Below are 72,089 nucleotides of genomic sequence, written 5' to 3'. Positions count from 1 at the left end.
CTTTCCAAATTCCATCTTGCCATCATCAAATATTTAATCCATTTCTATCTATCCAAGAAATTCTCCAATCCCCAATCCACTTTCATCCATTAAAGAAATCATCCTTCCTCAACTAATATTCATTCTTCCTCTAGTCCAATCAAATCTCCAAAATTCCAATCAATCAAATTCATCCATCTTCCTAATCTAGTTATCCAATCCAATCCAATCCAATCCAATCCAATTGAATCCAATCCAATCCAATCCAATTCAATCCAATTTAACCCAATTCAATCCAATCCAATTCAATCCAATCCATTCAAACAATCAACTAATCTAATCTAATCCAAATCCAATCAAGTCCTAATCCAACGACTAATCCAAATCCAATCCAATCAAATCAAATCAAATCCAGCCTAATCCAATCCAATTCGATCCAATCTAATCCAATTCAATCAAATTCAATCCAATCCATTCAACCAATCCAATTCAATCCAATCTAATCCAATTCAATCCAATCCATTCAATCAATCAACCAATCCAATCAAATCAAGTCATAATCCAAGGACCAATCCAATCAAGTCCTAATCCAAGGATCAATCCAATCAAATCCATTCCAATCCAAATAAAAATCCAATCAAAATCTAATCAAATCTAATCCACCATCATTCCAAGCCAAGTCCTAATACATCATCATTCCAATCCAAGTCCTAATCCTCATCTTCATTTAACATCATCTTCATAATCTTTCCCAATTCCAATCTAATACTTCACTCTCAACATGACTACCCAAAATTTCAAAGCTTGGTATGAGAAGATGCTCACGGAAATTCATGAACCTACCTACCAAGTTAATCCCATAATCTCCCACTCACCTATCATACCTTCACCCAACCCATCTCAACACATTACACCCAATCCCAATCTATACCATATCTCCTATCCTTCCTCTACCTTTGATAAGGGAAATCCACCTTATTCCCCATTCATATCTCTATCTTATTTCCTATCCATATCTCCATATTATCTCTCATTCACATACTCCTCTAATCCAATATGTATACCTCCATCTCCCCCCCCCATCTACATCCCAATGCCCACCCTTCGACAATGCATTCATTACCTCTACTCCCCATCCAAATCCTTTACTCCATAGTCCTCCAATCATTAATCCTAATCCTCCATCGAATCCCAATCCTCCAAAATCCATAATGTCCACATCCTCCAAATTCATCATCCATAATCTTATCCAAGACATGCTAGCAAAGGAGACAAAATCCTCACCTCAAAGAAAAGTGGCCAAGTCTCCTCAAGTCCTCCATCCACCCCAATCACCTCCACCTCAAAAAAAATCCCAATCCCCCACACTTCATGATACTCCCATTTCCCAATCTAATCACATCAAAGCTTCCATACCTTCCTCCATCACACAATCCCCACAACTCCAAACATGCCAAAAGCTTGTTCCAAAGCATGCTAGCATAGAAACCTCTCCATCTCATGATGCATCTCCCTCCACTCCATCTAATGATCCCATCCCCTCCACTTCCTCTCATGATCATATGATTCCTCTATCATCACATGATCCTCTTCCATCTCATGACCCAATCACCCCTCCCACTCTATCTCTTGATACCCTCCCTAGTCAAGATCAAAGTATCCCTTCATCTCCATGTCATGATCCCAATCCATATAAAGATCCTAATCTTCCTTCCACATCTCATCCCCCTCAAAATGGACTTGCATCTTGTTTCTGAAATAATAAGGGTCCTTAAGATAATGCTCAAGATGTTGGTACATCCTCTATTACTCCTAAATCCAAATTTCCCTCATACAGGTCAAAATCCTGTTATCCCTCATCTTCCATGTCCATTTTGGGACCCTATGTTCCAAAGTTAAACCCTTCATTCCTTCCATCCATTTTGGGCCCCTATGTTCCGATTCTCAATCCTCCATCTCTTCCATCCATATTGGGTCTTTACATCCCTCCATCCACCACTCCATCACCTCAAATAATCCCTAAGCAAGATCAAAAAAGGTAGACATCCTTGGATGCCTCCCAGCATTCTCTTTCCACCATCCCATCCATAAAATCCATCAATCCTTCATCCTCATGCACCCATCCCATTACTATTGGAAGCAATTTGGATGCCCAATATAAAAAGCATAAAGCTCAAAATCCACAAAAATCAAAGGATCAACATGTCCCCTCAAAAGGACATGCTCAAAAGAAAAATACGATCCGAAAGAAAGAAAAATCAAAAGGGCCACAAAGGCCCCAAAAGAAAAAATCAAAAACTATGTGGATTCCCAAAGAAGCAATGCATCTCAAAGCAAAATCAAAATTGGCATCCAAACTTCCTAATCTAAAAGCTCCATCCATTCATAAGTCCTCCAATCCTCCATCTAATGCCTTGCCATCTTCAAAATCCATTTTGGGTCCTTATGTCCCAAAATCCACCATCCCAACTACATCAACCCCTTCTTCTATTTTGGGTCCTCATTTCCCAAAATCCACACTTTATCCTCTATCTAATTCAAAACAATCTCCCCCACTACTCCACCACCCTTCAAGGTGTGTGCCAATGCTGATCTTCCACAAATTCTTCAAAACCCCATCCATTATCCACCATCCATTTTTCACAATCCCATTCCATTAGTCTAATCCTTTCCAAAGCAATACTAAGGGATACCATCTATGGAACTAGATGCTTTAGTCTTCCCTTCCTCTTTCATACATCCACTATCTTCCACATCTACTCATCCTCATCCTTATCCATCCAAACTATTCTAAAAAATTCAAAAATCAGAAAATCAAGAAAAATTAAAAAAAAAAAATCAGGAAAAAGTAAAGAAAAATCATTTCATCCAATGGTTAAAACCACTTCTTGTGGCGCCTTGGGTAAGTACCATGATGAAAAATTGGCAAACAAGGGTCATGTGTAATCCCCTAATCCTCTTGCACTCTACACTTGGGGGAAAGCTTCATTCACACAATCCTCCCATCCATCTGCATCATATCCAAGTCCATTCTCCTTTCCTATCTTTGATCTTGACTATCCTATCCATATCCTCCATCTCATATCCCTCATCCTATCAAAATAAATCCTCTATTCCTATCTTTCATCTTGATTATATAAGAGGAAAAAAAATGTATATGCATGCATTCTTTGGAGCACACAAGCCTTAAATCCTCTACCATCCATATCCATTACACATTATCCTTCCACCTCATACATCTTTACCCACCATCCTTGCATCCTTAATTCCACTACCTCTAGTGTGGGGCATTGCACTCCTTTGCAGAATAGTCCTTGGGGCTACATCACCCTACCCTCCATCCTTTATTCCTCCGTTTCCTATCCATATCAATCCACCTCCTATCCAAACAAATCCCTCATCCATCTATCCTCTTACCAATCCTTGGTTCTCCCTTGTCATTGGTTCCATTCAATCAAATCCTATCCACCAATCCACCCCATCCAATCCAATTTCTAATCCAATCCTATCTTATCCAATCATATTCGCCATCTCTTCCAATTCAATCATTAATCCCATCCTCAATCCAATCCTATTCAATCATCGATCCCCCTTTTCATCCTATCTAATCATTTATCCTTCTTCTAATCCTATCCAATCCATCAAACTAAGCTTTCCCCATCTACCTGAGCTTGCATTGACTTGTGCCTAATCCAAGCACCCATCCATACTCGGCTAATCAAATCCAAGTGAAAATTCTCTCATTTGCAGACCTTGCACATCCAACTTGTCTTTTGTCATCAATCAATCAATCCATCACCCTGCCCATCGGGATGCATCCTTCCCTAGTCTGGTAGTTTATCCAAATCCATGTCCTACTCTTGGCAAGAGATTTTAGTTTCTCATGTGCATATTGTTTTCATGCTTGAGCTTTTCACTTTGTTTTCATCTTGTGTCCCAGGACTATACTTGTTCAGGACTGCCTTGATCATCCTATATCTTAGTATGTCTTGGATGGTGTATAATGGGGCATAGTTTTCATGGCATGGTGTGTTTGAAGGTCTTCCTTGTACGAACTGACAACCCTGCATTAGTGTTTATCAACACTTGCTTGATTGTGTGCAAGGAATTCTTGTTCAACTGAGTGTCAGTCCATGCCTCAGATCTTCATATCTTCTCAGTTCTTATAATCAGTGGTGTAGACTATCCATGGAAATATCAAATCTAGGTTTTCTCTCTATACTTGCTCAACAAGAAATCCAATCCATTTATCATTTCTTTGTCTCATTTCATTCACAACACTCTAACCCATCCTAGTTCCCTCTTTCATTATCTTCATCATTTCATCGCTAATTCTTCTAATTTCTTTTCGAGAACACACCCGTGTTCTTCAAACTCGCATGTCCTCTCGAGGGGGCATACCACTGCTTCCTCGTCATCCTTCCTCCTTATCATTCTTCCTCATCTCATGACTGGGGCATCATGCTACTAGTCCTTATTCTTTTCTTCCACTATGTTTTATTCTTTTTTGATATAACATCATTTCACGACGCTATATCAAAAAGGGGCAAAATGTAGACACCTAAAATTAATATTTAATTAATTTAAGCCTATCAACATAATTAATTAACTTAATTGTGTTATCCTTATTCCTCTCAGAATGAATTAAATCTAATTTAATTAATCCTATCACTATTGTCCAATAATTCATTTATCAATCAAATTAATTATTCCCCTATTCCTCTAAAGTCCCCTCCAATAATCATTTCCTCTAAACCCACTTAGTAATTTAATTCTAATTGATTAACCTAGTCATGTGATTCCTAAAAATCACTATTCCTAATCCCACTCAACCTAATTAATCCTTCTTGAATCTCTCATAATCATGCTTATCATTATTCTCCTATTTTTAATTCCCACTCATGTCACATCAACATTGAGCCTCTCAAAGAAATTCAAATTTCTTTGAATCCCTCAATGCATCCTTATTTTGGAATTTTTAATTCCTCAAGTTTGAAATTCAAATTTCTCCCCCCTTTTTTCCAAAGGAATTTTATATTCCTATTTATTTTCATAGGGCACCCTTGATCCATGCCTTCTATCTAAAATCAATCTCAACCCTTTATGACCAAATCAATCTTGGCCCTCCATTGGCCTCCTCCAATCTATAAATTGGAGCATATTATCTTCACAAAGAATCCACTTCTCATGCATTGTCATCCTGCTCTATTCTCCTCTCTTCTTTCTTCAATATTTCAATTCAAATCCATCCAAAATCCATCCAATAATCCTATCAAATTCATCCAAACTATCTTGTTGAGCACTTGGAGAGCATTCCACATCCAAATCAATCAAAGGAGCACATCAAGTGGAGCATCATCAAGGGGTGCCTTCACTTCATCAATCTCAATCCGAAGGAGAAGGTAAAATAGCAAGGTATAAATGGTTATTATTTGTGTTTTATGTGTTTGAATGCTTCATTTGAATACTAACCATCTAATCTTACCTTGCTACATTTTCCCTTCTTCACTAACATTTAGAAACGTATTGAAACATAGATACCAATAGTTGAGCACACAGAGAAACCCATAGAGAAACTGATAGAGGCATAAGTACATATTGAGGTAGTGAAACTGGTAATCATTGAGTAACCCAAACCTTTACTGGTTGAAATGAAAACTCAAACTAATCCACCGGAGGATAATACAAGCAAAATGGTTACAAATGTTGGAAGCACAAAGGTAATCAAGGTAGTTGGTCAAACATTCGGTACTTCATTAATTGAATTTAGGCCTACTAATGTGACAGAGGTACTCTTGGACTCTATCAAGAAGATAACTGACTATAATGTATTGGCTTACAAAGAAATTGATGACACAATACCAATACTTAAGTTGATTGCATCGAAATGTAATATAGATCATGTAAAGGATTCTTTAGGTAAGTTGGACACATTGTCCAAATTCATTACCGACAATGTAATAATAGTTGATAAGGTAAACGAGGACACATTCAAAGAGAAAGTTGAAAAGGAAAAGGAAAAATTCTTTGACGACAGAATAAAGAAGTGCACAGAACATATAAACACACTTTTACTGGCACTGAATACTACAATTTTGGAATATAAGGAATTGTACAAAGAAACATGCAAGCCACATATTTTGACAAAGGACATAGAAAAGGAAATAAGCAGAGTACAGAAGGAGATAGATGACATAGCTGATAACATAATTGGGTCATCCAAACCTATATTAGTTATTGAGTAGGAAATAGTAGGTTTTGAGGAGAAACTGGAGAAATTTGAGAAAGAGAAGGCAAGGATTAAGGCTAATGCCAAAGAGATTAAGTATAAACTTGGTCCTAAGTTGGACAACCTTATCTCTCTGAGAAATGAGATCTCTAAGGCATTACTTCAAGGAGAAAGATCACCGGAAGAGAATATGCACCATCTCACCAGCACCATCCAATAGACTAAGGCAACCTTAAATGATAGCAATAGATTCATGCAAAGTTTAAATTTGGTTTTGGCAGACATATTTCAGATTGTAACCAATCGGTTACAAACTTTGAGGTGAAATTTTTGCACTCGTTTGACAATTTTTTACAACATTTATCATTGATGTCAAAGGGGGAGTAGTGGATAGAGAAAAATGTTTAATCAGAGGAGATCATCTTCTTAGGGGGAGCACATATTTTTGGTAACTTTTTGGACTTCGGTTTTTGGAATAGTTTTTGGATTTTTCTCATGCGTGTTGCCATCAATGCCAAAGGGGGAGATTGTTGGCATTCTACACTCTTATGAGAATAATGGTGTTGTCATTGATGACAACCTTCTGGAAACCATCTAGCAACCTTCAAGCACTCATTTGGTAAAGCCACCGGCAGGCATCGACACCGACATAGACATCTACATACACCGGCAAACTCTTCACCAACAACAACAACAATGCATACCGACACCCCATCCAATAGGGAATAAACTTTTCTTTATTGTATTTAATTGTAATTATCTTTTGTAAAGCCAACATGGCATATTGTAAAAGACTCATATATATGTATGAGATCTTATAGGTCATTTTGTGAGTTGTGAGTTATGTATAAGGTGATATAAGTGACAGCGAAGGTTTTGGTTATAAAATGAGCTTAAACCAGTACTGAACCTGACATATTTGATGTTGATTTGAAGTAGTACATTGTATTGGATTTAATAATCCACTTTTGTAGTCAGTGTGACTCTCATTGAGTAGTGAGCTCTAAGTAGTTGACCTTCCTGCATGTTCCATTGTAAGTAATATTTATTCATTGGCCAGTGAGTGAATATTGTGGGTCACAAATCCTACCAAGGTTTTTCACACACTGGGTTTCCTCGTTAAACATCTTGTGTTATGGTGTGTTTTCTATGCTGTCTTTATTGTTCATTTTTACTACATTAATTCTTATTTACCAGTACATTGTTTTGGAATGCAAAGTTCTTAAGAAGGTTAAATATTTTGTTAACCAGTTAGATATAGATTCACCCCCACTTCTTAGTACCTTTGGGACTATAATTAATCCTAACATGTCCGGCCATATGAACTCATCATGAGCCTTGCTTAGAATGTACCAAACCCATTCCGCTTCATCAAATATCGAGAAATAGATAAAATGTATGAAACCCTTCTAATGAAGAATCTTATATTTTGGCTTCAGATTTCCTAAACTGTCTGCCATATGCTTGTTATAGAGTGTAAGAATGTCTGCATTGCTGATATCTTCAATATCACAGTGAATGTATGCCCCGATATCTTCATTGTGAAGAACACCATATGGGACTGAAGAAAATGCTCCTTCTGGATCATCTTCAACATATTTAAAACACAAATTTTTGAAAACAATCCTTGCTCTATCAAAAATTTCAACTATTAGAGGAGTCGCAATGTAAGATGCAAATGCCATGATGAATTTAGGGTTTGAAAATATAGCTCATGAATGAATAAATACCTCTCGATTCACAACTGGTTGTAGGAAATTACTAAATAATCGCTTCAAGCTCAATTGTTGCTATCAAATCTCTTTCACTCTGCTGCTCTACTCTTTTCTCTCATTTGAATTGTGAAGAATAAACTTTTGAAATCCCCTTTTTAACCTTTGAAAACCTAATTTTTATTTGTAATAAATGGTCATCCTTAAAGTTTCTGGTAATCTTTACTTTTCATGAAATTGCCTACGGGAGTCTCAAATCTCCATGAAATCTTCCAAATATTATCTACATACTTGATCTAGATCTTTTGCAACATTTCAGAATAGGTTACAAATACCCAAAGAGGAGATTCTATTGATCCACTTGAAAAACTCTACCTAAGGCCAAAAAGCCTTAGTTATCGGATGAGGTTCCATAACCGAATTCAGGTGTGGAGCCATTTTGCACATTTGAATATTCCTTGATGATTATTCTAGAATAATGTGGGTTGCTTTTCTAAGGGAAAAATCTGAGGATTTTGAAAAGTTTAAAATCTTTAAAGCTAAAATGGAAAGTGAGATAGGACTGAAGATTAAATGTTTGAGATCAGATCATGTTGGAGAATTCACATCTGGTGAGTTTAATAACTTTTGTGAGAAGCATGGTATAAGGAGATAATTTTCTTCTCCCGGGACACATCAACAGAATGGAGTTGTGGAAAGGAAGAACAAAATTATTTTGGATGCTGCGAGAACAATGATAATGGAAGATTCTCTACCTCATATCCACTAGAGAGAAGCAGTGAGCACAATGATTTATATATTCAATAGAGTACATATCAAAGGAGAAATTGGTAAGACACCTTATGAATTTTGCTTTGGCAATACACCTACAGTTAAGTATTTCAAAATCTTTGGTAGTAAATGTTATATCAGGAGAGTTGATATCATTGGAAAATTTGATCCTAGATGTGAAGAAGGCATATTTCTTGGTTATTCTAATGAAAGAAAAGAATATAGATGTTATAACAAGATATTGCAGAGAATTGTGGAGAGTGCTAATATCAAGGCAAATGAGTTGAATAGAGGTCAAATCAAAGCTTATGAGAAGGAACCAGCCATGGAAATGATTATATCTGAACTAGTAGCACCTTTACCAAAATAGAGTGTTGAACTAGTTACTCCGATAGGACCAAAAAATTCAACATAACTGAAGAACCAGGAAAAGGAATAGAGAGTCAGAGGGCTCCTAGGTATGTGAGATTGAATCATTCAAAAGATCAGATCATTAGGAATAAGAACAATGCAGTGATGACAAGAAGAAGACTAGAAACTAATGAGGTATGTTTAATTTCACAAGTTGAACCGGTATCAGTAATTGAAGAATGTAAAGATCAATATTGATTGAAAACAATGGAAGAAGAATTAGATCAGATTGAGAAGAATAACACATGGATTTTAGTTCCCCAGCCTAAAAATAAGAATGTTATTGGAACTAAACGTGTTTTTAGAAAAAATTGAATGATGATGGTCAATTTATAAGAAATAAGGCTAGATTGGTCTGTAAAGGATATTGCCTGAAGGAAGGAATTTATTATGGAGAGACTTTTGCACCATAGCTAGGATTGAAGTTGTAAGATTATTTCTTACCTATGTTGCCCATAAGAACTACAAGGCTTATCAGATGGATGTTAACTGTGCATTTTTGAATGGGGATCTTGATGAGGAAGTTTATATTGAGAAAACTTATGGTTTTTCACTTTCAGATGATACAAACATGGTTTGCAGGGTAAGGAAAGCTTTATATGGATTGAAACAGGCACCTAGAGCTTGGTATGCAAGGTCTGATAGATATCTTTTGAAGCTTGGTTTTACTAAGGTTAATATTGACAATAATTTATATTATAAGATCACTGATGTTGATATACTGATTATTGGAGTATTTGTTGATGACATTATTTTTGGAGGTTAAGATAAGTTGTGCATGGAATTTTCTAAGAATATGGACAAATAATTTGAAATATCTATGATTGGGGAAATGAAATTTTCCTTAGGTTTGCAAATTACTTAGACTGACAAAGGTATTTTTATCTGTCAAACTAAGTATGCCAGGGAATTGTTGAAGAAATTTGGTATAGGAGATTCTAAACCGGAGTAAGTACTCTTACAGATACAAGTGAGAAATTGACAAGGAAATATGTTTCTGCACCAATAAATCCTACAAGATACAAATCTATGATGGGAGGTTTTCTCTATTTGACTCAGACTAGGTGTGACATAATGAATGTTGTTTGTATTTTATCTAGATTTTAGAGTGATCCTAGAGAAAATCATGAGAGTGCGGTGAAAAGGATGTTTAGATACTTGCAAGGTACATCAAAATATGGTTTGTGGTACCCTAAGGATGATGGCTTTACTTTATGTACATATACAAATGCAGATTGGGTTGCAGATGTTGATGACTAGAAAAGTACTTTTTGTGGAGCTTTCTTTCTTGGAAAGAAGTTGGTTTCATGGATTGGCAAAAACAATCATGTACTTCTTTATCTACTATTGAAGCTGAGTATGTTTCTACTGATACTAATTGTACACAGGTTCTATGGATGAATCAAATGTTGAAGGATATCAAAGTGCATTGCATTGGATTGGTAGTTACTCACTATGATAACTCTGCTGCTATTGACATATCAAAGAATCTGGTATTTCATTCTAAGACAAAGGGCATATCTATCAAGTATAACTTTTTGAAGGAGAAGGTGGAAGAAAATAAAGTCAGATTGGTTTATGTGAACACTAAAGAGAGGATTGCAGATATTTTCACTAAACCTTTACCTAAAGAACAATTTGAATACCTGAGAGATAGGCTAGGGGTTTCTACACCTCTAATAATGAACGGATTGATGCTTTTGGCATCAGTCCATTATGTATTATCAGAGATATCATTCATTCTGCCACTGATGTCGAGATTCTATTGCTCAAGGGGAGTAGTTAGATTTGTGTTTCAATGGATTTTATGTTTTCTTTGATATTTTTGTCAGATTTCTAGCATTGATGTCAAAGGGAGAGAGCTATTGATGTGAAAAAGGAAAAAGGGAGTTGTATACATTAGAGGGAGAGATATATGTGTAATTCAAAGCTTTACCGAGATATCATTCATAGGGGGAGTTTGTTCTTTTCTTCTAAACTTCATTGCTTTATCTTTGAGTGGGAGATTGTTGGTTGTTTTCCATTGGGGGAGACTTGTTTGGCATTTTTTTGGTACTTAGATGTTTTTCACATCTAGTGTTGCCATCAATATTAAAGGGGGAGATTGTTGGCCATTTGGAGGAATTGATTATGTGTTGCATTTATGTTTTGTCATTTATGTCAACACTAGCTATTTTGGATGCTTTACCGACACCCTTTTGGTCTTGGTAGGATGTATGGTTTCTGGTTGATTTGGATCTGGCATGATCCTGTATTCTTTGGTATGGTTTGGTTATGGAATTGGCTTATTCATGATACTCATGTTCATATTTAGTAAGTTGGTTTTGGTCTGGCAATCGAATTCTATCATGTTTGCATGGAAGTTTGGCTTGTGGTTCTGACGAGGGTTTCATCGATAGAGATTTGATGAATATCTTTGATGATATGCATGAGTGGTGTTGGTGCATCTTCTGGTGGAGATTCAGGATGCTATTGGCGATCCTGTTCGAGACTTGGTGGATGGATATCATTTCTTTAGTGTGTGAACTTATACTAGGTACCAGTTGATATAGGTTATGGACCGGCTTAATGTAACGTGTGGATTGGAACTGTTGATGTGTTTTCGGTATGTCTTATGTATTGAATATTGTTTGTTTGGTCTAAGGTTGACATGTTTTATAATTGTGTAATTGGTTTATTGTCTGGTGGCCAACCTGGTTGTTTATGGTCGAGGGTTTGTATATATATGATGTAAGATCTCATTGTAGATCATCATGGTTATGATAAAGGAGAATGGGATATGGATATGTAATGTGCGAATAATGTAATATCATTTAGGTAGAGGATTCGATCGATCATTGGAGATCGACTTGGGTTTATGTAAGAGTATTTAGTCCTCTGGTATTGAGCTTAACCGGGACTGTACTTAGGCATAGGAGATTCTATCTTTATAGTCTGAATTTTTATGTAGTTAGTGAGACTCCTTTTGTGATGAGTAGTATGCTCTAGGCTATTGGCCTTCCTAAAAATGGAGGGCCCTCAATTTTAATTCACATACTTACTACAGAAGTATTATCTAACTATGGGTAGGCTTCCCACATGGTTTTTCCCTTTACCGGGTTTTCCAAACATAAATCTTGGTGTCATGTGGATCATATTTATTCTTTGATTATTGTTTATGCTTAATTGCTTTAACTGCTATTCTAGTATTTGGTTTAAGCATTTCGATATTAATGTTTTGGGTTCTGGTATTAAAGTTTTAATTGCTAAATGTTCTGATAATCTGTGACAACTGATTCACCCCCCTCTCAGTTGTCTTCCATTTATTTAAACTATATAACAATTGGTATTAGATCTTTGGTCCTCTTTGTAGAAAGCTTAACCGCTTGAGGAAGATCCTATGGAGACTAACATTTCAAGTTCATCTAGTTCATCTGGAGCTATCTTTCAGAGAGATATTCCTAGGCTTGATGGAACAAATTACACAATATGAAATATTCAGATGGAGATTCATCTAAGATGTCTTGGCAAGGAGATTTGGGAGATCACATTGAATGGTGTCACACCTCATAATCTGGCATCGGGCAATCCTCCTTTGACAAACTTGGATAAGGAGTTTGAGAATGATTATAGAGCAAGAGAAGCCCTCTTGTGTGCACTTTTTGATTAGCAAATAATGGGATTAACTAACAAATCATCTAGAAAGGCTATATGGGATAAGTTGGAGACTCTTAATGAAGGCGACCCTACTGTGAAGATGGCTAAACTTGATGGTTAGTGAGTGAGATATGAAAACCTAAAGATGGAAGATGAAAGGATTACTGCATTCATGGAAAGGGTAAATGAGATTGTTATGGGAATTCAATGTTGTCGTGGAACTGTGAGTGAAGATGAATTTCTTTCTAAAGTCCTGAGAGCCCTACCACCAGCTTACAAAATGAGGCTACTACTATTAATGAGTTGAGAACAATGGCTAATACTTCTGTCAATAGAGATATCTTGGTTGGGAAATTATCTTCTTTTGATCTTAAAGAATTTGGACCTTCTGGAGTTGTGAAGTTTGAACCGGCTTTTCATGCATCTGCATCAATAACAGGTAAGCAAGATTGGAAAGCTTTATATGCAAAGGAATTGGATGATATGAAGAGAGAAGATGACGAGTTTGAGCAACTTGAAGCACTATTTTCTATTAGAGCACCTAAAGGACCGGTAGGAAGTAAGTATGAAGAAAAAGAACTTTTTAAATATTTTGCATGTAATAAGATTGGTTATTTTGCATCTAGATGTCTAGAAAGGAATTCAAGATTTGAAGAGAGTTAGAAGATATTTTAAGCCTAACCCTAGATATCAAAACAAGTATAAGTATAGGAAAAACAGAGACAAATCATGCTTCATAGTGGATGAGGAAGGAATTATTGACTTTGATGATGAACCGACATAAGACTCTGCTAGTGGTTCCTGCAATGGAAAGGAATGGGTGTTCTTGGCTATCAAGGAAGATGTTCCAACATTGGAAGAGAATGTACCTGAAGAGAAGGCACTTGCTGCTAAAATTGAAGACAAGGATGAATGGTTAATTGACAATGGATGTTTACATCATATGATTGGAGATAAAAGGACGTTTCTATATTTGCAAAACATTGATGATGGTCTGGTTAGATTTGGAGATGACAAATAATGTATGCTCAAAGGAAAAGGAACTATATCATTGGATGGTAACAAAAATACTGATAATATTTATTTTGTCGAAGGTTTGAAGCATAATATTTTGAGTGTAGGACAATTGGTGGATAAGGGATTTCAATTACAGTTCAAGGATGGAAAATGCAAAATCATTAACAGATCTGGTTTGGAAATTGCAACCGATAAACAAACAAAGGTAATATATTTCATTTAAATTCTGGTGAGAAGACATGTTTGATTGCACAAATTGATGAGATTTGGATATGGCATAAGAGGTTGTGTCATCTGAATTTTGATTGCATTGTAAAGATAATTTCAAGGCAGTTAGAGATATACCTAAGATTGTGAAGCCCTATAATCGGGTATGTAAAGAATGTCAAATGGGTAAACAGGTTAGAACCTCTTTAGGACTGTACAAGATAAATCTAATGGTGTTCTTGATCTTATTCATATTGATTTGTGTGGCCCTGCTAGAGTTAAAAGTTTTCAAGGTGATAGATATTTCATGCTAATCATTGATGATTATTCTAAAATGATGTGGGTTACTTTTTCAAAGGAGAAATCTGAGGCTTTTGAAAAGTTTAAATCTTTAAAGCTAAATTGGAAACTAAGATAGGATTGAAGATTACATTTTTGAGGTCAGATCATGGTGGAGAATTCACATTCGGTGAGTTTAATAACTTTCGTTAGAAGCAAGGTATAAGGAGACAATTTTCTGCACCCCAGACACCTCAACAGAATGGAGTTGTGAAAAGGAAGAATAGAGCTATTTTGGATGTTGCTAGAACAATGATGATGGAAGCTAGTCTACCTCATATCTACTGGAGAGAAGAAGTGAGCATGACAGTTTATACATTCAACAGAGAACATATCAAAGGAGAAACCAATAAGACACCTTATAAATTATGGTTTGGCAATACACCTTAAGTTAAGTATTTTAGAATCTTTGGTAGTAAATGTTATATCAAGAGAGATGATATCATTGTAAAATTTGATCCTAGATGCGATGAAGGCATATTTATTGGTTATTATAATGAAAGAAAAGCATATAGATGTTATAACAAGAGATTGCAAAGAACTATGGAGAGTTCTAATGTCAAGGTGCATGAGCTGAATAGAGGTCAAATCAGAGTTTATGAGAAGTAATCGATGGTGGAAATGATTATATATGAACTGGTAGCACCTTTACTAGAACAAAGTGTTGAAATAGTTACTCTGGCAGTATCAAAAAATTCAATAGTAACTAAAGAACTGAGAAGACGAATAGAGAGTCAGAGGACTCCTAGGTATGTGAGATTGAACCATTCAAAAAATCAAATCATTGGGGATAAGAACATTGGAGTGATGACAAGAAGAAGACTGGAAACTAATGAGGTATGTTTAATTTCTCAATTTGAATTGGTATCAGTAATTTAAGCATGTAAAGATGAATATGGTTGAAAGCTATGGAAGAAGAATTAGATCAAATTGAGAAGAATAACACATGGACTTTAGTTCCCCGACCTAAAAATAAGAATGTTATTTGAACTAAATGGGTTCTTAGGAATAAATTGAATGAGGATGGTCAAGTTATAAGAAATAAAGCTAGATTGGTTTGTAAAGGATATTCTTAGAAGGAAGGAATTGATTATAGAGAGAATTTTGTACCTATAGCTAGGATTGAAGCTGTAAACTTATTTCTTTCTTATGTTGTGCATAAGAACTAAAAGGTTTATCAAATGGATGCGAAGTGTGAATTTTTGAATGCAGATCTTGATGAGGAAGTTTATATTGAGCAACGTGATGGTTTTTCACTTTTAGATGATACAAACATGGTTTGAAGGTTAAGGAAAGCTTTATATGGATTGAAATAGACACCTAGAGCTTGGTATGCAAGGTCTGATAGATATCTTTTGAAGCTTGGTTTTACTAAGGTTAATGCTGACAATAATTTATATTATAAGATCACTAATGATGATATACTGATTATTGAAGTATTTGTTGATGACATTATTTTTGGAGATTAAGATAAGTTGTGCATGGAATTTTCTAAGAATATTAAGAAAGAATTTGAAATGTCTATGATTGGGGAAATGAAATTTTCCTTAGGTTTTCAGATTACTTAGATTCATGAAGGTATTTTCATCTGTCAAACTAAGTATGCTGGGGAATTGTTGAAGAAATTTGGTATGGGAGATTCTAATCTGACAAGTACTCCTATGGTTACAAGTGATAAATTAACAAGGAAAGATGTCTCTGGACCGGTAAATACTACAAGATACAAATCTATGATTGAAGGTTTGCTCTATTTGACTCAGACTAGGCCTGACATAATGAATGTTGTTAGTATTTCATCTAGATTTCAGAGTGATCCTAGAGAAAATCATGAGAGTCTGGTGAAAAGGATTTTTAGATACTTGCAAGGTACATCAAAATATGGTTTGTGGTACCCTAAGGATGATGACTTGACTTTATGTGCATATACAGATGTTGATTCGGCTAGAGATGTCGATGAAAAGAAAAGTACTTCTGGTGGAGCTTTCTTTCTTGGAAAGAGGTTGGTTTCATGGATCAACAAGATGAAATCATGTACTTATTTATCTACTGATGAAGTTGATTACGTTGTTGCTGCTACTAACTGTACATAGGTTCTATGGGTGAAGCAAATGTTGAAGAATATCAAAGTGCATTGCACTGGACAGGTAGTTATTCACTGTGATAACTCTACTGCTATTGACATATCAAAGAATCTGATATTTCATTCTAAGACAAAGCCCATATCTATCAAGTATAACTTTTTGAAGGAGAAGGTGGAAGAAAATGAAGTCAGATTGGTTTATGTGAACACTTAAGAGAAAATTGTAGATATTTTCAGTAAACCTTTGCCTAAAGAGCCATTTGAATACCTGAGAGATGGGTTAGGGGTTTCTGCCCCTCCAAAAATTAATTGATTGATGCATTTTGGCATTAGTCTGGCATGTATTATTAGAGATACCATTTTGTTTATGGTAAAAATGGAAACAACAATATTGAAATACTAAATGAATTCAACCACAAAAACCCTAACCTAACAACAACAAAGATCCACCATAACATATGAATATTACCTAAGACAATGAAAATCAATGAAATCGCAAAGATTATACCATCACATGTCCAATAGGGTTTGAATCTCCATTCTTCCTATCTCCATTGATCTTGCTTGATATATTTTCTCTTAGATTTTATGTGTGCACAAGAGCTCAACAATGAATGGAAATGTGGTTGATAGCTTGACCGCATATGAAAGTTTGAATGCTAGAATGCTTGGGAGAGAGATTGATAATGAAGGAAGTATCTCCTTAAATATAAGACACTTGAGTAAATGGAGGGATAAGATTAAGAGGTGAAAAAGATAAATGGTCGGCTAGGATTAAAGGGTAGGTAGAGGAAATAAGACAATAATGAGAGGGTAGGTAGTGTAGGAATTAAGAGATGATTGACATGTGTCATGGGTAGAAAAGGTTAATGAATTAATTAAATAAATACAAATTTATTTAATTAATAGAAGAAGTGGGATCAATTAAATAAATAAAAGTATTTATTTAATTTAGGAAAAGGGCTATTTAAATAAATAAATGTATTTATTTAAATGAGAAAAGAAGGCTAGAGGAGGATAAATGAATGAATTAAATAAATAAAGATTTATTTAATTAATAGAAGACTTAGGCTTAAATAATTAAATAAATAAAAATATTTATTTAATTAGACAAGACAATTTTAGGTGTCTACGTTTTGCCCCTCTTTGAGACAATGTAGCTTGTCGCGTTGTTTCAAAGAAGATAAGATGAACTGATACAAAATTTTCCCAAGACGGGAATGATATGCCCCCTCGAGGGATTGGATGAAAAATGTTTGAAAAGATCATAGACAATCTCTCGATAAGAAAGGCGAGAAAGGATTGACAAGGTAGGATAGAGTGACAGAGTCATGGGATAAAGAAGACTGATGTGAGAGACTAGGGCTAGGGTAATCTATAAGATAGGCTATGAGGGAAAACATCCTCATTGTCATCCATACACCTAAGAGATTAGAATGTAGAGAGAGCAAAGAGTAGTCAACAATGATGGCATTGGTGCATAGATTCAATCGCGTTCATCAATATTAGAGGCCAATAGATGCAGGAGAGATGGTAAGTACCGCAAAACCTCCTTGTACCTTGTTAAATTAATTGTTGTCATAAATGCATGTCAAGTAGAGTAATATATGTGTATTAGGTAGGTTGCAAAAAATGTCAAGTGGGTTAAAAGATGGGAAGGTGCATCTGCATTGGTGCCAGGGGCGTCTGAGTAGGGTAGGCACATCTGTGTAGGATGAAACCATGTCTATTCTTTTAAAGCATCTGTGTCAAATCCAAGCATGTATGTGCATTGCACGTGTGTTTATGCAGGGCAGGCACATTTGTGTAGAACAGAGGCATGTCTATGTGTTTCAAGTGTGTTTGTACAGGGCAGGCATGTTTGTGAAGTATGCAATCGCGTTTGTGTTATAAATGCTTGTTTATGTCTTCAAGATTGAATCAACAGGTCTTTGATAAACATATGTTGTCATTTGGATAAGCTGCTAAGAGGATACACTCGAACAGGTCCTCTAGAGAAGACTAGGATAGCAGATAAGGCTAAGATTAACAATTCTGTGATAGAACATACGTTGCCAATCAGGAAACTACTCAAGAAGATACAGTCAAGTAGAGGCCCTAGGATAGGATAGATTGAGGCACTTTATGATGAACAGGGAGTACCACAAAGAAATTGACAATTCTGCGATAGAACATACATTGCCAATTGGATTAGGCTGAAATTGACAATTATGTGATAGAATATACGTTGTCAACTGGATAAGCTACTCAAGAGGATACACTCAAGTAGGTGCCCTAAAAGATAAAATAAAAGGAGCACTTTGTGATGAACATGGAATGCTACTAGGATAGAGTGCCATATGATATATATAAGCACTAGGATAAAAGAGCAACACTTTGTAATGAATAGGGATTACTACTTGGATAGAGTGCCATATGATAGATATAAGCACTAGGGTAAGTAGAGAAGCACTTTGTGATGAACAGGGAGTACCACTAAGATTGACACAATTGATTTGCTTGATTGTAGGAGGACCTACCTATGCTAGAGTCACGAGAGAGATTCCCTTCAACTTAGAGTTTGCGAGTAGAGCCGACATTCGAGGATAGAGCAGTAGTTGAGGCCATGGGCTTGCAATACATTATGTATGTGCCTATGTTTCAGGAAAACATGGGATTGCTGACTGTATTAGCTAAGAGATGGTACTCAGAAACATGTACTTTTCGTCGATGGGTGAGATGACAGTCACCATAGAGGATGTATACAGGATACTTAGGATACCGATCGTTGGGGAGTTAGTTTCTTACGATCAAGAGGGAGATGGGGATGCACTCAGACAAGTGTTTCAAGATCCAGGACTCAAGATGAGGGTAGTACATGTGGCTTGGGATACTATGACAACTACAAGATTGGCACTACTGGCAGTGCTGGTAGGAGTTATCAGTGGTTTCCTATGTCCGGACAGGGTGACACAAGGGTTGGTTGTGGGATGGGGGAGGAATCTAGAGACATTGGTGACTGAGAACACCAGGTTTGCATGGGGGCCATGTCTGCTGGCACACTTTTATTATGAGCTGCATCAGTATGTGTATCATGGATCAACAAGATTGGGGTGTGGAGTGACATTGCTATAGGTATGGGAATATGAGCATCTTCTGGTGACAAGACCGATACACTTTAGAGGTAGGGGACATGGGCGCAATTATGTGCATCTGTATGATATGATTACTTCCCAGCCACAGATTGGGAGGCTAGAGTATTGTCATCGAGTGATTGATGAGGTAGACATTGTGATATGGAGGCCTTGTCTAGATTGTGAGGAGTGGGAGGATGATGTAGTGGATCTACCTTATGTGTTCAGGAGTAGGTATTTGATTGGGCAGACACCATATGTTATTGAGTGGCAGTTGATTGAAAGAGTATGCAGACATTTTGGCAGGATACAATGGATACCACAGGGGGTCAGGGATGTATGTGCAGACAGTGAGATGTCAGGCTCATTTAGGTCCATTATTGTCTTATGATCAGGCAGTAACATAGATGTAGGAGATGGTTCCCATGCCTTGGGACATTTGGGCAGAGGTAGAGTATGCAGAGATGTGTGCAAAGTACAATGCATATTAGGTAGAGCATCTATTTCCATGGTTGACAGATCCAGGGGAGCCAATAGAGGGAGATGATGGAGATGATAGTGGAGATGGTGGAGACAGAGGCCGGTGACGGAGGTGAGGGGCAGTAGCAGAGAGGAGAGTGTCTCAAAGAAGAGATGGAGGAGAGGAGAGGCAGGTGCATGTAGTTAGGGTTAGAGGTGGATTTCCTTTACAGGTGCCAGTAGCACAGGTTCCTAAATAGGTATAGGGATAGGGATAGGGACAGCCACAAGAGCAGCCACAGGGATAGGAGGAAGGGGGAGAGGAGGAGATTGAGATATTATCCTTGAGGGAGATCTGCCAGGGATAGGCAAATGAGATCCAAGATGTTTAGAGGGATGGGGATAGGCTCAAGATACAGCTAAGGGACACTAAGAAAGAGAGGGATCAGGATATTTAGCACTATATAGAGGCTAAGACAGCACTGAGGGCAGGCAGGCAGGCAGCAGAGGAAATAGGGGCCAGATATGCCTATGTTCTACAGCTAGGGGAGGAGATAGCCTACTAGAGAGACCTATACTATGGAGTGGTGCTACCCGATCAGCAGGCTAGGAGGTTCCAGAGACCATCATGGACTATGATGACTACTTGAGGGAGAGACAAGAGAGGGGCATCTAGTGGTAGGGTCATGGGTCCTCCACTACCACCAGATAGAGGAGGCAAGAGAGATGATCCTGGGGTAGGGACTTCCAGGGCTTAGACTCCGTCGAGGCTAGCTAACTCTAAGGGAGGGAGTTCATCATAACCTTAGATGGCTCCCTATGTATTAGTTTTATACCATTTTGTATGATGACACCTTTGGGTGACTGTAGCCATATGTATTTTGACATCATTGTATCATGACACTTATGATTTTAAGATATATATATATGAGATGATTCATCCTTGCAGCAGCTATATGCATGTGTACCTATGTGATGTTGCTTCTATGTGATGCGTGTTTCTATGTGATGCTTATGATATGGATGCAAATATATATACATGATGAAATGCAATGTTTTTTTTTTGTTCTTTTATGTTTGATATGTTATGAAAATGCAAATGGGAATGTATGAAATGCAGATGAATATGATAATGCAAATAACTATTTACATGATGAAAATGTAAAAAGAGCTAATATGTGTTGTGTGCAAGATATGGTGCAATTGTGATATCTATATGTATGAAATGCTAATATGTGGTAATGTAGGTGCAAACTATATAAAATGCAAATATTCTTGGCATGTCATTATACTCAGTCATGTGATAACAGGCTACACAGACTCAAGAAGGATGATGGATGTCAATCATGAAAGGGGGATGGAAGATATAAGATATGGAAGTGAAAGATCTTCTTGTACTATCATCACCATTGAGCTTTATTATGGAAAATAGGTTATGATAATCGAGGTATATGTTCAACCCAGAAAGTCATTGTACCTGTTTGCATAGAGATCAGATAGTCGCAAATAAAGAATGCCCTAGTTCATACTAGACTCTCAGTGTTTTCATATCCTTGGACAAGTCATAGAATTAGTAAGAGACAATCCATAGACATCAAAGAAAAATAGGTGATGATACCCCATCCTCGCCTTTCTAGTCAAAGACATCCCGGAGATAAAATATCTAGTCAGAGACATCCCAGAAAAGCTAAAAGACATGTCACCAAAAGATAAAATCGAAAGAAAACCAAGACTCAACACCACATTCACTGTAGTCCTCAAGTTTAGTGTCTCTTGTCACTTGTATAAGTCTATTTGATTTTGGTCACAATGTTTACTTTCACAAAAGGATAGATAGCACTAAACCATAATGTTGTTTGTGTGTTGAAATATTTGATTTGTTGAAGCCCATTGCTACTGTTGTGTCTCATCTGAAACTAACTGAATCCATGAAACTGATACTTTATTGTGGAGAAGATGAAAATTTATTGCAGATCTGTGATGCAAGTGTTGCTTTATTGTGGATTGTGCGTGGATAGACTGAAGAAAACTAGAAGAAACTGTACTCCTCGAAACGTGTGATGCTCTTAGTTCCACACCCATCACTAGACTTAGGATTTGTCTTAGCTATAGATAGGAGCTGATTTATTATGGATGGAAAGGGATGAAAATGGAGGTTTATTAGGAATGGCTAACTAATCTTGGGTAGATCAATAACAAGCCATGATGGGAATGGGTAAGTTTATTATGGATAGATATGTTGTGAGTGTGTTCAAAGTGAAAGGATGATATTGAATCTTGAAGGAGGGAGGAGAAATGTCTCTACACATGGCGCCGGTAACCCGGTTTTGACCATGGTACTTGCCCAGGGAACCACCGAAGTAGTTTTCACTATTGGACGAATTTATTTCTCTTTAATTTTTTGGATTTTTTTTTATTTTTTTGGGTCACAAGGCATCTGTTTGCCATGTTTTCACCAAGTAACAATTTTTTTATTTTTATGATTTTTTTGTATTTTTGAATTTTTGAATTTTTTTTGTATTTTTGAATTAGGATATTCTGAAGAGCTATGTGTAAAGCCTATGAAGATGCATGTTGTTGATTGGATTTTCCAAAGGTTCTCCATCTGGTGTTGAGAGCTAATATGCACCATATCCATAAACTGTTGTGATGATGTATGGACCAAACCAATTTAGTTCGAACTTACCCTTCTTCTTTCTGTCTTGCTAATTCTTAGGATTTTTTCTGAGAACTAAGTCACCCACCTCAAAGTTGTGAGGCTTTACCTTATTATTCTAGTTGCGTTATTCCTTGACTGAATGATGTGTAGCTTGAGTGACTGACTTCCTTGATAAATAAACTGAGATAGAATTACTAGTGTGTGGAACACATGCCCATATGTGAGTCACCTAAAGAAGTTTGGGCATCCCTGATAACAAAGTCCCTCAAGGAAGCTCCATTAAAGGTCCATTAATGTGATGTATCACCAAAAGAGGATGGATGTGTGGAACAAGTGGATGAGTTATGAAGGCTTATGATTGTGAAAAGAAGTGAAAGTAGGATAACATGATGAAGACTTAGGATCAACAAGTATGGTTTTTGACTTAAAATTGTAGAACTTTTTCCCCCAGTTATTTTCATATTAGGGGAGATCATCTCTTGTTTTTTTTCTTTTATAGGATCTTTATCCTTGACCTTGATTTTTGTAGAGTCCAATCACTTTTGATTTTGATTTGGACTGAAGGACTTTTCTTTATTTTTTACTTTTAGATTTTTCTTTTCAAATCTTGATTTTTTATCCCTAATGAGTAAGGCCTTTTCTAATTCTTGTTGATCCAAGCCTCAGAGAGGAGTGGAAATGGAATGAGTAAATGAAATGGTAAGGCTATAGGATTTCTCAAGAGGACTGGCAATATGCTCAATATATTCTTTGTTGGAACCACTCTTAGGACTATTGATATCAAGAGTTTCTTGCACCACTAGAGGAGATTCACATTTAGACTTAGTAGCCACAACACCAAGTGGTTCATACCCAATTCCTTGGCATTGCAAATTGTCTATAGGTTGTTCTTGTTGACTAAATATCTTAGGAGATAGTGGGAGTTTATCAACATGAAAGGTATATTGACCACATCCCACATATTTAACCTTGAACTTTTCTTTGATCTCTGCTTGTTTTGATGTAGAAGCTTTCAAGGATTCTGGATCAACATATGTTGATGAAGGAACAACCTCTAAATTGACTGGGATTGTTATTTATGGTCTAGGTCACAGATTGTTGCAATATATGAATGGGTTTGGATAAAATTTGATGGTCACTTCAACTCCATTGTGTGGGAACTTGAAACATCGATGATATGTAGATGGGACTGTGCTCATCTCATGAATCCATGGACATCCTAAGAGTATGTTTTATGTGAGATCTAGATCAAGGACTTGACAAACCACATCCTTCATAACTGGCCCAACTCTGAGAGGTAAAGTGATTGTGCCCTTGGATGAGCGCTCTTCATCATCATATGCCTTAATGGTGACTACATGTGTAGAATTCACATCCTTTTCGGGATATCCCAATTGCTTAAGAGTGTTCAATGTACATATATTGAGACTAGCTCCTCCATCTATTAGGACTCATTTTATTCAATGTTTGTGTAGGAAGGATTCAATGTGTAAAGGTGCATTATGTGGTTGGCTTACGGAGATGTCATCAACTTCAATGAATGTAAGAGAATGTGGAACGGAAAGGTATCCCACCATGGCTTGAAACTGGTCCATGTTCAGATCAGTGGGGACAAAATTTTCTCTCAAAGTTTTATCAAGGATGGCTTTATGTGCAGGGGATATGCATAAAAGTTCAAGGATGGAGATAAGTGTGGCTATCTTCCCTAATTGTTCTACTAGGTTGTACTCAGGTTTGGCCGATGAGGAAGCAGTGGTTTTAGCTGGAACACCTTGAAGGGTGAATTTACCTCGACAAGTTGTGACATTACATTCGGCTGTAGATTCAGAAGAAGGTCTAATGCCTTTTAGGACAACTTTGGGTCTTTGGGTAGAATTTTCAAGTGTTTTGTCCTTTATGATAATGGTAGAGACATAATTGTCCATCGTAATGTGATTAACAGTTGAATCATAGTTATAGGACACTTTTGTATAGTTGGCTTTCTCATCTATGGCTTTGGCTTTTCCCTTGTCATGTTTAGGGAATGGTTCGTTAAACATCTCATGTTCTTGATTGGATGTATGTACCTCGATCTCAATGTCACCTCTATCAATAAGATCTTGTATAATGTTCTTCAAGCAATGACAATTTCCTATTTTATGTCCCTTGCTCTTGTGATATTCACAGTACTCATCATCATTCCACCAATTTGGTTTGACCTTTGGCTCATATGGAGGATTGTCTAGAATTGTTATTATCTTGTTTGCCACTAGCTTCTTGAAAGCTGATTCAATTAGTTCTCCCAATGGGGTGTCTTTCCTTCATGGTTTTGAAGTTGTTTGAGTATTCACTTGGTTGTTTGTAGAACTTGATCCAGAAAGAATGATTTTGGGTCTCAATGTGTTAGCATCAAGAAGACCATCGTTTACTGTGTTCTTGTTCTTGCTTCAAAAGAATGGCTTGTCTTTTTCTTTAAAGTCCTCTTTATTTCTTTGAATATATTAATGACTCTTTGTTCAATTAAGACCTTCTCTATTGCTAAACCTTTTTCAATGACATCCTTGAAAGTGGACAAACAAGATTTTTTTTAGTCATAACCAATTTCTCTATGGACATTCTATGTGAACATCTCTACCATTTGTTTTTGTGGAATTTCACAAGAGCATCTACTGGCTAAATTCCTCCATCTTTGTAAGAATGATGAAAATGAATCCCCATCCTTTTGCTTGGTGTTGCACAAAGTGGTAACTGATATATCAGTCTCTATGTTATATGAGGAATGTTGTATAAAAGCTTCTGCTATATCACCCCATGACTTAATTCCAAGTGGAAGTTGGGAGAACCATTCCATGGCTTGATCACCTAAGCTTTGTGGGAACAATCTCAACAAATATGTTTCTTCTGCTGCTACCTCAATGCAAGGTGTGAAAAAATATCTTATATGTGCCTTAGGGTCTCCTTTGCCTTTGTAATTATCAAACTTAGGCATCACGAAATGTGTAGGAAAAGGAGGCATTGGAATGCTTTTGTCAAATTGATGCAAAGCCCTCATGTAGGTAGTGAATAGGTTCCCCCAATCCAAGGAAAAACCAAGGACTCTAGCAAACACAAAATACTCCTAGGGGTATAGAAAAATAAATTTGACAACTCCCACATCCCTACCTTCCCAAATGCTTCCTCACAAGGTCACTTGCCTTGAGTGTTTCACAAGGTCTTCTAGTGATTCTTAAGGACCCTATAGCCCAAAATGGTTTGGTCCTCTCTCCAATTCATCAGTGCCTATCTAGGGCTTGGGTTTAAGTCCCCTAGTTCAAGAAGACTATTTTCAACCACCAATTTAGGTTCCCTCTAATGGTTTGTGCCAACTACTGCAATAAGGACTACAAATCACAGTAGCCCTTCCAAACCGGTTTTCCATAATTAACTCCTTATTACTCCAAAATACCTAGACAAATAATTACATATTTAGATACCCTTTAATGAGTTACAAAACCTATCCAAAGGGTTCCATCAGTTCATAAATACAAAGGTCCAAACCCTATCTTGGTTCGGAGACCTAATAGCCCCAATTAGGCCTATTTTACAAAGTAGAGGATAGGCACAAGCCCTATCTTGTCAAACCAACACAAGGAAAAATATTAGGACATGGTAAATCCACCAATTCCTAAGTTTTAGGCAATGATCAGACCCCTAACACTTGATGTGAGACCTATTTTGCTTGCACTTGCACGGTGGTCACATGGAGTTGCCCACCTTAATGCATCAAACCCTTGCCTCCAACCAGTCCTAACCTACAAAAGGATTTCAAAACCTTAAAATAAATTGGCCATAGTTGTATCTCCTCCAAAACCATGGACCATCAATGAAGGATCATCAAGATGAGGCTATTTCTTTGTAAAACCCTAGGTAAAACTATCAAAATCTAGACCACTTTCAAAAAATTGCAGGTTTCTCCCTTGTCTTGGTGAAGGAATTCAGACTTGATGCATATGAAAGGTTATTGGACACTCTAACACATCCCACTGGTTTTCTAATTCCAAAATGTCCATTTAGTATGGTACACTGTGCAGAGTAACAGAATTGCAAGAAATTCTCATAATTTTATTGCTTCAATGATGCCAATTGTTTACAAAACTATTCCCTCCTCCCAATGATGATTGGGAATGAAATTTTATACCTTACTCAAGGGTTATCAACCACATTTTGAACATTGGTGACCATTGGAAATAAGTTTCTCTTTGTAACCAAAAGTTGTCATGGTTTAGTAACTTTGACACATGTTAAGTCCGCATACCTAGAGTTGTTCCAAGTTTCCTTTAAGCCTTCATTGCCCTCATTTCTCTTTAAGATCACATTCTCAAGTGTGATCTTTAAGCCTTCATTTCCTTGATTATCTTAGTCATGAGGTTCCCCTGCACTATACTGCTAGGGTGAATGGATCTCAAGTCCACTTGAGATGAGGTCATGTAATGTAGTGCCATGCTTCTTGATCTGATCTTCATCCAACCAAATGGCTTTAGAGTCTAGTTTTCCTTTCCATTTGACCAAGTATTTTTTTTACTCATTTCTCCTAGTCTTCTTAACAACCTTGGCATCCAACAATTTCTCAAGTTTAGGTGGCTCGTGTTTGGGAAGATCTATATCTGCTACATCTTCTAGGAACTACTATGAGTCACCTGCATTAGAATCACCTTTAAAAGGAGTTAGATCACAGGAATAAAAATAGGAGATACACCAAGGTCAGGTGGTAATTGAATTTTATAGGCATTGTTGCCAAACTTCTTCAATATTTGACATGTTCCTACTTTCCTTTGCATGAGCTTAGTGTGTCTGCCCTTGGGCAGTCTTTCCTTCTTCAAATTTACCCAAACCAAATCTCCAACCTAAAATTGTAATTCTCTCCTTTTCCGATCTGCATGTTCTTTGTACTTGTCTGATGAATTTTGAAGTTTCATCTTGACCTACTCATGGACTTTCTTTATGGCTTCAACAGACCTCTCCCCATCTATACTTATGGGGTTTGTATGGGGTAGTTTTCTCAACTCCAATACCCCTCTTGTATGTAACCCATACACAATCTGAAATGGTGACTTCCCTGTGCTTTTGTTTATAGTGTCATTGTATGCAAACTTAGCTTGATGTAAAATTGAATCCCACTTTTCACCATGTTATCTTGTAAGGCATCTCAACAAGTTTCCCAATTATCTATTTACCACTTTTGTCTGCCCATCCATTTGTGGATGATAGGTTGATTAAAATGACAAATTGGTGCCAAGTTTCCTCCATAGAGTTCTCAAAAAATGGCCAACAAATTTGACATCTCTGTCAAACACTATGTTCAATTGGAGTCCATGGCTCCTTGATACTTCTCTGAAAAACAAATCTGCTATGTAAGATGCATCACTAGTGGACTTACATGGCAAGAAATGTGCCATTTTACTAAACCTATCCACTACCACAAATACACAATCAAACCCCTTTTGTATTGTAGGTAAACCCATTACAAAGTCCATTGACACACTTTCCCAAGGTCTTGAGGGAATGGTTAAGGGTTGATAGAGACCAACATTGGTTCCTCCTCCTTTTTCCTTTTGGCAATTAGTGCATGCATCTAAAAAAATTCTTACATCAACCTACAATTTGGGCCAAAAGTAGCGCCTCCTTACCAATTCAAGTGTCTTGTCCAAGCCAAAATGACCTACCATAGCCCCACTATGCTTTTCCTTGATGATATTAGTCCTCATTGAGCACCTTGGTATGCACAATTACCCACCTTTGAAGAGAATTCCATCTTGGATCAAAAAATAAAAAAATTCTACATGATACCTGTAGACACTCAAAATTGTCATGTCTAATTAAATAAATATTTTATTTATTTAATTATCTAAGCCTAATTCTTCTATTAATTAAATAAATTTTTATTTATTTAATTAATTCATTTATCCTCTTCTAGCCTTATTTCTCATTTAAATAAATACATTTATTTATTTAAATTATCCGTTTCCTAAATTAAATAAATATTTTATTTATTTAATTGTCCTACTTCTTCTATTAATTAAATAAATCTTTATTTATTTAATTAATTCATTATCTTTTTCTACACATGACACATGTCATTCATCTCTTAATTCATACACTACCTACCTCTTTCATTATTTTGGTATTTCTTTTACCTACCCTCTAATCCTAGCCGACCTCTCTTTATACACCTCTCAATCTTAACCCTCCATTTCATATTGTGTCTTCTATTTAAGGAGATGCTTTCTTCATTGTCAAACCCTAATCACTCAGCCTAATCACTCAGACTAATCAACAATTTTGGAGGACTTGGCTACACTACGATCCTACTTGCAACCACATTCCGTTCTTTGTTGAGCTCTTGTGCATATAAAAATCTGAGAGCAAATATATCAAGCAAGATCAATGGAGATAGGAAGAATGGAGATCAAAACCCTAATGGACATGTGATGGTATAATCTTTGCGATTTTGAGTTATTTGCATTGTCTTAGGTAATCTTCATATGTTATGGTGGATCTTTGTTGTTGTTAGGCTAGGGTTTTGTGGTTGAATTCATTTAACCTTTCAATTTTGTTATTATTGTTATCCATTTTCACCATACACATTTTGGCACGCCCGGTGGGACATGGATTTTTCCTAGATCTATGTTTTTTTGCAGATTTTTCTAACCCTATATTGCTGTTTTGTAAAACAATTTGGAGAATAACCTTGTGCAGCTAGGGTTTTGGACACAAAATCAAGATCTTGGAGAGATTCGATCATATGTTATTATTGTCTTAGGTAATCTTCATATGTTATGGTGGATCTTTGTTGTTGTTAGGCTAGGGTTTGGTGGTTGAATTCATTTAGCCTTTCAATATTGTTATTATTGTATCCATTTTCACCATAAACATTTTCAATATTGTTATTATTGTATCTTTTTCAATTATGATCATACTACATTACCTGACATGGATGCCTATAGAAACAATCCAAATGTTGAGAACATGGACACTATAAACAACAATGATACATAAAATGACAATGTGGACAACTCTTCAATACTATCAGCAGACATAGAAGACTCCATAATGAATCCTCATTTCAATAGATTGGTTGAAGAGATAATGAGGAGAGATCGACAGTACTTTTTACACATGATGGCACAAAGTGGAGTTAAAATACCTCATGACTTTGACATGTCTCAACTTATGGAAAGTCGACCCTCACAACAAACTCAATCCAACATGGATCAAAGGAGACCAAATAGTGGAGGAAATAGAGGACCGAATATGATGCCTGAGTCACCATCAGTTTTGCTTCAAAAACTAGAGATCCCACATACACAAGCTCAAACATATGATACTTACCTTCGAAGACCATCATGGAAGCCTTATGCAGACAGATATGCTCAATCACATGCTCAAGGTATGGATCAATCAAAACAAGTAGATACTCAAAGGCATCCCCAAAATTTTGACACAAGGAGACCTCATGTAAAAATTGGGGACAACACAATGGAAAATGAAATGCCTATTGAATATGGTATATATGCACAAAATAGATATGGGGTCCCTCAACATGAAGTTATGCCAAGTGCTCCATATATGCCACATCAATATAGACCTCCATATGGACATGTCTACGATCAGTATCATCCATACATGCAACAAGCTCCTCCTCAAATGGGTGTTTCAAACATGGGGTATGCTACAAGAAATCAATCTCCTCCCAAAAATAATTTGGAGCAACAAATAAGAGATTTACAAAAGAAAATGGAGGACATGAGTACATCAAAACCAACATACACTATGAGAGATATATGTCCTTATCCCTTCGATAAGAGCATTCCAATGCCTCCATTTCCTGCACACTTTGTGACGCCAAAATTTGACAAGTATAGAGGGAAAGGAGACCCCAAGGCACACATAAGACAATTCTTCATAGCTTGCATTGAGGTAGCGGCAGAAGAAACATACTTGATGAGGTTGTTCCCACAGAGCTTAGGCGATCGAGCTATGGAATGGTTTTCTCAATTACCTCCTGGTATTAAGTCATGGGGCGACTTAGCAGAGGCATTCATCCAGCATTTCTCTTATAATATAGAAACAGATGTCTCAGTTACTACCTTGTGCAATTCGAAACAAACGGAAGGAGAATCATTCGCAACATTTTTACAAAGATGGAGAAATTTAGCTAGCAAATGCTCTTGCGAAATCCCACAGAAACAAATGGTAGAAATGTTCACTCAAAACGTTAATAAGGCTATTGGCTATGATCTTAGGAAAGCTTGTTTGTCTACATTCAAGGATGTTATTGAAAAGGGCCTAGCAACAGAAAGAGTCTTAATTGAACAAGGAGTCATTAAGATATTCAAAGAAAACAAAGAGGACTTTAAAAGAAAGGACAAACCAAAATTTTGGAACAAGAACAAGAACACAGTTAATGATGGTGTTGTTGATGCCAACACAGTGAGACCCAAGTTTGTCTTTTCTGGATCAAGTTCTACCAACAATCAGGTGAACACTCAAACAACTTCTAGACCACGAAGGAAGTACACTCCATTGGGAGAACCACTTGAATCAGTATTCAAAAAGCTTGTGGCAAACAAAGTGATCACAGTTCCAGATTTTCCTCCATATGAACCAAAGGTCAAACCAAATTGGTGGAATGATGATGAGTATTGCAAATTTCATAAGAGTAAGGGTCACAAGATAGGTAATTGCTATCGATTGAAAAACATTGTGCAAGATCTCATTGATAGAGGTGATATTGAGATTGAGGGACATTCATCTAATCAAGAACATGAGGTGTTTAAGGAACCATTCCCAAAACATGACAAAGGAAAAGGCAAAGTCATAGATGATCAAGCCAATTACACTAGAGCACCTTACAATTATGATTCTACTATCAATCACATCTCAATGGACAATCATATCTCTACTATTACTATCAAGAACAAAAATCCTGAGAATCCTTCTCAGAGACCCAAGATTGTCCTAAAAGGTGTGGGATCTTCTTCTGAGCATACCTCTAAATGTCATGTTACAACTCGTCGAGGTAAAATCACGTTGCCAGGTGCCTCCACTAAGAATACCAATCCTTCATCAACCAAGCCTGAGTACGACCTTGTAGAACAGTTAGGGAAGACACCCGCGCTCATCTCTATTCTTGAGCTCTTACGCATATCCCCCGCTCATAAAGCTATCCTTGACAAAATCTTAAGAGACACCACCGTTCCTACTGATCTGAACGTGGACCAGTTTCAAGCCATGGTGGGATACCTTTCCATTCCACATTCCCTTACATTCACAGAAGTCGATGAGGCCTCCATAAGTCAGCCACATAATGCACCATTACACATTGAAGCCTTCATACACGAACATAGAATCAAACAAGTCCTGATAGATGGAGGAGCAGGTCTAAACATTTGTACATTGAGCACAATTAAACAATTGGGATATTCTGATAAAGCTGTGAATTCTACAAACAAAATTACCATCAAAGCATATGATGATGAAGAGCGTTCATCCAAAGGTACAGTCACCTTGCCTCTCAGAGTTGGGCCAGTTACAAAGGATGTGGTTTGTCAAGTACTTGATCTTGATCTCACATACAAAATATTGCTAGGACGTCCTTGGATTCATGAAATGAGTGCAGTCCTATCTACATATCATCGATGTATCAAGTTTCCACACAATGGAGTTGAAGTGACCGTTAAAGCGGATCCAAATCCATTCATATATTGCAACAATCTGTGACCTAGATTAGAAATAACAATTCCAGCTAATCGAGAAGCTATTCCATCTTTAACATATGTGGATCCAGAATCCCTGAAAGCTTTTACATCAAAACAAGCAGAGATCAATGAAAATTTCAAGATTAAAGACATGGGATGTGGTGAGTATATCTTCCATGTTGATCAACTCCCACTATCTCCTAAGCCATTCAGTCAACAGGAGCAACCTACAAACAATTTGCAATGCCAAGGAATTGGGTGTGAACCACCTAGTGTTGTGGCTACTAAGTCCGAATGCAAATCTCCTCTAGTGGTGCAAGCAACTCTTGATATCAATAGTCCTAAGAGTGGTTCCAACAAAGAATCTATTGAGCATATCACCAGCCCTCTTGATAACTCACATAGCCTTACTATTTCATCCACTCATTCCATTTCCACTCCACTTCCAGACTTGGATCAACAAGAATTACAAAAGCCCTTACTAATTGGGGATCAAAAATCAAGCTTTGAAAAGAAAAATCTAAAAGTCAAAAATAAAGAAAAGTCCTTTAGTCCAAATCAAAATCAAAAGCTACTGGACTCAGCAAAAATCAAAGTCAAGGATAAAAATCCTATGAAGCAAAAAGAGAAAGAGTTGATCTCCCCTAATATCAAAATAACTGGGGGCAAAAGTTCTACAATTTCAAGTCAAAAAGCATACTTGTTGATCCTAAGTCTCCATTATGCTATCCTACTTTCACTTCTTTTCACAATTATAAGCCTTCATAACTTATCCACTTGTTCTGCACATCCTTTCCCTTCTGGCGATACATCATGAACCTTTAATGGAGCCTCCTTGAGGCACTTTGTTATTAGGGATGCCCAAACTTCTTCAGGTGACACGCATGTGGGCCTACGTAGTCCACACACTAGTAATCCTATCTCAGTTCCTTTATCAAGGAAGACAGTCACTCAAGCTACACATCATTCAGTCAAGGAACAATGCAGCTACAATCACAAAGTCAAGCCTCGCGCATTTGAGGTAGGTGACTTAGTACTCAAAGAGAACCCCAAGAATCAGCAAGATAGAGATAAGAAGGGCAAGTTCGAACCAAATTGGCTTGGTCCTTACATCATCACAGCGGTATATGGATCTGGGGCATATCAGCTCTGAACTATAGAAGGTGAACCCTTGGAGGATCCTATCAACAACATGCACCTTCACAAGTTCTACACATAAGCTCTTCGGAACATCCTAATTCAAAAATACAAAAAAAATTATAAAACAAAAAAAATCATCACTTGGTGAAAACCTGGCAAACAGGCGCCTTGTGACAACAAAAAAATTGAAAAATCGAAAAAAAAGTAAAGAGAAATAATTACGTCCAATGGTGAAAACCACTTCGGTGGCACCCTGGGCAAGTACCATGGTGAAAACTGGGTCACCAGCGCCATGCGTAGAGACTTTTCTCCTCCCTCTTTCAGGATTCTTTTTCATCTTTCACTTTGCACACACTCACAACCTATTCGTTCACAATAAACTTACCCATTCCCATCATGGCTTGTTATTGATCTACCTAAGATTGGTCAGCCATCCATAACCCTCCATTTTCACTGCCTTTCCATCCATAATAAATCAGATCCTATCTATGGCTAAGGCAAATCCTATGTCTAGTAATGGGTGTGGAACTGAGAACATCACATGTTTCGAGGAGTACAGTTTCTTCCAGCTTCCTTCAAGTCTATTCGCGCACAATCCGCAATAAAGCAACATCTGCATCGCCAGTCCACAATAAAGTTCCATCTTCTCCACAATAAAGTATCAGTTTCATGGATTCAGTCAGTTTCAAATGAGACACAGCAGCAACAATGAGCTTCAACAAAATCAAATCTTTCAACAGACTCAGACAACATATGGTTCAGTGCTATCTATCCTTTTTGTGAAAGTGAACATTGTGACCACAATCGAATAAGACTTAAACAAGTGACAAGAGACACTAAACTTGAGGACTACAGTGGATGTTGGTGTCGAGTCTTGGTTTTCTTTTGATTTTATCTTTTTGGTGACATGTCTTTTAGCTTTTCCAGGATGTCTTTGACTAGAGATTCTATCTCTAGGATGTCTTTGACTAGAAAGGCGAGGATGGGGTATCGTCACCTATTTGCATTTGTTGTCTGTCGATTGTCTTTTAGTAATGCTATGACTTGTCCAAGGATATGAGGACACTATGAGTCTAGTATGAACTGGGGCATTCCTTGTTTGTGACAGTCTTATCTCCATGCAAACGGGTACAATGACTTTCTGGGCCGAACAAATGCCTCGATTGTCATAACCTATTTTTTCCATAATAAAACTCAATGATGATAACGCACAAGAAGCTCTTTCACGTTCATATCTTCTGTCTTCCATCCCCCTTTCTTGATTGACTTCCATTGTCCTTCTCGAGTCCGCGTAGCCCGCTATCACATGACTGAGTATAATGACACACCAAAAACATTTGCATTTCATATAGTTACACCTACATCACCACATATAAGCATTTCATACATACATATAGATATCACAATTGCATCACATCCTGCATACAACACATGTTAGCACATCTCACATTTTCATTATGTAAATAATCATTTGCATTATCATATTCATTTGCATTACATACATTCACATTTGCATCATGCATCACATATACAACATAAAAGAACAAAAATATATTGCATTGCATCATATAAGCATCCATATCATAAAACATGTATCACATAAGAACATTTCATCACATAAGGTACACATGCATATAGCTGCCGCAAAAATGGATCATCTCTCATATATAATCAAACGTGTCATGATATAATGATGTTAAAAGAATCATATGGCTACAAAATCACCCGCAGGTGTCTACAATACAAAAATGGTACAATATTGATACATAGGGAGCCCTCTACGGCTATGATGAATTCCCTTCCTCAGAGCCGGCTGGCCTCGACGGAGTTTGAGCCCTAGAAGGACCCACCCCAAGATCAACTGTCCTGGCCCCTGTGTCCCCTACAGCCACCCCTCATGTCGTCCTATCCAGACAGAGGAACCCACTGATAACTCCTGTCAACACTATTGGTAGTGCTAATCCTGCCCATGTCATGGTATCCCATGCCACATGTATCACCCTCATCCCTAGTCCTGGATCGTAGAACACTCGTCTCAGTGCATCCCTATCTCCATCTCGATCATAGGGTACTAACTCCCCATCGATCGGTATCCGTAGAATCCTATATACATCCTCCAAGGTGACTGTCAACTCACCCATCGGCAAATGCAAACTACAAGTCTCTGAGTGCCATCTCTCAGCCAGTGCAGTGAGCAATCCCATGTTCACCCGAAACTCAGGCACATACAGAATGTATCTCAATCCCATAACCTCAATCGCAGCTTAGTCCTCGGCTGTCAACTCAGGTCGCAACCTCTGAGTCGATGGGAATCTCTCCCGTGACTCTAGCATCGGCAAGTACTCTTAATTGTCCTACTTCTTCTATTAATTAAATAAATCTTTATTTATTTAATTAATTCATTATCTTTTTCTACACATGACACATGTCATTCATCTCTTAATTCATACACTACCTACCTCTTTCATTATTTTGGTATTTCTTTTACCTACCCTCTAATCCTAGCCGACCTCTCTTTATACACCTCTCAATCTTAACCCTCCATTTCATATCGTGTCTTCTATTTAAGGAGATGCTTTCTTCATTGTCAAACCCTAATCACTCAGCCTAATCACTCAGACTAATCAAAAATTTTGGAGGACTTGGCTACACTACGATCCTACTTGCAACCACATTCCGTTCTTTGTTGAGCTCTTGTGCATATAAAAATCTGAGAGCAAATATATCAAACAAGATCAATGGAGATAGGAAGAATGGAGATCAAAACCCTAATGGACATGTGATGGTATAATCTTTGTGATTTTGAGTTATTTGCATTGTCTTAGGTAATCTTCATATGTTATGGTGGATCTTTGTTGTTGTTAGGCTAGGGTTTTGTGGTTGAATTCATTTAGCCTTTCAATTTTGTTATTATTGTTATCCATTTTCACCATACACATTTTGGCATGCCCTGTGGGACATGGATTTTTCCTAGATCTATGTTTTTTTTGCAGATTTTTCTAACCCTATATTGCTGTTTTGTAAAACAATTTGGAGAATAACCTTGTGCAGCTAGGGTTTTGGACACAAAATCAAGATCTTGGAGAGATGCGATCATATCTCATAAACGTCTTGGAAATTTTGCACCAAATTTTTTTTTCAAGTTGAAGAAAGTATCAGGAGCTCTCAATCCAAAATTTAGAATTTTTGGAGCAAATTTTCAATTTTTAGGAATTTTTTATGATTTTTCATAAAAAATTTATTTTGAGAGCAAATAAGAGAATTTTTCAGATTTTCTTACATTTTTGGAAATCTCTCATAAGTATACATAGGATCTGTTCTTTGTGAATTTAATTTTGATGCAAAATATTTCCCTAAAAATTGGATCTTTAAAAATTAGGGTTTTTATTTATTTTGATTAGATCTCACAAACGGCTTTTGATTTTTCCATAAAATTTTTTGTTCAAGTTAGGAAAAGTATTAGAAAGATTCAATAAAAATTTCAGATTTTTTGGATTGATTTTGCATTTTATATGAATTTTTTATGATTTTTCATAAAAAATTAATTTTGAGAGACAATTAGAGAATTTTTTAGATTTTATTACATTTTTGGAAATATCTCAGAATTATACACAGGATCTATTCTTTGTGATTTTAAATTTTATGCAAAATAATTCCTCAAAAGTTAGATCTTTAAAAATTAGGGTTTTGCATTATTTTACTCATATCTCACAAACTGCTTGGATTTGTTGCAGGAAATTTTTGGTGCAAGTTTGGAAGACCATAAAGACTCTTTAGTAAAAATTTCAGATTTTTTGGATTGAGTTTGTATTTTATATGAATTTTTTATGATTTTTCATAAAAAATTAATTTTTGGAGCAAATTAGCAAATTTTTTGGATTTTCTTACATTTCTGGAAATCTCTTAAAATTTTACAGGTGGTATTTTTTTATGATGAATCAGGTCTTTGAATTGGTCAATAAAACGCATTGTTGAAGGCCCCTATTTCACAAAGTCTTTTGGATCTAAAATTTACCTAACTTGTGTGCTTGCAGGAAGGGGTGATCATTTGAAACAATCCAAACTACTAATAAATCTTTGTTGCAGGTCCTTGGCAAGGGTTTTTGGATTTTTATTGTGTGCCTTGTTTTCATAGACTAGCAAACACTTCAATTGGTGCACTAAAATTGAATCATTGTCTTTTGTGTCTTGAGCAATAGGCTCTTTTTGTTTAATCTTTAGAGGGCCTGTCTTCCCGTGTGGTCATTAGGACTACTAGTGAGAAGAGAACGACCCAAGTGGTAGCGAGGAAAACCCACCTCATCCAAACCACTATAATCAAATGTATTCATGGTGAAAACTATGAATAACGTGTGCTGATTAGTTCATACCGACACTATGTCTCCCCATAAACCCGTGTGATCAAATTTATTTGATCATTTGTAGGGCGTAACCCCTACCGGCTGGGAGCCTTCTGTATTTACAGAGCTGAAAGTGCCGCATGTATGGCCACACGAGCGGATGCCCTTACTAGCACCTTTTTGTTTTAGAAGCCCAAATCCTTCTAGTTGTTGGGGCAGGAGGTCGGACCTCTGGTAGCGGTCCGCACACATACGGTTCTTAGTAGAGATACAAAGTTCTCCATGGGGATTTTTCATGGGGACTGATGCTTGGCTGACCCGAGAAGTGAGTGTCGAGGGTGGAGCCAGTGAGGTCAAGCATCTAAGTATCCGCTCTGAATAGCGTAGCCTCGGGGGTAAAACCCCATGTGGGATCAACAACTATTGTCTTGGCCAACCATAAGAATTGTGCTTGACTTATGTTAAACATTCAAACAATCAAGACCAAGCAGCAAAACATTGTGTCTTTTGTGTCTTCAAGTGTATGCAAAACAATTTTACATCAAACAACACACTTTTCTTGGAGTCATTGTCAGTCTAAACACTTGCAAACATTGAGTCCTCATCAACATTGTGTCCTCTTGTCACGAAAAATAGTCAAACATTCAGATTTGGTCACAACCAAAAACTTCACAAATTGGAAAAATTTCATAGTCCAGCAAACAAAAGAAATCAGTTTCGGAATACTTGAGCTTCCTAGGTTGTTTCTTCAGGTTTCATCTAGCATTCAACCTGTCCTTGGGTCTCACATAGTCCATCATTGCTTCACATCTCATTTTACATTCACAATTGTCTAAACTTGAGTCAAAAGGTCACTTGCTTGTCCTCATCATACTTTGTCAACACACTACATACAACTACACTTTGCTAAGTGGTCCCTCATCAAGGTTTTTTACCTTTGGGTCTCATTTGGTCTTACTTAGGGTCAAGGTCAGCTTACCTCATCAAGAGAAATGATTGTCTCTTTGGAAGTCACACCTACTCTACTACTTACATACTTGGTCTTACACTTTGGACATTGCAAGTACACCTCAGATTCATTTACACTCCATACAACTCTTGGTCTTCCATACTTTTTCCATTTTTCATCTATTCTCTCACATCTTGGTCAAATACCTAGTTCATGGTTGAAACACGCCTTCAAAAATCTAGGAGAATAGCTAAAGAAGCTCAAGAATCCGCAAACATGAGTTCTTATGAGTATGACAATGATTTATTCTTCAATCCTGAGCACACTACATTACCAAACATGAATGTTTATAGAAACAATCCAAATGTGGAAAGCGCAAACACTATAAACAACAATACTACACACAATGACAATGTGGACAACTCTTCAATACTATCAGCAGACATAGAAGACTCCATAATGAATCCTCATTTCAATAGATTGGTTGAAGAGATAATGAGGAGAGATCGACAGTACTTTTTACACATGATGGCACAAAGTGGAGTTAAAATACCTCATGACTTTGACATGTCTCAACTTATGGAAAGTCGACCCTCACAACAAACTCAATCCAACATGGATCAAAGGAGACCAAATAGTGGAGGAAATAGAGGACTGAATATGATGCCTGAGTCACCATCAGTTTTGCTTCAAAAACCAGAGATCCCACATACACAAGCTCAAACATATGATACTTACCTTCGAAGACCATCATGGAAGCCTTAATATGCAGATAGATATGCTCAATCACATGCTCAAGGTATGGATCAATCAAAACAAGTAGATACTCAAAGGCATCCCCAAAATTTTGACACAAGGAGACCTCATGTCAAAATTGGGGGCGACACAATGGAAAATGAAATGCCTATTGAATATGGTATATATGCACAAAATAGATATGGGGTCCCTCAACATGAAGTTATGCCAAGTGCTCCATATATGCCACATCAATATAGACCTCCATATGGACATGTCTATGATCAGTATCATCCATACATGCAACAAGCTCCTCCTCAAATGGGTGTTTCAAACATGGGGTATGCTACAAGAAATCAATCTCCTCCCAAAAATAATTTGGAGCAACAAATAAGAGATTTACAAAAGAAAATGGAGGACATGAGTACATCAAAACCAACATACACTATGAGAGATATATGTCCTTATCCCTTCGATAAGAGCATTCCAATGCCTCCATTTCCTGCACACTTTGTGACGCCAAAATTTGACAAGTATAGAGGGAAAGGAGACCCCAAGGCACACATAAGACAATTATTCACAGCTTGCATTGAGGTAGCGGCAGAAGAAACATACTTGATGAGGTTGTTCCCACAGAGCTTAGGCGATCAAGCTATGGAATGGTTTTCTCAATTACCTCCTGGTATTAAGTCATGGGGCGACTTAGCAGAGGAATTCATTCAGCATTTCTCTTACAATATAGAAACAGATGTCTCAGTTACTACCTTGTGCAATACGAAACAAAAGGAAGGAGAATCTTTCGCAACATTTTTACAAAGATGGAGAAATTTAGCTAGCAGATGCTCTTGCGAAATCCCACAGAAACAAATGGTAGAAATGTTCACTCAAAACGTTAATAAGGCTATTGGCTATGATCTTAGGAAAGCTTATTTGTCTACATTCAAGGATGTTATTGAAAAGGGCCTAGCAACAGAAAGAGTCTTAATTGAACAAGGAGTCATTAAGATATTCAAAGAAAACAAAGAGGACTTTAAAAGAAAGGACAAACCAAAATTTTGGAACAAGAACAAGAACACAGTTAATGATGGTGTTGTTGATGCCAACACAGTGAGACCCAAGTTCATCTTTTCTGGATCAAGTTCTACCAACAATCAGGTGAACACTCAAACAACTTCTAGACCACGAAGGAAGTACACTCCATTGGGAGAACCACTTGAATCAGTATTCAAAAAGCTTGTGGCAAACAAAGTGATCACAGTTCCAGATTTTCCTCCATATGAACCAAAGGTCAAACCAAATTGGTGGAATGATGATGAGTATTGCGAATTTCATAAGAGTAAGGGTCACAAGATAGGTAATTGCCATCGATTGAAAAACATTGTGCAAGATCTCATTGATAGAGATGATATTGAGATTGAGGGACATTCATCTAATCAAGAACATGAAGTGTTTAAGGAAACATTCCCAAAACATGACAAAGGAAAAGGCAAAGTCACAGATGATCAAGCCAATTACACTAGAGCACCTTACAATTATGATTCTAATATCAATCACATCTCAATGGACAATCATATCTCTACTATTACTATCAAGAACAAAAATCCTGAGAATCCTTCTCAGAGACCCAAGATTGTCCTAAAAGGTGTGGGATCTTCTTCTGAGCATACCTCTAAATGTCATGTTACAACTCGTCGAGGTAAAATCACGTTGCCAGGTGCGTCCACTAAGAATACCAATCCTTCATCAACCAAGCCTGAGTACGACCTTGTAGAACAGTTAGGGAAGACACCCGTGCTCATCTCTATTCTTGAGCTCTTACGCATATCCCCCGCTCATAAAGCTATCCTTGACAAAATCTTGAGAGACACTACCATTCCTACTGATCTGAACGTGGACCAGTTTCAAGCCATGGTGGGATACCTTTCCATTCCACATTCCCTTACGTTCACAGAAGCTGATGACGCCTCCATAAGTCAGCCACATAATGCACCTTTACACGTTGAAGCTTTCATACGTAAACATCGAATAAAGCGAGTCCTGATAGATGGAGGAGCAGGTCTAAACATTTGTACATTGAGCACAATTAAACAATTGGGATATTCTGATAAAGCTGTGAATTCTACAAACAAAATCACCATCAAGGCATATGATGATGAAGAGCGTTCATCCAAGGGCACAATCACCTTACCTCTCAGAGTTGGGCCAGTTACAAAGGATGTGGTTTGTCAAGTACTTGATCTAGATCTCACATACAACATACTCTTGGGACGTCCTTGGATTCATGAAATGAGAGCAATACCATCTACATATCATCGATGTATCAAGTTCCCACACAATGGAGCTGAAGTGACTGTCAAAGTGGATCCAAATCCATTCATATATTGCAACAATCTACGACCTAGATCAGAATTAACAATCCCAGTCAATTGCGAAGCTATTCCTTCATCGACATATGTGGATCCAGAATCCTTGAAAGCTTCTACATCCAAACAAGCAGAGATCAAGGAAAAATTCAAGTTTAAAGACATGGGATGTGGTGAGTATATCTTTCATGTTGATCAACTCCCACTATCTGTTAAGGTATTCAGCCAACAGGAACAATCTACAAGCAATATGCAAGACCAAGGAATTGGGTGTGAAGCACCTAGTGTTGTGGCTACTAAGTCCGAATGCAAATCTCCTCAAGCGGTGCAAGCAGCTCTTGATATCAATAGTCCTAAGAGTGGTTCCAGTGAAGAATCTATTGAGCATATCGCCAACCCTCTTGAGAACTCACATAGCCTTACCATTTCATCTACTCATTCCATTTTCACTCCTCTTCCAGACTTGGATCAACAAGAATTACAAAAGCCCTTACTCATTGGGGATCAAGAATCAAGCTATGAACAGAAAAATCTAAAAGTCAATAATAAAGAAAAATCCTTTAGTCCAAATCAAAATCAAAAGCTACTGGATTCTGCAAAAATCAAAGTCAAGGATAAAAATCTTATGAAGCAAAAAGAGAAAGAGTTGATCTCCCCTAATATCAAAATAACTGGGGGCAAAAGTTCTACAATTTTAAGTCAAAAAGCATACTTGTTGATCCTAAGTCTCCATCATGCTATCCTACTTTCACTTCTTTTCGCAATCATAAGCCTTCATAACTCATCCACTTGTTCCGCACATCCTTTCCCTTCTGGCGATACATCATGGACCTTTAATGGAGCTTCCTCAAAGGACTTTGTTATCAGGGATGCCCAAACTTCTTCAGGTGACACGCATATGGGCAAACGTAGTCCACAAACTAGTAATTCTATCTCAGTTCCTTTATCAAAGAGGATTGTCACTGAAGCTACACATCATTCAGTCAAGGAACAATGCAACTACAATCACAAAGTCAAGCCTCGTACATTTGAGGTAGGTGACTTGGTTCTCAAAGAAAACCCCAAGAATCAGCAAGACAGAAAGAAGAAGGGCAAGTTCGAACCAAATTGGCTTGGTCCTTACATCATTACAACAACATATGGATCTGGGGCATATCAGCTCTCAACTACAGAAGGTGAACCTTTGGAGGATCCTATCAACATCATGCATCTTCGCAGATTTTACACATAGTTCTTCGGAACATTCTAATTCAAAAATACAAAAAAAAAATTATAAAACAAAAAAATCGTTACTTGGTGAAAACCTGGCAAATAGGCACCTTGTGACAACAAAAAAATTGAAAAATCAAAAAAAAGTAAAGAGAAATAATTTCGTCCAACGGTGAAAACCACTTCGGTGGTGCCCTGGGCAAGTACCATGGTGAAAACTGGGTCACCAGTGCCATGCGTAGAGACTTTGCTCCTCCCTCTTTCAGGATTCTCTTTCATCTTTCACTTTGCACACACTCACAACCTATTCATTCACAATAAACTTACCCATTCCCATCATGGCTTGTTATTGATCTACCTAAGATTGGTTAGCCATCCATAACCCTCCCTTTTCACTCCCTTTCCATCCATAATAAATCAGATCCTATCTGTGACTACGGCCAAATCTTACGTCTAGTAATGGGTGTGGAACTGAGAACATCACATGTTTTGAGGAGTACAGTTTCTTCCAGCTTCCTTCAAGTCTATCCGCGCACAATCCGCAATAAAGAAACATCTGCATCACCAGTCCACAATAAAGTTCCATCTTCTCCACAATAAAGTATCAGTTTCATGGATTCAGTCAGTTTCAAATGAGACACAGCAGCAACAATGAGCTTCAACAAAATCAAATCTTTCAATAGACTCAGACAACATATGGTTCAGTGCTATCTATCCTTTTTGTGAAAGTAAACATTGTGACCACAATCAAATAAGACTTATACAAGTGACAAGAGACACTAAACTTGAGGACTATAGTGGATGTTAGTGTCGAGTCTTTGTTTTCTTTTGATTTTATCTTTTTGGTGACATGTCTTTTAGCTTTTCCAGGATGTCTTTGACTAGAGATTCTATCTCTAGGATGTCTTTGACTAGAAAGGCGAGGATGGGGTATCGTCACCTATTTGCATTTGCTGTCTGTGGATTGTCTTTCAGTAATGCTATGACTTGTCCAAGGATATGAGGACACTATGAGTCTAGTATGAACTGGGGCATTCTTTGTTTGTGACTGTCTTATCTCCATGCAAATGGGTACAATGACTTTCTGGGCCGAACAAATGCCTCGATTGTCATAACCTATTCTGCCATAATAAAGCTCAATGATGATAATGCACAAGAAGCTCTTTCACGTTCATATCTTCTGTCTTCCATCCCCCTTTCTTGATTGACTTCCATTGTCCTTCTTGGGTCCGCGTAGCCCGCTATCACATGACTGAGTATAATGACACACCAAAAACATTTGCATTTCATATAGTTACACCTGCATTACCACATATAAGCATTTCATACATACATATAGATATCACAATTGCATCACATCCTGCATACAACACATGTTAGCACATCTCACATTTTCATTATGTTAATAATCATTTGCATTATCATATTCATTTGCATTACATACATTCACATTTGCATCATGCATCACATATACAACATAAAAGAACAAAAATATATTGCATTGCATCATATAAGCATCCATATCATAAAACATGTATCACATAAGAACATTTCATCACATAAGGTACACATGCATATAGCTGCCACAAAAATGGATCATCTCTCATATATAATCAAAAGTGTCATGATACAATGATGTTAAAAGAATCATATGGCTACAAAATCACCCGCAGGTGTCTACAATACAAAAATGGTACAATACTGATACATAGGGAGACCTCTAAGGCTATGATGAACTCCCTCCCTCGGAGCCGCCTGGCCTCGACGGAGTTTGAGCCCTAGAAGGACCCACCCCAAGATCAACTCTCCTGGCCCCTGTGTCCCCTGCAGCCACCCCTCGTGTCGTCCTATCCAGACAGAGGAACCCACTGATAACTCCTGTCAACACTATTGGTAGTGCTAATCCTGTCCATGTCATGGTATCCCATGCCACATGTCCCACCCTCATCCCTAGTCCTGGATCCTAGAACACTCATCTCAGTGCATCCCTATCTCCGTCTCGATCATAGGGTACTAACTCCCCATCGATCGGTATCCGTAGAATGCTATATACATCCTCCAAGGTGACTGTCATCTCACCCATCGGCAAATGCAAACTACAAGTCTCTGAGTGCCATCTCTCAGCCAGTGCAGTCAACAATCCCATGTTCACCCGAAACTCAGGCACATACAGAATGTATCTCAATCCCATAACCTCAATCGCAGCTCAGTCCTCGGCTGTCAACTCAGGTCGCAACCTCTGAGTCGATGGGAATCTCTCCCGTGACTCTAGCATCGGCAAGTACTCCTGCAGTCAAGCAAATCAAATCATGTCAGTCATAGTGGCATTCACTGTTTATCACAAAATGCTACTCGCTATCTAAATGCACATAGCTATTTATCCTAGTGACACTCACTGTTCATCACAAAGTGTTGCTATCTATCCTAGTAGTACTCCCTGTTCATCACAAAGTACTACGTGTGTGACACTCACTGTTCATCACAAAGTGTTACTCACATTTGCACTCCCTGTTCATCACAAAGTGTTGCTCATATTTTAGTACTCCCTGTTCATCACAAAGTACTCTATCTTGGTACTCACTGTTCATCACAAAGTGCCTTGATCTATCCTAGTCTTCCTAGAGGACCTTCTTGAGTGTATCCTCTCAGCAGCTTATCCAATCGACAGCGTATGTTCATCACAGAACTGTCGATTTGACCTGGAAGACACAAATTCACATTTTTGGACACAAACACATTTTCTTGACACAAATGCGCATTTATTACATTACCTAGTATGAATTAATGATAATAATAAATGCATCAAAGTACGAGGAGGTTTTGTGGTACTCACTGGCTCTCCTGCCTCCGTTGGCCTCTAGAATCGGCGAACACGGTCGAATCTGTGAACAAAAGCCATCGCTGCTGACTGTTGCTGCTTTATTTTCGTTTTGCACTATGCCCTTGTGACGGTGTAGATGATAATGAGGATATATTTTCCCCCATGGTCTATCTTATAGATTGCCCTCGCCCTCATTTCCCGAGTCAGTCTTCCTTATCCCGTGACTTTGTCACTTTATCTGATCAGTCCATTCTATCCCGTCTTTCTTATCAAGAGATTGTCTGCAATCTTTTCAAACATTTTCATCCAATCTCTCGAGGGGGCATATAATTCCCATACTGGGGCAACTCTGTATCAATTCATCTTATCTTCTTTGAAACAATGCGACAAGCCGCATTGTCTCAAAGAGGGGCAAAATGTAGACACTCAAAATTGTCATGTCTAATTAAATAAATATTTTATTTATTTAATTATCTAAGCCTAATTCTTCTATTAATTAAATAAATTTTTATTTATTTAATTAATTCATTTATCCTCTTCTAGCCTTATTTCTCATTTAAATAAATACATTTATTTATTTAAATTATCCCTTTCCTAAATTAAATAAATATTTTATTTATTTAATTGTCCTACTTCTTCTATTAATTAAATAAATCTTTATTTATTTAATTAATTCATTATCTTTTTCTACCCATGACACATGTCATTCATCTCTTAATTCATACACTACCTACCTCTTTCATTATTTTGGTATTTCTTTTACCTACCCTCTAATCCTAGCCGACCTCTCTTTATACACCTCTCAATCTTAACCCTCCATTTCATATTGTGTCTTCTATTTAAGGAGATGCTTTCTTCATTGTCAAACCCTAATCACTCAGCCTAATCACTCAGACTAATCAACAATTTTGGAGGACTTGGCTACACTACGATCCTACTTGCAACCACATTCCGTTCTTTGTTGAGCTCTTGTGCATATAAAAATCTGAGAGCAAATATATCAAGCAAGATCAATGGAGATAGGAAGAATGGAGATCAAAACCCTATTGGACATGTGATGGTATAATCTTTGTGATTTTGAGTTATTTGCATTGTCTTAGGTAATCTTCATATGTTATGGTGGATCTTTGTTGTTGTTAGGCTAGGGTTTTGTGGTTGAATTCATTTAGCCTTTCAATTTTGTTATTATTGTTATCCATTTTCACCATACACAATACCTTTCATCAAATTCAGTACATACCTTATAGGTCTCCTTGAAGTCCTCATTTGCAACATACATACCTTTCAATGCATTAATCCTAATGCTTTCTAATTGGATTTCAAATATGGTTAGTACCCTCCTACTTAGTGAATAAGCCACTTTGTTGGCTACCCCTTTCTTGTGTTTGATGGAGAATATGTAGGATTGGAGGGATTCTAACCATTTCATATGCCTATGGCTTAACTTTTCTTGACTATTAATGAAACTCAAGGCTTGGTTATCAGTATAGACCACAAATTCCTTTGATAGCAGATAGTGCTTCCATTTTTTCAAAGACTGAACTAATGCATACATTTCTAGGTCATATGAAGAATATTTTCTCTTTGCTTCATTGATCTTTTCACTAAAGAATGCTATAGGTCTGCCTTCTTGGCTTATAACTGCTCCTGCCACATGACTAGCATCACATTCAATCTGAAACACTTAATTAAAATCAGGTAAGGCAAGTATCGGTTGTTGAGCTACCTTCTTCTTAAGAGTTTCAAATGCCTCATTTTCTTCCTTTGTCCAAGATAACCTACACTTTTGACCACCTTTTATGGTTTCCAACATTGGAGCACATATCTGACTGAAACCCCTTATGAACTTTCTGTAAAATGTGGCTAATCCATGGAAACTCCTAACCTCACCAATAGTCCTAGGAGTAAGCCAAGAGAGAATTTCATTTACCTTATCTTGATCCATCTTCAAGTGACCTTTAGAGATCCAAATCCAAGGTAGGTGAGTTCTTCCTGCATGAACAAACACTTCTCCATATTTATCATCAATTCCTCTTCACTCAATTTTCTCAAAACCATGTCTAGATGCCTCAAGTGCTCTTCCTTTTTCCTGCTAAATATTAGTATGTCATCCAAATACACTATTACAAATTTCCCTATGAACTTTTTCAAAAATTCATTCATGAGTCTCATGAATGTACTTGGGGAATTAGATAATTCAAATGGCATAACCTTCCACTTCATACAACCCTTCATTTGTTTTGAAGGTTGTTTTCCACTCATCACCAAGTCTAATTCTAATTTGGTGGTATCCACTCTTTAAATCAATTTTAGAGAAATATTTTGCACTCCCCAAATAATCAATCAAATCCTCTATTCTAGGCATTTCAAATCTATACCTTATGGTGATCTTGTTGAGAGCTCTTGAATCAGTACAAAGACTCCATGCTCCATCCTTTTTGAGTGCCAAAACAATAGGGACTATACATGGGCTAAGGCTCTTTCCAATCAGGTCAGAATCTAGAAACTCTTGAATTTGCCTTGACATCTCCTCATTTTGTTGTGGTGTGAGTTTGTATGTAGCTTTGTTAGGCAATATAGCCCCTGGGATCAAGTCAATAAAGTGACTGATCTCCCTCATTGGTGGAAAACTCCTTGGCCCTCCATTTGCAACTATTCCTTGATATCTACCAAGGATCTCCTTCACTTCCAGACTAAGATCCTTTTCATTTCCTTCTGCCCCATCATCTACAATAGGATTCTCCTTTGGTATTGGTATTGGAAGCAAAGAAAAACATATCCCATCCTCCATCTTTATCTCCTTGAGGAATGGTTTGCCTTCCATCATCACCACCTTGGACTCATTCTCTTTTTGTTCTTCATTGTTTTTAGTCAAGGGTAGTATCTCTATGACCTTGCCATTCTTTGTGATTGAGTAGGTATTCCTAAAACCATCATGGTGTGATTTGAGGTCATACAATCATGGCCTTCCAAACAAGAGGTGACAAGCATCCATGTTAACAACATCAAACAAAATCTTATCTTTATATGTACCTATCTAGAATTCCACCCATGACTAATCCTCTAAAAGTGTTTTTTTCCCCTTTGTGAGCCAAGACACCTTATAGGGGTATGGATAGGGTATCCTCCTCATTTTCAACTTCTTTACCATTTATATTGACACAAAATTCTTAGTATACCTTGAGTCAATCAAAACTTTACATAAATTTCCTCCCGATTGGCAAGTGGTGTGGAAGATAGACTTTCTCTGAGGTGGCTCCATAGGTGTCGGTACCTTCAAGAGGGTTCTTCTTAACATTAATGCCTCTCCTATCTATGGATAACCATATGAATCAGGTTTACTCCCACCTTGATAATTAGATTCTTGGGTTAGGTTTGTTCTCCTTTCCTCTTTGGAACTAGACCCCATCTTCTCTGGGCATCTATTGGCAACATGTCCATCTTGGTTGTACTTAAAACACTTTATTGGCCCTAGTCCTCTTCCTGATGATCTACCTCTAAAATTAGGCCTTCTCCCTCTGAAGTTTCCCTTATTGTTGTTGTCATTCCTTGAGGAGTCTTGACTGCTCTCTCCTTGAAACTCAAAATTTGATCCTCTTCCTCTGAAGTTGCTCCTTCCTCTTGATTGCTTACCCCTCCCTCTACTGCTATACTCTTGTCTTCTTTTAAGCTTCTCCTCTACCTTTAATGCTAGTTGATACCATTTATGAATAGTGTTAGGGCACAAGAGGTTCAACTCTTCTTGTATCTTCCACCTTAGGCCGTTTAGATAGCTTGCCACTCTTTCACTTTCATCTTCAACCTTCTTAGACTTTATACTCAATTTCTAAAATTCTTCAATGTAGGCACACACATCCATCTCTTTCTGTCTAAGATTCTGCCTTCTCTTGTGTAATTGGACCTCATAGTACTCAGGTACATATACTCCCTTGATCTCTGCAATCATCTTCTTCCAAGAGGTGATCATTCCTCTTGCTTATTTTACTCTTTCCTCTTGCAAAAAATTCCACCATGTTAGGGCTGCTCCCTACATTTTTGACTTGGCAATCTTCACCTTTTGATTATCAGCAATGTCTTCACATTCAAAGAAGTTTTTCAAGGACTATATCCAGTCCATCACTCCATCGACATCCATCTTTCCACTGAAAATAGGAAGATTTGATTTTTGTTCCATGGTTCTACTCTCCACAAACTTCAAGGCATTGACCAGGTACCTATGCTCTACAAGAACTTCCTCTTCTTCTTGCCCTTGTGGGTTCTCCTCTTCTCCCACTTCCTCCGAGCCATCAGGTCCTCCTCTCTCTAGTCTACCTTCCAAGTTTTCTATCAAATTTCTAAGCCAATCATTCTCTTCTTTGTTTTCTTACACCATCCTAGAAAGTTCCACATTTGTCACCTTTGGAGGCATGCTTCTAGCCTTGCCCTTTGATTCTTCTACTGACATGTACTATTCTCCTTCCCAAAAGGATTCCTCCTATGCTCTGATACCAATTTGATGCAGAGCCCTAGAGTAGGTATTGAATAGGTTCCCCAAATCCAAGGAAAAACCAAGGACTCTAGAAATCACAAAATACTCTTAGAGGTATAAAAACATCAATTTGACAAGTCCCACATCCCTACCTTCCTAAATGATTCCTCATAAGGTCACTTACCTTGAGTGTTTCGCAAGGTCTTCTAGTGATTCTTAAGGACCCTATAGCCCAACAAGGTTTGGTCCTCTCTCAAATTCATTAGTGCCTATCTAGGGCTTGGGTTGAAGTCCCCTAGGTTAGGAAGACTCTTTTCAACCACCAATGTAGGTTCTCTCCAATGGTTTGTGCCAACTGCTACAATTAAGGCCTACAAATCCTAATAGCCCTGCCAAACCGGTTTTCCATAATTAACTCCTTATTCCTCCAAAATACCTAGACAACTAATTCCAGATTTGGATACCCTTTAATGAGTTACAAAACATATCCAAAGGGTTCCATTAGTTCATAAATACAAAGGTCCAAACCCTATCTTGGTTAGGAGACCTAATAGCTCGAATTAGGCCTATTTTACAAAGTAGAGGATAGGCACAAGCCCTATCTTGTCAAACCAACACAAGGAAAACTCTTAGGACATGGTAAATCCACCAATTCCTAAGTTTTAGGCAATGATCAGATCCCTAACACTTGATGTGAGACCTATTTTGCTTGCACTTGCACGATGGCCACATGGAGTTGCCCACCTTAATGCATCAAACCCTTATCTCCAACTGGTCCTAACCTGCAAAAGGATTTTAAAATATTAAAATACAATGCTCATACTTGTATCTCCTCCAAATATATGGACCATCAATGAAGGATCAACAATATGAGGCCATTTCTTTGTAAAACCCTAGGTAAAACTGTCAAAATCTAGACTTCTAGAAAATTGCAGGTTTCTCCCTTGTCTTGGCAAATTAGGAATTCAAACTTGATACATATGAAAGGTGATTGGCCACTCTAACACATCCCACTTGTTTTCTAATTCTAAAATGTCTGTATAGTATGGTACATCGTGCAGAGTAATAGAATTGCAGGAAATTCTTAGAATTTTATTGCTTCAATGATGTCAATTGTTTACAAAACTCTTCCCTCCTCCCAATTATGATTGGGAATGAAATTTTATAGCTTACTCAATGGTTATCAACCACCTTTTGAACTTTTTTGACATTTGGAAAGAAGTTTCTCTTTGTAACCAAAAGTTGTGATGAAAAGTTGTCACGATTTAGCAACTTTGACACATGTTAAGTCCGCATACCTAGAGTTGTTCCAACATGTCTTAAACCTTCCTAAGATATATACAACACATAAACACCTTGAAAAATACTCAACTAAATACCCCTAGGCCCATATGCTCATGGTGGCTTATCAACTTGCCAAATCCATGTCATTGGGTAACAAAGTGGGGTTTATTACAAAAATCAAACAAACTAAACTATCCTATTACATAGATTGAAAGATCGCATTCTCATGTGTGATCTTTAGGCCTTGATTTCCCTGATTATCTTAGTCATGAGGTGCCCCTGCACTACAAATGGATAGGGACATATGTCTCTCATTGTGTAAGATGGCTTTGGTTTATTAATGTCCTCCATTTTATTTTGTAAGTCCTTTATTTGTTGTTCCATATTGTTCTTAGGTGGAGACCAACTTCTTGGACCATATCCCATGCCTAAGCCACTAGGTGGAGGAAGAGGATAGTGCATATATGGATGGTATTGATCATAAACATGTTCATATGGAGGAGGTATATAATGATAATGTGTATGAGAACCACCTGGTATAGAGTCATAATGAGGAATGGAATATCTGCTTTGTCCATCTATATCATATTCTACAAGAATGTCATGAGTTTGTTCTTGTGTAGTTCCCCCAAATTTGACATGTGGTTTTCTTGTGTCCAAATTTTGAGTATGCCTCTAGATATCCAATTGATTTGGAGGTTGGTCCTTAGCATTGGTATGCAATTGGGTTTATTTATCTGCATAAGACTTACAATAATTGTCTGCGTAGACGGAGTTGTTCATGAGATGCCCTTTCATGAGTATCATAAGCTTGACATGTGTATTTGGGACCTCAGGTTTTTGAAAAAAAGATGACAGTGAATCGGGAATGAAATGTGGTCCTCTAGTACCTCCACTATTAGGCCTCCTTTGATCCAGGTTGAGTTGAGTTTCTTGCATAAGTCAATTTTCCACTATTTGAGACATGTCAAAATCATGAGGTATCTTAGCTCCATTTTGTGCCATTACTTGTAGGAAATATTGTCTATCTCTTCTCATGATTTCCTCAACCAATCAATTAAAATGGGGATCCATAATAGATTCTTCCACTTCTGCTGAATGTACTGAAATGTTGTCCACATTGTCATTGTGTGTATCATTGTTGTTTGTATTATCCATGTTCTCAACATTCTGAATGTTTCTATAGATGTCCATGTCAGGTAATGTGGTATGATCAAAATTGAAAAATATATCATTGTCATACTCATAGCCACTCATGTTTGCAGACTCTTGAGCCTCTTTAGCTTCTCTCCTAGTTTTTTGGGAACAAGTTTCAACCATGAACTAGGTCTTGACCAAGATGTGTGAGACTAGCTGAAAATGGAAAGAGTATGGAAGACCAAGAGTTGGATGGAATGTAAATGAATATGATGTGTATTTGCAATGTCCAAAGTGTAGGACCAAGTATGTATGTAGTAGAGTAGGTGTGGCTTCCAAAGAGATGATAGGTTCTCTTGTTGAGGTAAGTTGACTTTGACTCTAAGTAAGACCAAATGAGACCCAAAGGTGATAGACCTTGATGAGGGACCACTTAACAAAGTGTTGTTGTATGTATTGCATTGACAAAGAAAGATGAGGATAGGCAAGTGACCTTTTGACTCACGTTTAGATAAACCTGAATGTAATGTAAGGTGTAAAGCAATGATGAACTTTTTGAGACTCATTGATAGGTTGAATTCTAGATGAAAACCTAGAGAAATCATGTAGGAAGCTCAAGAATTTTGAGGCTGATTGCTCTTGTTTACTAGATTGTAAATTTTTTCAATGCTAAAGACAAACATGCCTGTATACTTCACAGACGTGATTACCAAACATAGACGTGATTAAACACTACACAAACACGTTTATAAGATTTTGTGAATGTAGTTTTTCTTATGATACCATAGACGTGCTTTTGTCTTACAGAAACGTGTTTCTATCAGACACATACATGTTTCCAGAATTTGAGTGCAATTTTTTCAATTTGTAAAGTTGTTTGTTGTGACCAAATATGAATTTTTGACTATTTTTCATGACAAGAGGACACAATGTTGATGAGGACTCAATGTTTGCAAGTGTTTGGATTCAAAATGACTCAAAGAAAGTGTTTTGTTTGATGTAAAAAAGTTTTGCATACACTTGAAGACACAAAAGACACAATGTTTTGATGTTTGATCTTGAATGTTTGAATGTTTAAAAGAAGACAAGTACAATTCTTATGGTTGGCCAAGACAATAGTTGTTGATACCACATGGGGTTTCACTCAAGGATACACTATTCAAAGTGGATACTTAGATTCTTGACCCCACTGGCTCCACCCTCGGCACTCACTTCTCTGGGGCAGCCAAGCACCAGTCCTCAAGAAAACTCCCTGTGGCAAACTTTGTATCTCTACTAAGAACCGTATGTGTGTGGACTGCTCCAGAGGTCCTACTGCCTGCCCCAACAACTAGAAGGATTTTGGCTTTCTAAAACAAAAAGGTGCTAGTAAGGGCATATGCTCATGTGGCCATACATGCGGCACTTTCAGCTCTATAAATATAGAAAGCTCCTAGCCAGTAGGGGCTACGCCCTACTACTGATCAAATAAACTTGATCAAATGGGTTTATGGGGAGACAAAGTGCTGGTATGAACTAATCAACACATGTTACCAATGGCTTTCACCATGGATACAATTATTTATAGTGGTTCGAAAGAGGGAGGTTTGCCTTGCTACCACTTGGGTCATTCCCTCATCACTAGTAATCCTAATGAGCACACGGGAAGGCAGGACCTCTAAATATTAAACAAAAAGAGCCTATTGTTCAAGACACAAAAGACACTGGTTCAATTTTAGTGCACCAATTGAAGTGTTTGCTAATCTAAGAAAACAAGGCATACAATGAAAATAAAAAGAAAACCCTTGCCAAGATCTTGCAACAAAGATTTGTTAGTAGTTAAAACCCTTGCCAAGATCTTGCAACAAATATTTTTTAGTAGTTTGGGTTGTTTCAAATTATTACCCCTTCCTCCAAGCAAACAAGTTAGGTTTATTTTAACAAAATCTCAAAACACTTTATGAAATAGGGGCCTTCGACAATGCATTTTTTGATAGATTCAAAGATTTGATTTTCCATGAGTTCTTTTGCATCATAAAAAATAGAGCACCTATAAAATTTCAAGACATTTCCATAAATGTAAGAAAATCCAAAAAAAAATCTAATTTGCTCCAAAATTTAATTTTTTATGAAAAATCATAAAAAAATCATAGAAAATGCAAACATGATCCAAAAAATCTGATTTTTTTATTGGAAACTCCTAATAGCATTTCAAACCTGTATTAAAAAAATTCTTGCAAAAATTCCAATCAATTTGTGAGATATGATCAAAATAATGCAAAACCCTAATTTTTAAAGACCTGATTTTTTAAGATCAAAATTTTAAAGATCTAATTTTTAAAGATCAAAATTTTAAAGATCTGATTTTTAAAGATCAAAATTAAAATCACAAAGACTAGATCCTATATATAATTTTGAGAGATTTCCAAAACTAAGAAAACATCCAAACATTTCACTCATTTTCTCTCAAAATTAATTTTTTATGAAAATGCATAAAAAATTCATAGAAATTTAAAATATGCTCCGAAAAATATGATTTTTTACTTAGCACCTCTGATAATGTTCTTGACTTGCAAAAAAAATTTCATTCCAAAATGCAAAGTCGTTTGTGAGATCTGATCAAACTAATGAAAAACCCTAATTTTTAAAGATCCAATGTTTTAGAAAATATTTTGCATCAAAATTAAAATCACAAAGAACAAATCATGTGTATAAATCGAAGCAATTTCCAAAAATATAAGAAAATCCAAAAAAATAGCTCATTTTCTTTAAAAATTATTTTTTTATGAAAATTCAAATATGCTCCACAAGATCTGAATTTTTGACTGAACGCTCTTGATACTGTTCTCAACCTGCCAACAAAATTTGGTACAAAATGGCTAATCCATTTGTGATATTAGATCAAATCTCTCCAAGATCTTGATCTTGTGTCCAAAACCCTAGTTGCACAAGGTTATTCTCCAAATTGTTTTACAAAACAACATTATAGGGTTAGAAAAACCTGCAAAAAAATAGATCTAACAAAAATCCATGTCCCACAGGGCGTGCCAAAATTTTTATGATAAAAATGGAAACAACAATATTGAAAGACTAAATGAACTCAACCACAAAAAGCCTAACCTAACAACAACAAAGTTCCACCATAACATATGAAGATTACGTAAGACAATGCAAATCAATGAAATCACAAAGATTATACCATCACATGTCCAATAGGGTTTGAATCTCCATTCTTCCTATCTCCATTGATCTTGCTTGATATATTTCTCTCAGATTTTATGTGTGCACAAGAGCTCAACAAAAATGGAAATGTGGTTGATAGCTTGATCGCATATGAAAGTTTGAATGCTAGAATGCTTGGGGGAGAGATTGATAATGAAGGAAGTATCTCCTTATATAGAAGACACTTTAGTAAATGGAGGGATAAGATTAAGAGGTGTAAAAGATAAATGGTTGGCTAGGATTAAAGGGTAGGTAGAGGAAATAAGAAAATAATGAGAGGGTAGGTACTGTAGGAATTAAGAGATGAATGACATGTGTCATGGGTAGAAAAGGCTAATGAATTAATTAAATAAATAAAGGTTTATTTAATTAATAGAAGAAGTGGGATCAATTAAATAAATAAAAGTATTTATTTAATTTATGATAAGGGCTATTTAAATGAATAAATGTATTTATTTAAATGAGAAAAGAGGGCTAGAAGAGGAAAAATGAATTAATTAAATAAATAAAGATTTATTTAATTAATAGAAGACTTAGGCTTAAATAATTAAATAAATAAAAATATTTATTTAATTAGACAGGACAATTTTAGGTGTCCACACATTCATTCCGACACTAATGTGGGGATGCTACTGGTCACAGGGAATAGTTAGCTTTGTGTTTCAATGGACTTTATTTTTGCTTTGATATTTTTGTCAGATTTCTGGCATTGATGTCAAAGGTTGAGAGATATTGATGTGAAAAAAGAAAAAAGGGAGTTGTATATATTAGAGGATGTGAAAAAAGAAAAAAGGGAGTTGTATACATTAGAGGGAGATATATATGTGTAATTCAGAGCTTTACCGAGATATCATTCACAGGGGGAGTTTGGTCTTTGCTTCTAAACTTCATTGCTTTATCTTTGAGTGGAAGATTGTTGGTTGTCTTCCATTGGGGGAGACTTTTTTGGCAATTTTTTGGTACTTAGATATTTTTCACATCTAGTGTTGTCATCAATGCTAAAGTGGGAGATTGTTGGCCATTTGTAGAAATTGATTATGTGTTGCATTGATGTTTTGTCATTGATGTCGACACTAGTTATTTTGGATGATTTACCGAGACCCTTCTTGTCTCGGTAGGATGTATGGTTTTTGGTTGATTTGGATCCGTCATGATCCGGTATGCTCCGGTATGGTTTGGTTAAGGAATTGGCTTATTCTTGATACTCATGTTCATATTCAGTAAGTTGGTTTTGGTCTGGTGATCGGATGCCATCTTGTTTGCTTGGAAGCTTGGCTTGTGGTTTCGGTGAGGGTTTCACTGGTAGAGCTTTGATGAAGATCTTTGATGATATGCATAAGTGATGTTGCTGTAGCTTCTGGTGGAGATTCAGGATGATATTGGTGATCATGTTTGAGACTTGGTGGATGTAGATAATTTCTTTAGCATGTGGACCTATATTGGGTCCCGGTTGATCTAGGTTATGGATGGACTTATTTCTACTCAAGGAAATATGTATGGTGAGTGTCTTGGGAGAAAAACCTTCTATGCTCTTGCACTGAACTTTTCACAAATATCATCAATCAATAGAATGGGTGGGCTTCTAAAATAATAGGTGTCTAGTAATGTTTGATGTCTTTAGATGTAAGTTCAATATGCACTGACTCACTTAAGAGCATAGTATTTCACAGTGGGGACCATATGTCCTAGTGATTTTTTTAGTGGCTAATATTTGCCAATTGGCTATTTTTTGAAATTTAGGAATCAAAATTTGGCTAATAAGTTCAACTTTAAGGTGACCCAAATCACCACATTTTAATGAATTTTTATTTTGGTGTTATTTAAATCGCCAAAGAGTCTATTTTATTAATTTTTAAACTCAAATATTCGCCACAATATTTGATACATGATTGGATCAGATTCACCAACATTTTATAATTTATTGTCAAAATATAAATTAATTTGCCAATAATATATCATAATTATTAGTTATTTTAGGTTTATATCAACAATTTTTAGTTGCCACCATTGATTTAAAATATAATCTAATGACCTTAGTTGTATTCCATGAGGTAAATTGTACCTAAAAGTAATGCTCATGGGGCTTCAAACTACTTTTGAATTGTTGACCTTAATGAAAATCAATGGTCTAAAAGAAATATTTGGCCCCATGATTATTACAAATAATTGGTACATTTTATCTTGTAAACAAAGAGGGCTTTTAGATTATTTTAAATTAATAGTAGAAACTAAATAAATTAGAGTCTACCCCTTAAACTCATTAATGATTTTCACCTTCAGGCCTCTACGTTTCTATTAAAAACTTATTTTTTCAAAATGAAAGGATTTGCAATAGTAATTAATGTATACTCTTATTATTTTCTAAGATTCGCCATTTTTTCTACTAAAAGAAAATTGATATAAAAAAATTCACCAATAAAATTAAAAATTTTCTTTTAAAAAATGAAAGATTCGCCAATAAAAATTATTATTTTTTATTACAAAAATTAAATATTCTCCAAGATTTTATACAATTTTTTGAGAGGGGGTTTCTTAAAGTTATCACTGATATGTCCTTTCAGTAAGTTACACTATAGGAACAGATACACCTAAGGCTACAACTTTTGTTGTCACCTGATTTCTATAGCGGCTTGAGGAATTTACTGCTCAAGGTCCTCGCAAGGGTGATGTGTTCCTTGGTACGCCTCTCTTAAAAAAATATTTTTTTGAGTGTTACTAACACTTTTCTCTTGTACCTAGGACCATGAGAGCCAAGGGAGAGGATAATGGGTATTAGAATTGGGACCACTCTACAAATTTGCACAAGCGTACCAATCACAAAAGACACTAGTTCTTTTTAACCCTTCATAGAAAAATGTGAGTTTGTAGTTATCAAGCATGCATGAAGATTATTTTTATGTCAACATTGCAAAATGTGTTTGTTCTTTTTACCCAAGATTGTAGTAAAATGACAATGTGAATTTGTGTTTTAACCCAAGATTGCAAATATTATTGTTTGTTTTAAACCATCATAGAAAAATGTGAATGTTCATTTTTAGACCAAGATAGAAAAGTGTGAATGTTTGATTTTATACTAAGATAGTAGAAAAATGACAATGACTATTGGTTTTAACCAATATTGCAAGGTGTCATTGTTTGTTTTAAACCATCATAGCAATGTGATTGTTTGTTTTAATACATATTGCAAAATGTGAATGACTATCCTAGAGTTGATCCATTTTCCTAATTAAAATGTGTTAAGAAAAAAAGTACAAATTTGACAATTTCAACACCTCCAACAAACAATGTGTTAGAAAGATGGTCTTTGATGTCATGCACAAGATGTAAACCCAAAATTAGTCTCCAAAGTCAAAAATAGATTATCTTAACCAAATAAAGTACCATATAAAAAATAAAAATCAAATCAAATCAAATTAAGGTAATCACACAAATAAAAATCAAACCTAACTAATAAACAAAGTTAAATATAATCTAAAACTAAATTAACAAAACTATTTTAAAAGCTAAACTAAAATTAAATTAAAAAACCCCTTTCAAATCTAAATTAAAACTTAAATTAAAAACTAACTTAAAAATTCAAATTTTAAAAACTAATTTAAAAAAAAATCTAATTCAAACACAAAATTAATAAAAAGGCTATTAAAAAAAAATCTAATTAAACAAAAACCATGCTTTAAAACTAATCTAACTAAATAAGAAAAAGTTAATTAAAAAAGAAACTTTAAACATCTAATTTTTTTTTCCTAAAAATGAATTAAAAAAAGCATTTTAAACAACTAAAAGACTACCCTAAAAACTAATGTAAAAATAAAAGGCTTTACTCTTAACCCCCCACGTAGGCTTTGAAACATGTTTTTTTCCTTTTAAAAAAAAAAAATCTTTCAAAAATGCATTAAATAAATATTGATCTCATGAAAAACTTTGATTGCAGGTTATGCACAACAAGGATTTGTTGAATACAACTTAAAAAAAATTCAAGGAAATGCAATTTTCATGTGGAAAAACCCGATTTCACATCAATATTTTTTAAGAATGGGAGCTTTGAAACAAAACATGGGCAATGGTCAAGGCATAAATGGAAAGCAGATTTTTTGTCATGTTTTGCATAGATTGCGTGATTGCATGGTAAGCACTAAATGGATTTATTCAAAGGAGTTAAAAACTCTCATGTAAATGCAACGAGGTAGGATTGTTGGCCATTTGGAGGAATTGCTTGTGTGTTATATTGATGTTTTGTCATTGATGTCAACACTAGCTATTTTGGATGCTTTACCGACACCCTTCTAGTCTTGGTAGGATGTGTGGTTTCTGGTTGGTTTGGATTCGACATGATCTGGTATGGTCCGATATGATTTGGTTATGGAATTGGCTTACTCATGTTCATAATAAGTTAGTTGGTTTTGATCTGGTGATCAGATGCTATCCTGTTTGCTTGGAAGCTTGGTTTGTGGTTCCGGCGAGGGTTTCATCAGTAGAGCTTTGATGATATGCATATGTGGTGTTGGTGCAACTTCTAGTGGAGATTTAGGATGCTAATGGTGATCATGCTCGAGACTTGGTAGATTGGGATCATTGCTTTAGCATGTGCACTTATATTGGGTCCCGGTTGATATGATATGGACCGACTTAATGTAACGTGGGGATTGGGCCTCTTGATGTGTTTTCAGGATGTCATATGGGTTGGATATTATTTGTTTGGTCTAAGGCCGACATGTTTTGTAATTATGTAATTGGTTTATTGTCTAGTGGTCAACCTAATTGTTTATGGTCAAGGGTTTGTATATATATAATGCAAGATCTCATTGTAGATCATATATGGTATAGGACATGGATATTTAATGTGTGAATAATGCAATATCATTCAGACCGAGGATTTGGTCAATCATTGGAGATTGAGTTGGGTTTATGTAAGAGGATTTAGTCCTCTGATATTGAGCTTATCTGGAACCGTATTTAGGCATAGGAGATGCTATCTTTGCAGTTCATTTATTCTTCCGGATTGTAGTCTAGATTTCTATGTAGTCAGTGAGATTCCTTTGTGATGAGTAGTGCACTCTAGGCTATTGGCCTTCTTGCAAGTATAGGCCCCTCAATTTTAATTCACATACTTACTGCATAAGTATTATCTAACTGAGGGTACGCTTCCCACTGTGGTTTTTCCCTTTACTGGGTTTTCCATGTATAAATCTTGGTGTCATGTGGATAGTATTTATTCTCTAATTATTGTTTATGCTTAATTGGTTTATTTTTTATTTTGGTATTTGGTTTAAGCATTCTGGTATTTATGTTTTGGGTTTTGGTATTAAAGTTTTAATTGCTAAATGTTCTGGTAATCTGTGACAACTGATTCACCCCCCCCCAAATTGTCTTCTGGTTATTTGAATTGTCTAACGATTGGTATCAGAGCTTTGGTCCTCTGTGCAAAAAATTAACTACTTGAGGAAGATCCTATGGCGACTAACAGTTCAAGTTCATCTAGTTCGTTTGGAGCTATCTTTTAGAGAGATATTCCTAGGCTTGATGGAACAAATTACACAGTATGGAAGATTCACATGGAGACTCATCTGAGATGTCTTGGTAAGGAGATTTGGGGGATCACACAAAATGGTGTTACACCTTATAATCCGGCATTTGACAACCCTCCTCCAACAAACTTGGAAAAGGAGCTTGAGAATGATTGTAGAGCAAAAGAAGCTCTCTTGTGTGCACTTTTTGATCAACAAATAATGGGAATAATTGACAAATCATCTGCAAAGGTTATATGGGATAAGTTGGAGACTCTTAATGAAGGTGACCCTACTATGAAGATTGCTAAACTTGATGGTTACTGGGTGAGATATGAAAACCTAAAGATGGAAGAATATGAAAGGATTACTGCATTCATGGAAAGAGTAAATGAGTTTGTTATGAGAATTCAATGTTGTGGTGGAATTTTGAGTGAAGATGAGATTATTTCTAAAGTTTTGAGAGCCCTACCACTGGCTTACAAGATGAAGGCTACTACAATTAATGAATTGAGAACAATGGCTAATACTTATGTCAATAGAGATACCTTGGTTGGGAAATTATCTTCTTTTGAGCTTGAAGAATTTGGACCTTCTAGAGCTGTGAAGTCTGAACTTGCTTTTCATGCATCTGCATCATCAACTGGTAAGCAAGATTTGAAAGCTTTATATGCAAAGGAATTCGATGATATGAAGAGATAAGATGATGAGTTTGAGCAACTTGAAGCACTATTTTCTAGAAGAGTACCTAAAGGACTGTTTGGAAGTAAGTATGAAGGAAAAGCACCTTTTAAATGGTTTGCATGTAATAAGATTGGTCATTTTGCATCTAGATGTCCTGAAAGGAATTCTAGATTTGAAGAGAGAGTTAGAAGATCTTTTAAGCCTAACCCTATATATCAGAACAAGTATAAGTACAGGAAAAAGAAAGATAAATCATGCTACATAGAGGATGAGGAAGGTGTGATTGATTCTGATGATGAACCGGCAGAAGACTCTACTAGTGGTTCCAGCCACAAGAAGGAATGGGTGTTCTTGGCTATCAAGGAAGATGTTCTGGCACTAGAAGAGAATGTACCTGAAGAGAAGACACTTGCTGCTAAAATTGAGGACAAGGATTAATACCTTGATAGTGGTGTTCACATCATATGATTGGAGATAAAAGGAAGTTTCTATCTTTGCAAGAATTTGATGGCAGTCTGGTTAGATTTGCAGATGATAAAGAATGCATGATCAAAGGAAAAGGAACTATATCATTGGATGGTAATCACAATAATTATAATGTTTATTTTGTTGAAGGTTTGAAGGATAATCTTGTGAGTGTGGGACAATTGGTGGATAAGGGATTTCAGTTATAGTTCAAGGATGGAAAATGCAAGATCATTAATAGATCTCATTTGGAGATTGCAACCGGTACACAGACAAAAGGTAATATATTTCATTTGAATTTTGATGAGAAGACATGTTTGATTGCAAAAATTGGTGAGAGTTGGCTATGGTATAAAAGGCTATGCCATGTGAATTTTGATTACATTGTAAAGATCAATTCAACTAAAGCAGTTAGAGATATACCTAAGATTGTGAATCCCTATAATCTAGTATGTAAAGAATGTCAAATGAGAAAACAATTTAGAATATCTTTTAGGAGTATACAAGAGAAATCTAATGATGTTCTTGATCTTATTCATACTTATTTCTGTGGCCCTACTAGAGTTAAAAGTTTTCAAGGTGATAGATATTTCATGTTAGTCATTGATAATTATTCTAGAATGATGTGGGTTACTTTTCTAAGGGAGAAATCAGAGGCTTTTAAAAGGTTTAAAAATATTTAAAGCTAAAATGGAAATTGAGATAGGATTGAAGATTAAATGTTTGAGGTCAGATCATGGTGGAGAATTCACATCCGGTGAGTTTAATAACTTTTGTGAGAAGCATGGTACAAGGAGACAATTTTTTGCTCCCCAGACACCTCAGCAGAATGGAGTTTTGGAAAGGAAGAGAAAAACTATTTTGGATACTACTAGAACAATGATGATGGAAGATAGTCTACCTCATATCTACTGGAGAGAAGCAGTGATCACAACAGTTTATATATTCAACAAAGTACATGTAAAAGAAGAAATCGGTAAGACACCTTATGAATTCTGTTTTGGCAATACACCTACAATTAAGCATTTTAGAATCTTTGGTAGTAAATGTTATATCAGGGGAGATGATATCATTGGCAAATTTGATCCTAGATGTGAAGAAGGCATATTTTTTGGTTATTCTAATGAAAGAAAAGTATATAGATATTATATAAAGATATTGCAAAGAATTGTGGAGAGTGCTAATATCAAGGTGGATGAGATAAATAGAGGTCAAATTAGAGTTTATGAGAGGGAACTGACGGAAATGATTATAGCTGAACCGGTAGCACCTTTATCAGAACAGAGTGTTGAACTAGTTATTCGGGAAGTATCAGAAAATTCAATAGTAACTGAAGAACCAGGAGGAGGAACAGAGAGTTATAAGACTTTGAGGTATGTTAGATTGAATCATTCAAAAGATTAGATCATTGGGGATAAGACCAATGGAGTGATGACAAGAAGAAGACTGGAAACTAATGAGGTATGTTTAATTTCTCAAGTTGAACTGATATCAGTAATTGAAGCATGTAAAGATGAATGTTGGTTGAAAGCTTTGGAAGAACAATTAGATTAGATTCAGAAGATTAACACATGGACTTTAATTCCCCGACCTAAAAATAAGAATGTTATTGGAACTAAATGGGTTCTTAGGAATAAATTGAATGAAGATGGTCAAGTTGTAAGGAATAAGGCTAGATTGGTTTGTAAAGGATATTCTCATGAGGAAGGAATTGATTATGGAGAGACTTTTGCACCTATAGCTAGGATTGAAGCTATAATATTATTTCTTACCTATGCTACCCATAAGAACTACAAGGTTTATCCGATGGATGTTAAGTGTGCATTTTTGAATGGGGATCTTGATGAGGAAGTTTATATTGAGCAACCTGATGGTTTTTCACTATTAGATGTGTAGACACCTAAAAATGGTCAACGCTTGCGGAGTCATACTTTAACATTTGCGCATTGCCTCATTTTAGGTTTTTGCGTCGCATTAACATTTCTTCCATGTTACGCACTTGGTCTTTATCATTTGCGAGCATCGAGTCATTCTTCTACCATCTCGTTCTCGAATTTGGTCTTGACGACAACAATCTTCAATCATGATTTTGGTCAATCTTATCCTGTTGCATTAATGTGCATGCTCATTTGTCATTATTTTGGACATCGTCAATACTAATTAAGGGTTTTATCCTCCTATCAATCTTGCTATCGATTTGTCATCGATCATTGTCCTCTTATCAATCTTGTCATCTGGCGATCGATTTATCATCAATCCTTATCATTTTCAATCTTGTCGTTTAACGATCGATTTGTCATCGGTCGTTGTCATGTTAGATCTGGTCATTTTGCGATCGATTTGTCATCGATCGTGGTCATTTTCAATATTGTCATTTTGCAATCTATTTGGTCATCAATCCTTGTCTTTTTGTCAATCTTGTCATTTCGCGATCGATTTTGTCATCGATCGTCATCTTTCTCAATTGTGTCAATTTGGATCAATTTGTCATTGTTCCTCATCAATTGGCGCATTTTCTCAATCAAATCATTTATCACATTGGTCATTTATCAATTCAAAATCATGATCGATATCAATTATCTTCAATCAAGACCTAATTGTCATTCTCGCATTGCTAATTCATCTTCTAGGGTTTCATGATTTAATCATTTAACCTTGTGTGTCATTTCTTCCTCTTTAGGATTAATAAATTATTTATTTATCCTAAGTCTTCTCATCACAATTAAATGTTTATTTAATTGGCTAATTATTCCTCTTTGTGAATGAATTAATTAATAAATGAAAAAATTATTGATTAATTCACTAATTTCCTAATTTTCATCATTTTCCTAATTCTTAATTTCCTAATTCCTCTTTTTCTAATTTTTCTAATTTCTTAATTCTTAATTTCAATTTCCTCCTATTTCTCTCCTAAATTCATGGAAATGACATGTCAATTTGTCATAATTTGTCATAATTGACAATCAATCAATTTTGACATAGAAGTTTGTCATAATTTGTCATAAATCATCAATCAACAAATTTTGCATAGAAAGTGCATATTTTGTCATAATTTGTCATAATTGATATAATTGATTTGCAATTTCCATTTGAATTGAATCATGCTAATTTGATCAATTTATCCAATTTGTCTATAAATTGGATGAATTTCTTCAATCAATCCCCTAACTCCTAATTAGATTATCGAATTTCTAATCAATCACGCTTTGAGTACTTTTGAGCAATTTTCTTACCTACTTGCTTTCAATCATGTATGTGCACTTGTAGGTGAGATCCACAACCAAACTATTTGAAGAGGAAAGAAGAACAATGGAGCCGCATGAAGGAAGCATTTGGATTTACCTCTAGTTTGCATAATCTTTTTGAATGTTTTTATTTCATGTCTCTATTGAATGTGTTTAGGATTAGATCATTGCAGTATGCTTTCGTGATTGAGCTAATGATTAATATTTTATATTTGCTTGTGATGATTCCTATTTCCTATGCTACATTAATTGGTGAACCCGATGTCAACACTAACCATCTAACCCCTTAACTATGTTTTTGAGTGCTTTTGAGTTGATTTGCAGGTCAAAAACCCAAAAACAAGGCAGTGCAGGGTTTTCTAGGGACTTCTGCGCTTGTGTAAGACAACTTGCGCCTGTGTTGAGCATTCTGCACCTGTGTTAATGACATTTTGTGCCTGTGTCATGGGTTCTGCGCTTGTGTCATGACTTTTGCGCCTGTGTAAAGTCCAGAACATAGGTAAAAATGTAGTGTTTTACTTGAAATTTGTTTTGTTTTTGCATTCTGTTTTCTGTGTTTTGGTTTTTGGTACTAATTATCTGTGCAGCATCTTGGCATATGCATGGCAAAGAAAACAAATTAAACTACTAACATGTTTTATGCAGAATCGATAGTCAAAGAATAAACATCTCAAACTTCTAACTTGGGTTTTGCAGCTTGCCTTGGAGAAACAACTAAACTTGGTGTTTGTCATTAATATTTTAGGCACCTAGTAATTTCTAAATAGGTTGGAATGAATATGTTTTTTCTTTGATTTTTGAGTATGACATTGGAGTAGGAGAGTATGCTCTCATCCTTCTTAGGGTGATCAGAAATCCAGATCTTCGATACCATGCTCGTGTCTTTGATTGTGTGTCTCTTTTAGAGGGCCTGCCTTCCCGACCACTTTGTTGTTGCAAGCAAGTGATAATCATGAGAAGGGAATGACCCAAAGTGAGTATGGCTAGAATACCTTGGCATTCTAACTCACTATAAAAAAATACCTGATGAGCAAAAGCTTTGAAGGAAGGGTTACGTGGGAATTGCAGTTACTTGGGAAGTGATGACCCTTGAACTCTTTCTCATATCAACATCTAAGTAGGACCTCACGGTCTAAATCATGCTTGCGCGACTACATTTGTTTGGTATCTTGATGGGCTTAATGTCTCAATAACGCTTGCGTGACATCAAGGAGTAATGCTTAATAGAAATCCTTACTAAACACCTTGTTTTTAGAGGCCAAAAACTCTTCTAGTTGCTTGAGAAGGACAAGTTCGGATACTTGGAAGAGATACTAAGTTCGCCATGGGGAGATTTCCATGGGGACTAATGCTTGGCTACCCTGAGAAGTGAGTGTCATGGAGGGGAGCCCGTGGGGTCAAGCATCTATGTATTCTCCTTGAATCCCATAACAAGTCTACCTCTCAAGTACCTGATGTCCTTGCCTACCATAAGAAATGTGGGAATGAGCATGATTGTCTTGAGTCTAAGTTGCAATATCTTGTATTCTTTGCTTGTCAAAAGTTGAATTGCAAATCTTTTCAAAAACAAAACAAATTGATCCAACATAAGATTAAACACAAGAGACATTCATCCAACAAAAGTTCAACAAGATTCAAAAACACTTTCAAACATGATTGTCAAACATTGTTCAAAATCTTGTCTCAACATTCATGTCACTTACATTTAGGTTCATCCTAGGTTGCATTTTGCAAAGTTCATTGTCAACTACCAAGGTTAGGTTTCACCTAAGTCATACTCCTTTGGATGTCAATAAGGGTCATCCATTTGCATATGTCCTCTTGCATTAAAGTCATACCATTGTCATACATTCATATTTGCATACCCTAAGTCTCTTCATTAACCTTAGGTCATTATCATATCATATTAAGACCAATTGCATAGTAATTGTCCTTTTGCATATTGTCTCAAAGCTAGGTTTTGTCATAATTGAGTAATCCAAATCTTTGATAAACCCTAAGTCATTGTTAGGAGGTCTAGACCTTATCAATCTTTTGTCCTTTTGTCATCAATATCATTTGGTCAAACCTAGCTTAGTATCCAAGCATATAGGGGAGACTTTGTCATTTTGTCCTTTTGTCACTTGGTCCTTTTGTCCTTTGAGGTCTAGACATCATTTCAATTTCCTAAGGGTCTCTTTTAGATTTGCATTCATAAGTTTGTCAAAATCTTGAAAAACAACCAAAAACATAGGTTGCATTCCTGCCATAGATTGAATTCTCATTCCTTAGTTTGCATTTAGTTGCATATCATATATTGTCTTTGAAAAATTGCAAAAAAAACATTGCATTTGCATAAGTGACATGCCTGTTGAGACAAGATCAAAATCTAAAAAGATGGGCGAACCAACATATCAACCCATGGACAACATAGCAAATTCGCAGTTTCAAACTAGTCAAACAGTGCAAATCGAAGGTTCATCAAACACATCTCTACCACCATATGGGATGGTTCAACTTGGACCACATCCATTATATGAACCAGTGTTTGTACCTATGAAACTAGGACATGGGAGTGTCCCACCAACTCCCAGAGGAAGTGCACCTTTCAATTGGAATCAACCAAACTTGCAACATGACATTCAAGCTCAAACATTATATGAAGAACAAACTCTTTCGCAAGGATTTGGTTCAGATCAAGGCATCCAACAAGAAACGAATCCAAATGTCCAACCAAATTCTTCATCTGATTCCGACGCTTCTGATGATGTTGACATGTTCCTTCAAGATCCAAAGATAACAAAAAAGATGGATAAGTTCTTGAACAAGGTCTTTAAGATGTTTCCACAAAAATATCTTAATATGATGAGTAATGTGACCTCTTCAAGTGACCAAATCAATGTGCAAGAACAACAAAGCGGTGAGTTGTTAAGTTTCTCTCCGCATCCAAATGAAGAAAATGCACAACAAGCAACTCAACCTACATTGATGAGTAAACGTGCTTCAAAGGCATTGACAATGACTATTCCTCAGAAGTCACCATTTGAGACAATAAATAATCCATTATTCAACACAACACCTGTAACACAAGATCAAATGAAGAACACGCAAGTATTCACAGCTGTCCCTCAACAAGAAGTGGTTCCTTACATGCATAAAGTTGGATCAAAATCTAAGATGTAGGAAAGCTTCACAATTGGAATGCCTAATGTCACCAATGTCCAGAATAATTCCACGATGCAATAAAGTTCTTATGTCCCGTTAAGTTCAATATCTTTGTCAGACACTATTGCGACAAATCCTTAGATAATGGCGACACAAAGAGCTACGGATAGTGGTTTGCACCAACAACAATTGTTGCAACAATTGAGTAATATACAAAAGGTACAATCGAATGTGCAAACTAGCAATGTGCAACAACAACAATTTCGCATTCGACAACAAATTGCAGTGCCTTCGGCACCATTACAAGTTAATGCAAACTTGCAACCATCACAATGGATTGGACAAACAACCCAACAAGTTAATGCAAGTGCTATACCCCATCCTAAGGAGAAGCAACGAAAACCACCTAAACAAAGTTTTTTACAAATGATGGGATATACACCATGACAACAATTGGCACAAAGTCAACAAATTCTGATCCGTCAGCCTCAACACCAACATGTACCACAATATGTGCCAAGGCAAGCAAGCTATCCTACTTCACAACCGCAATTGGTGCCTGTGCAATATCAACAACCTACTCAATTGGAATATCAACCTAGGCTCCAAGAAGCACAACTACAAGGTCGATATCAAGGCATAGCACAATCGCAACAACAAGAGATGTACCAAGAACTTTATATGCCGGAGACACCAAAAGCAACCATTTCAGAGTATCAACAACCGATCAGAAATGCGATGTATCAACAAAGAATACCAACTGGGATTAATGATGGACCTCTAAAATCTGATTCAATTGCGCAACAACTTGAGAAGTTGCAACGAAAATTTGATGCATTAGAAACTAAAGGAACAAAGAAGTTGTATACAGACCAAGATTTATGTCCTAATCCATTCGACAAGAGTGTATACATGCCTCCATTCCCTAAGCATTTTGAGGCACCTAATTTTGAGAAATATAAAGGGAATGGTAATCCAAAAGATCATATTCAAGCATTTTTCATGGCATGTACGGAAGTAAGCTATGAGGAGACATATTTAATGCGATTATTTGCACGAAGTCTCATGGGACAAGCTATGGATTGGTATTCACATCTGCCAGGAAATATAAAGACTTGGTCAGAATTGGCTCAAAAGTTTTTATCTCATTTCGCGTTCAACATCGACAGTGACGTGACCATGTCAGATTTATGCAACACCAAGCAAAAGCAAGGTGAACCATTCGTGTCTTTTTTGCAACGATGGCGAAGCTTGTATAGTCGTTCTTCTCTCGATATACCTGAAGAACAACAAGTGAATCTGTTTATCCAAAATTTGGTCCCAGAAATGATGTATGAGCTAAAATTGAAAAGTCCCAGTACTATAGAGAAACTTATTAAGAAAGGAATGAGCATTGAAATGGCTCTGGTAGCTAAAGGAATTATCAAGCTCAATAAAGACAATGACAACACCAATTATTCGGGGGATAGAAACAGATTTTGGTATAAGAACAAGAATGTCACTAATGATGGAGTTGTTGATGCAAGAGCGGTGAATGCAAATCAACCCCCATTCACGATCAAGAAATTGAGTGTTCCTAATATGTCAACTATGGAACACAATCAAGCACCAATGAGCAATGTTACTCAACAGCCGCAATACCAACAAAATGCTCAACAATAGCATACTCAACAATATAACCAACAACAAGGCCAACAACAAAACCAACAGCGCAAACCTTTCTGATCAAGGGATGGGCCTCCTCGACAATTTACACCATTAGGAGAGCCTATTGAATCAGTAATGCGACAATTGATACAAGCAAAATTTATTAAGCTACCAGAGATCAAGGCAGAACCAGTGGTAAAACCGCATTGGTGGAATGATAATGCATATTGTGAGTATCATCGGTCTAAAGGACATAAAACCACGTCATGTTTTCAATTGAAACATATGATTCAAGATTTATTAGAGAAAGGAGTAATTGAGGTAGATCCACTCCATGCGACTTCTAACACAGATCATACTATTTTCAAAACTCCTTTGCTTGATCATGACAAGGGGAAAGCATCTTCTTCCAACTCCGCCCAAACAACAAATTATGCCAATACTGGTTATAACAATGTCATTAATTGTTTTCGTGCATCAAATGAGTATGTTTCCACCCTGAGAATAAAGTGACAAGATCCTTCTTGCGCGGTCACCACTCGTCGATCTAAAATAGTCCTGAAAGGAGCTCCTGCAGCTCCTTCCAAGCCAACTCTTGCAAGTCAGTATAATCTTTTGGATCATCTAGGAAAGACACCTGCACAAATATCAATCCTTGAGTTATTGAAAATGTCTCCCATGCATCGTGCAGTCCTGGATAAAGCTTTAATTGAGTCCATTGTCCTGACAGATATTGATGTTGACCAGTTTCAAGCCCGGATTGGACATCTAGCTGTTTCCCAAAATGTCGCATTTTCTGATAATGATATCTCACCTGATAAGTTCCCCCATAATGACCCTTTGCACCTAGAAGTCTTTGTCCATAATTGCAAAATCTGACGAGTCTTGATAGATGGTGGAGCGGGTCTTAATATTTGTACCTTGAGAGTGGTCATTGGCCTGGGATATATAGAAAATGATATTGATGTTTCCAGAAGAATAACAATAAAAGCATATGATGATGCTGAGCACCCATCCAAAGGGATAATTACATTGCCTATCAGAGTTGGTCCAGTGACAGAAAACACTTTCCTGCAAGTCCTCAACCTTGATCTCCCTTATAATATGATCCTTGGTCGTCCATGGATCCAAGCAATGAAAGCAGTTCCATCCACCTATCATCAATGTTTAAAATATCCTTACAATGGAACTGAGATAACAATTCCAGGAGATCCTAATCCATTTCAGTTTTGTGCTACTCTAAAGGATTCTCCGCAGCAGCAAGTCCCAGTCAATAGAAAGGCCAAATCACATAACTATGTGGACCCTAATCAACTGTTAGATGTTGTCAAAGGAAAATTGAAGATACAAGACCAAGGATGTGGAGAATATTCAATGGATCAAACATTCCTCATCGAGAATTTACCAATATCTCCAAAAACATAT

Source organism: Cryptomeria japonica, chromosome 11 (assembly GCF_030272615.1).
Source record: "Cryptomeria japonica chromosome 11, Sugi_1.0, whole genome shotgun sequence".
NCBI lineage: Eukaryota > Viridiplantae > Streptophyta > Pinopsida > Cupressales > Cupressaceae > Cryptomeria > Cryptomeria japonica.
This window is presented reverse-complemented; position numbering follows the sequence as displayed.